Source organism: Lygodium microphyllum, chromosome 27 (genome assembly GCF_053477565.2).
Source record: "Lygodium microphyllum isolate KBCC chromosome 27, Lygodium_microphyllum_v1.1.10, whole genome shotgun sequence".
Taxonomy (NCBI): Eukaryota; Viridiplantae; Streptophyta; class Polypodiopsida; order Schizaeales; family Lygodiaceae; genus Lygodium; species Lygodium microphyllum.
In genome coordinates, this window is record NC_141161.1 from 100,730,717 (window position 1) to 100,802,805 (window position 72,089).

At 40.5% G+C, this 72,089-nt stretch overlaps 1 protein-coding gene across 3 annotated transcripts; it reads left to right on the plus strand.

The window, feature by feature from the left end:
• The first annotated feature begins 11,948 nt into the window (after window positions 1-11,948).
• On the plus strand, window positions 11,949-47,215 carry MAK10 (MAK10 homolog). 3 transcript variants are annotated; one of them, XM_087668828.1, is made up of 17 exons: window positions 11,956-12,186; window positions 30,604-30,671; window positions 31,632-31,772; window positions 31,856-32,023; window positions 41,850-42,000; window positions 42,292-42,371; window positions 42,472-42,738; window positions 43,954-44,097; window positions 44,210-44,344; window positions 44,451-44,549; window positions 45,226-45,282; window positions 45,369-45,493; window positions 45,642-45,739; window positions 45,963-46,081; window positions 46,196-46,264; window positions 46,409-46,507; window positions 46,600-47,215. In XM_087668828.1, the coding sequence occupies exons 1-17, from the start codon at window positions 12,099-12,101 to the stop codon at window positions 46,870-46,872; spliced, it is 2,181 nt and encodes a 726-aa protein (XP_087524954.1). In that variant the 5' UTR covers window positions 11,956-12,098; the 3' UTR covers window positions 46,873-47,215. The 3 variants fall into 3 exon arrangements, 2 of the variants coding, with proteins under 2 accessions (XP_087524954.1, XP_087524955.1); XM_087668829.1 differs by lacking the exon at window positions 11,956-12,186 and having other exon boundaries at window positions 31,927-32,023; XR_015689022.1 differs by lacking the exons at window positions 46,409-46,507; window positions 46,600-47,215 and having other exon boundaries at window positions 11,949-12,186; window positions 45,919-46,081.
• Window positions 47,216-72,089: the final 24,874 nt, after the last annotated feature.

The window sequence follows — 72,089 nt, forward strand, 5'->3', positions numbered from 1 at the left end:
CTCCAATAACTAAAATGGCTAGTATAAGGACTGTCGTAGTAGTGGCCGCATCAAAAAGTTGGATCATGTATCAAATGAATGTTAAGAATGCCTTCTTCCAGGGGGAATTATAAAAGGAAGTTTATGTGGCTAGCCACCTGGTTATGTAGATGAGAGTCATCCAAATTATATATGTAGGATTCATAAGGCTTGGTATGGGCTAAAGCAAGTACCCAAGGTATAGCATGACAAGATTGCAGAATACCTTGTCAGCATTGGATTTTGTAAACCATAGGTTGATCACTCACTCTATGTTTAAGAAACAACTGACAATTGCATTGTCTAATATAAAGGCAAAGGATAGAGGTATTGCAATTACAACATGTGAGGTAGCTTGGTTATGCAAGCTACTTGGTGATTTGGGGATGCATGTAGACAAAAAGGTTATCATCCACTGGCATAAATTTAGTAGCATTCAATTGGCTAGGAACCTAGTGTATCATGTACGAATCAAACACATAGAGATCCATTACCATCTCGTTTAGGTTTTGATAGGTGATATTGACTTGGTCTATGTTAGCATAGAGGATCAAGATGCTAACATTTTCGCCAAGGCCTTGGGAGTTGAACAACAATAACCTAGTGCAGTTGCTCAATTAAAGAAAAAGGATCCACATGGGACAACTAAGAAAACATCAAAGGATTGACAACCTCCCTTTGATAGCATTGTCAAAAACAAATATGGAAATTTCAAGACTAAGAATATTTCCAATTAGTTTGAGAATCCAAGTACATAGTCTTCTCTTTGACTATCACGATTGATAATCCACTAAATATGATGTTACTACTTCCAATTCTCACATGGAATCCTTACATCCATAGCCTTTAGATGTGAGTAATACTATCATTGTAGTTGCAAAACAAGTTTGTAGTGCTTTATCGTCACAACAACATATGAACTCTAGCCCAAAGAGAACAATGAAGCTAATGGTTCACAACACCTATTCTTCTCAGCCCTATAATAAAGCATAGATTTAGGGAATAGTATAAAGACTAAGAATGTAACATGTGCATATCTTTTTACCATTAATCAATTTTCCACTTGAAGATTCCTAGTTTTGGACTTCCAGTATAGCAAATGGGTATGTACCTTGCTCTAGCATAGCAAGAGGTGCATTTTCCCTAATTGTATTTATTTCATATAATAATCTAAGCATTAGTTATGGCCACCTTGGTTGTGGCTATTCTATGATTCCTTGGCATATTTTGTGTATTTCTTGTCCATGAAAAACTACCTTCTTTACATTGGTATCAAAGCATGGCTTTGATCTAGCTATAAATATATTTTTCGGTCATAACCTAGTCAAAACATTAAAAACAGGTAACTAGAGTTGAAGGATTGCTCATAGGGCTTGGCTAGTTCAAAATTGTGACTAATTAGGAACTTTTGCAAAAAATTATAACTATTTTGGAGCTTTCTAGAAGAGATCTTGAAGAGAATGACAATCTTCTTGCTATTTTGGCAAGTCATGGTCATCTCAAATGTCATTTTGGTGATTCCTGGACAAAATAGAGTTCACAAAGTTTAGAGGAGACTAAAGGCCTGACTACTTTTCAAGAAGCAATGTTCTCCCCTTCTTTTTCAAGCTTTCCTTTAAACTTTCATGGAAGTATATGCCTCCTACCTCTCTATCATGGCTCTTTTCCCTTAAAGGGCCACTTGATCTTGCTTCATGGTAACCTATGGAGCATGGTAACAACCATCTTAACGATCTTTTAATTGTTGACATGAGTGCAATTTTCTACATGTGTAGGGCATCTTTCTCTATCTTCAACATCATGACTGGATCATCCTTTAAATTGAGGCTATAAAATAATTCATATTGCTTACTAATGGTCATTGCAACTCTATCTTCTCAACATTGATAGTCACTATGCTCTTGATGAACCATTGGCTTTAGTTTTAATGATAGAATAAGCAAGTTAACAACACTCAAACTCAATCCTTATCTTCAATATTAGCTCTACAATAATTCCAACATGTGTTAGTGATCATTAGAAGCTCCCATGGTTCTTGAAGGCTATTTCATTCTATTGAGCCATAAGCTTGAGGTTGTAAGTTGGAATAAACCAGGACAAAAAGCAACAAATCATCCTCTTCTCTACAATATTTAGCTTCTGAGCATTCCTAAGGATTAAGGCAAGCTTTATCCTCGAGTATTGAAGCTTATTGTCATCTTGGAGCAATGGAGAAATCATTACCATTTTTGGAATAACATGCCAACCATGGTTTATTGGTCAAATATTCAAAGATTTTGATCTATTGAAGGGGGTTTTACTTCAAAATACTTCATGGAGTTCACTTATAGCCTTGGCAACCATTATTGGACAAAGATAGAAGAAATCTTTCAAGAATAGGAGCATTTTTCTTCTCTTGTGTGTGTGTGTGTGTGTGTGTGTGTGTGTGTGTGTGTGTGTGTGTGTGTGTGTGTGTGTGTGTGTGTGTGTGTGTGTGTGTGTGTGTGTGTGTGTGTGTGTGTGTGTGTGTGTGTGTGTGTGTGTGTGTGTGTGTGTGTGTGTGTGTGTGTGTGTGTGTGTGTGTGTGTGTGTGTGTGTGTGTGTGTGTGTGTGTGTGTGTGTGTGTGTGTGTGTGTGTGTGTGTGTGTGTGTGTGTGTGTGTGTGTAGAACACCTTGGATAGTAGAGAAAGACCTACACCATTCAATTTCATTGATCTTTTACCAACATTAAAGCTTCTTATTGGACTAGAACATTTCTATAACATGAATTGAAGGGATTTCAGTCACTTTTAAGGTCTTTTGGCTAGCGTTGCTTCATCATAACTATATCGGGGTACTATAAGTTGGAGCAAAGCATTCTAAGGAATCTTCTAGCTTGAAGAGGAATACTTGTCAACAACTATGGACTTAATCAAGAAGGGATTAAAGGATTATTGATCAACTCTTCATCAACTTTTAGTTCATTATTGTAAGAGGTACTTCCACACTGTTTTACTCTTAATCTCTCTCTCAAACCTATTGGGGCTAAAGAGAGGTGAATTTGTAATAGGGGGTCAACAAATATCCCATTGTATTTCATCATACTCTCTATAACTCAAAATTTTTCAAATAAATGCTTGCCTAATGATGTCCTATTAATTTTCAACCTTTAATCAGGTTCATTATAGTACATTTATCTCATTGGATTCCTTACACTAACCTTGTTTAGATTGAGTATCACTTTGAGTGCCTTGATTGTCTTTTGTACCCACAAGGGTAAGAGGAAATTATGTAAAGCAATGAGTCACTACTACTAAGAGGTAATCCCTACCCATTTCCCTATCTTTTTAACCCTTATACAAGTAAATACTTGCATATCATTGGAAGCATGGAAAGATTCGTTTCGGTCCTACATATCATCATTGTTTTCTTAGCATTTGCATGATCTTTCCATGTATATTCTTGCAAGGAAAAGTGAATGCAAGCCCACTTGGTAATACAAAAGAGATGTGACCCTCCCTTACCAAATATGACCCTAAAGGGGTGCACCATCTTGTTTGAAGAGGAACTTTACAAACCCTCAATGATATAGAGCCCATACAATTTGCTAGGGTAGCATGGCATCCTATTCAGCCCAAATATGGATGGTTGTTACATGAGTTGGTGTAGGCAAACATCTAGGAGCTTGGTAGTAAGTTGCTTTGTGTCCAATACACTCATAGTACCCTAGAAGGACTTGAATGCTCAAATGGGAGGTGGTTTCCCTCACAATGCACACATTGAATGCTTTTTTGACACAATCATGGTTGCTTCAAGGCATCAATGAGTTTTATCTAGTTAAATTTGGTGCTATTTGAATGTTGTGAGGATGTATTGTGCTACATAAGCTTTGAGCTACTTCTTGTTGATGCAATGCAACATCACTAATAAACCTATCCCTTTTGTCTTGATTTCTCTCATTATGTAAGTCAACAATATGCATGGCCTTGTTTAAGACTGCATTCATGTTATACTTATCTAGCATTAAATTATTGACCATGACTTTATAAATACACTCATCTCTAATTTTTTGTTATGACCTTGACACTTGGCCTCTCTACAAGAGGGCTTCTCTCATACAATCTTCACACCTTAGAGACATATTCTTATATACTCTCTTTCTCTTGTTGTTACAGGTTCATGGCCATACAATGAGGTTGTCCCCATATTCGACTTTTAGGAAATTACATGAAAAGAAAGACCTTGAGGCTAGAGAAGTATGTTTTCTCATTATTGTATATCCTTGTAAATCACATTTTGCCTTTGTCACTCAAGCAAAGTCTGAAGGCCTAAGCCTAGGGGTTGCTCATTGCTCTATACTTTTCTATTTTCTTAGAAACCAATGAAATCTTTTCCTTGGTCCTTAGAACCAGGTGTGACACCAAGTCCTACCAAATGAGAGTTGGCTATGTGCATTCCAATATGAAGTGGATATGAGCTATCTAATATTTTCCATTATACTAAGTTGGAGACCGAGTCAATAAAATATCCTGCTATATTATGCACCAATCTCATTGTATCATTGATTCCTTGTGACATATTTTCCTTCTTGTGCTATTGAGAGATTTTTCATGTCTAGGCTAAAACCACTAGGGTTTTAGCAAGAAGGGTTTATAAAAGAAAAGCAAGAGAATCCACAGAAGATGAAGGTAAGAAATAACTAAAACAACTAGAATATAGGGAATAGTAGACAAAAACCCAACTATAATTTGTATTTATCATCTTTGAGCTTTGGCTCAGATTCAACATAGCATATTCAATCACTTTCAGAAATATTTGTGAGAATATAGCTTAGAAATAACCCGATTTGATTCAACCCAAAAAAATCTTCTTTATTGTACATCAATTTAAGCTCAAAATAATGTATTTTTGACCCAAAGTAAGGTTTCAAATAAGCATAAATCAAACTAGTCAGACCAAAGCTACCCATATCCTTCAAAATATGCTTTTCCTTCCTTCCAAAGATCCTAGTTTTCAACTTAAAACCCTTGCTTTTAATTACCTACAATAGTGTCCAGGACAAATCCCAAATCTTTCCACAAAACCCCTAATTGGAATCACAACATACAATATAATCACCTCAAATCAAGGTAGAACCCTTTGAGCAAGCAATGAACATGTTATTCTCTTTGTGCAACTTAGCCCATAGCAATCAAAAGACTCTTAGATCGATCTTTCCACATGCATCAATCTATCACACATAGTTTTTCCCTTGTCTTCACCAATTATGCCATGTTTTCTCTAATGATTACCCACCAAAAGCATGCTCTACTGTTCAAATTTCTCTCGAGTATGAAGGTGCCATATAGCATGAAATCGATGACAAAAAAGTTGGGTCTACTCCTAGGCCTTTCACATTGCATCAAACTCCCCTATCACCTGTCCATTGTCACTTAGATGACCACTAACTTGCCTCAGAAAAAGTCTCAACCACTTGAGGTACAAACAGAGGTGCAAACTGACATAAATACATTGACAAATAATCATAAACACTGTAAAATTGAGCATGAAAAATGACAATTAGATCCCATAGGCACAAAATGAAATCTTGGCACTATAAGATATTCTATGAGTTTTTAACCTATAAACATGGAATTGCATGACATCCACCCCCTCTAAACCCACGTATCCTTTGGCATGTCCCAAATATCTTACTCTTCAATAGGTTCAAGGTCTTCATCCACAATGCCATCCTCTTCATCTCCTTCAACGCCATCATTCATGTATATCCTTAGTCTCATGGTCTAGTTCTTCATAATTCTTAGATTTCCTTCTCTTGAATAATTTGATCTATTTGCTAGCCATGGGTATCTTCAATGAAATCTTGTCTAACTCAAAAAGTGAGTATGTGGCATTATCATAAGCATGCAACACAATATACAGACCAAATCACTTGTTGGAGTTTTTTTCTAATAGTATTGTGCTGATTGTCCAAGTTGTTGTCATACACAAGTACCCAGTCTCATCGTTCAATAACTCTGACCTAAGCCCATGTCTTTTGTCAAATCTATCTTTTTTTTGCAATCTATCATCTTTTAATCTCCTTATTGCAAGCTCTATGTCTTTTGGCTTCCTTTCCATTTGATGAATCTTGAGAGCTAGTAGTTCTTCCCTACTCATCCCTTCTTTCCATGGCAAGACACTCCATGTGGTAGCCAATTTTTCAATTGGCATGATCGGTTTCTACCCATACATCATTCTTATTGTCATATATCATGTCATAACACTATGAGCAATGCGATTAGCCCATTGAAGAAGTGGCTCCTACTACATGGAGTGTCTTGTCATGGGAAGAAGGGATGAGCAAGGAAGAAGCCATTGTGAGTAGTGAGATTAACCCTCAAGTTTTTCCCTTGCATGCCTTTGCTAAGGCCTTAATAATTGGAGGATGCCCTCTTTCACTTTTTCAATTTCCCTCTAGATTATGTGTTAAAGTTGGTGCAAGTTTAATTTCCAATCCAGAGAAGAATTCTCTAGCCTCATCAAGATCAAGCTCTCCTTTGTTAGCAGTGACATTACTCACACGTCCATAATGGCAAAACACATCTTTCAAAAAAAATTGGTATACAACACTTGTGGCTTTAGTCTGTAAAGCATGATGTTCAATTTGATTTGTAAGATCTTCAAGAGTAAGTATAATATATCTTCTCTTCCAAAGTCCCATAGGCATGGTCATTAGATTGACAACCCATTTATAATGCAATGAAAGAGGATACATAGGATGCAAACAATCTATGTCTCTCACAAAATAATATATTTGACATGTACTCTAAGTCTCTTCAAACTATGAAACATCCCTATACATAGCTTTCCACTAGTATCTCTCTTTGATCTTCTCAAAAGTAGCCCAAACACCCATGTGACTAGTCCATAAGCTCTCATGAAAATCTTGCATAATTTGCAGTAGGTGAGTCTCCCTATCACACATCATTCGTATTGGAGAACCTCTTATGTTGTTTGGGTGTTTCCAACCTTGATAATTGCCTCTATAGTTGCATCAGCCCAATGAGTGCATGTGTAATGACTCTTAGGTATTATACTTAAAGCCTATTCATTAGTGAAGTGCATCTATCTCGCTCCCCTTTATGTATTTCTATAAACTACTACTTTTTTAGCCATATCATCTAGCTTTCCATCATCAATAATGATATTTTTAGTTTCAATCAATTCAATTATAGCATCTAGATCATCTTCATAGACTGCTTGAATAACCTGTAAACTAGGCTCTTCCTCACCTTGCATCATAGGATACATAGGCTCTCCAATAAACTCTCTCTTTCTCTTGATAATAACAATGATTTTCTCATGGAACTCTTTCTTGGCAATGCCAAAAATCTCTCCAAGAGTGAATTTAACTTTACTATTCAGGATGCACTCCTCGAGAACCTTTTTCAAATCCATTGCAATCTCAATGTCTAATTGCAATTTGTATCTTGGTTGTTTCCCCTTAGGCTTTGCATGCTCTTGCTTTTTTTCTATTGTAACACCTTCTATGGTATGTTTAGGCATAGGCCTAGTAGGTGGCAACCAATTTTGTATTCGAGCTTTGGCTCAAATTCAATATAGCATATACAATCACTTTCAAATAGTAATTTTGAGACTATAGCTCGAAGAATACTCGTTTTGATTTTGCCCAAAAGAATTCATGTTTGCTATACATCAATGCGAGCTCAAAATAATGTATTTCTGACCCAAAACAAGACTTCAAAGACAAACTGGGACCAAAGTCACCCATATCCTTCAAAATACCCTCTTCCTCCCTTCCAAAGTTTCCAGTTTTCAACTTTAAATACTCGCCTTTAATTACTATGTTAGTATCGAAGACAAATCCCAATTTTGTCCACAAAAACCCCTCAATCAGGATCACAACAAGTAATAGAATCACCAAATCAAGGTAGGACCCTCTAAGCAAGTATTGAATAGTCTATTTTCTCTATATAATTCAGCCCATTGCAGTCAAGAGGCTCTCATATCAATCCTTCCACTTGCATCAATCTATCACACACATATTTTCCCTTGTATTCATGCCCTATTTTCTCTAGTGATTATCCACCAAAAAGCATGCTCTACTATTCACTTTTCTCCCCAACTTGAAGGCACTTTGCAGAGCAGCTACTTGAAAAACATTGCGGAAAACCTAAGCTACTCGTGAGTCATTCACACTACCTCAAACTCCCCTATCACTTGTCTAGGTCACTTGAATGATCACTAACTTGTCCTAGATAAATTCTTAACCACTTGGGGTACAATTAAATGTGTGAACTAGCAACAAAATATTGATAAACAATAAATACAACTTAAAAGTTAGGATCAACAATGGCAATTAGGTCCCATAGAATAATATGAAATCTTGACATTATCAAATATCCCATAAGTTTTTAACATGTAGACATGGAATGTGACAATAGTGAGTGGCTATGGTTAAGTCCATCAAATTATCTAATGTGTCCTTACTTTTTCCAACCAAAGTGCCACATTGGTCCTTCCTATTGGTGATATCTTACTATTGCTCTTGTTGGTAGCAACCTAAAAGCTTTATAATGCCATGCTCTTCAAGTATGTCTCTCAATTGTGCTTCCTTCTCATTGTTACCTATCCTTGTAAAGTGGCCTAACAAAGATTTGTAAGTATTTTCTCAACCTAAGATGAAGTTGATCTATCTCATTCATCTTGTTGTCCCTTTGAAATTTTTGAGTTTCGTTCTTAGTGGTTTTGGTTTTGATCTTTTGCACAATGGGTTCCTTTTACTGTCAAGGGTTTCCTTAGTTCTACTTGCCTTAGTTATAGGGGCTTCTTTCAAATTCAATTAGTATTCCAAAAACCCTTGCAATGCTTGTGCTCAAGCATGCTTTCTCCTTTTCCAAAACAATGCACTTAATGTGATCAATGTTACTCAATTGTGCATTTGTGCTCAATTTAAGCTTTTTTCTTTTTAAAATAAATAGAGATTATTCAATTATCAAGACATTGATTTCAATTCTCAATTTTCATTTTAATTTTCAAAAGACAATTATCATATACACTATTCTCTCTCCAACATCACATAGTTCCTAAGTAAATGTATGTCTCGAAAACAAGAGTCGGTGGTGCAACTCTTAAATGTTGTGTGCCTAGCATATAACAACATATGTGATCTTATTCCCTAAATCTATTTGCCTTAGCAATTGGTTGTAACTCAAGGCTTTAGAAGACTCAACTTGATGCACTTTGTAACTTTTAAGGGTTGTAGGTTTGGAGATTCCTTAGATGGAGTTGGTGTCGTCACACGTATTGAAAAGGATTGAACCTTGGCAAAAGTGGTGGGTGAATATCCTTAATGTGTAAAGTGTTACAATGATATATTGGGATTTCTATCCTCCTAAAGAGATGTTCACAACTTCAAGTCACTATGAAGTTTATCCTAAAGGTGACCACACACCTATTATGTGTTATGAGTAGGTGTATGTATGGTGACACATGTTACATTTATGCCTAAGTGTCTCATGCAATGGTCGTGTTACATGCATGTCTAAACTATTGCAATGTGTCTTAAGAATATATCTAACATCAAGTGAGGTGTTGTAGCTTAGTGAGGTTCCATATGTGCCTACTAGGTGTGTGTTTAACATCTATGTTTTGGGATTAGGTGGACGGTGTGCATAGAGGTGATATATACTCATGTTGGGTCCCTAGTAGCAGTAGCATTATATTTTGGTATTTCATTGCACGTTTTTCTTGTATATACACTTCCATTATCCATCGTGGATGAAAAAAATGGGCAGCTCAATCCCTTTAGAGTCCAATAAAGATGGCAGATCAACATTTGACATTGAACTTTGTATACCAAATGGGTTGGTGGAGAAAGCCTCAGTGAACAAGTATTGGAGCTTATCTAATGTCCATATTTGATTGTGATAGGGAGTGTGGATACTAATCATCTCAGCTTTCGAGTTGGACATAGGAAGATATGTTTGTTTGAGTTTATCTATGATCTTCTATGTTTTGATGTATGCATAGGAGTTTTAAATTTTTTATAGGTGGGAAAGAGAATAGAAAAATCTTTCATGTTATTTATAGCATTGAATGGAGTTGAGATCCATGTACAATTTGATAATGGAACTGAAAACAAAGAATGATATATTGTGCTTGTTCGTTACGTTGGTTTTGCTTTGGTTATAAATCTTCCTCTTCTCTAGATTTTAGTTTTTTAATTCTTGTGTTTTAAAATTTTATTTTTTCTACTTTTTTAATGGTCTTATCTCCATATGTGTGTGTGTGTTCGTTGGGCTCTCATACTCACTTTTCATTGCTTGCTTCTTGCCTCCCTCTCACCCAAGCATTCCTACCTTGAATTCCTTCCCATGCATTGTGCACAAGCATGGACTCCCAATTAAGCAACTGCATGGCCTTCTTGGAAAAGACATAATTCGAAGGTTATATAAAGATCTCTTTCAAATTGTCAACCCTCCCATCTCTTAGTATGACATAGTGCTTTGGCATGAGTGTAGCCTCAAAGGGTCCTCCAAATACATGAACACCCACTTTCGTGAGTTCATGGTATCATTGGAGGGATCTCAAGAGGATTGGGCTCCCATTAATCCTTTGAAGTATATCAATGTAGATGATTCCTTCAAAAAGCACCTCACTAGGTTTGTGAAGAACCTGACCCTTGCCTTTTACAAAAAGATTACTAGCCAAGAGGCCAAGACACTTAAGATTGTGCCATTTGGTTGGTAATTCCTCTCTCAAACTACCACATTTGTCCTACTACATGAGCAAGATGATTCCCTCGTTGTGCCAATCAATGTGGGCAAAATTGGTGGGTTGTTGAAGGATGCCAAGGACCCTAAGCATGAGCCACTCACTAGAGCACAAGAAGAACAAGCTATGGCCAAAGAGCTTGCCATTGTGGTTTCCCCCCTCAAGGACTCATGTGCAAAGGCCACTGGCAATGGTGATGATGGAGAGGGAGCCTCTAGGGGATCCACCCCTATAAGAGTGTCCCAAGTCCACTACAATGTCCACAAGGATGTGGATGAGAGTGAGGATGAGGATGCAAAGATGTCCCACATGGTTAAAGTTTTTGTTGGCCTCACAAAGTTTATCTTCCTCCACGATGTGGAGAAGATGTCTGGTTTGTGGAAGAATGAGGCACTCTCCATGCTTATGATAGCATGTGACTTCCCTCTGGACACCATGCCATACTTGTCGGCTCCTATCTCGTACTCCAAGCTTGAAGAGATTGAGGGTGCAATCGATGCCCTTGTGGTTGTCACTATTGAGCAAGCTGCTGTTAGCATTGAAGAATTCGAGGCCACTCATGCTAGGGTGGATGCCATGAGACATCCCAGACTTGCACCTAAGGTATCGGTCCCCCTAGTGATCGATGAAGTAAAATCTAGCTTAGACCTAATGAAGGAGGTTGAGGTCGAGGCTGATGAAGCCTAGAAGGTAAATTCAATAGCTCATGTGTGTCTTTATTTAGTTTAGTGTATATTATGTAATAAATTCTCATATGGTTCTAGACTGTGCTAGATATTGATGAGTTCACTAGTAAACAAGGGGGCCAAGGGGCTTTTGGAAGAGATACCACCCTAGCTTAGTACATAGGGTGCATCCCCTCTTCTTATATTGCTATGGTGCATGCTGACTTCACCCCTTGTCGCTTGTGCCCAACTTACCATCCTTAAAGTGCTTTCGAAGGTGCTTTGTGTCTCTAGCATCACTCCAAATGCAAATAAGATCATCCTTATAGAGAAGGAGCTGGTGAGATGTGTTTGCCACATGCTTACGTGGGAGGATGGTTAGCTCAGTTGCACTGGGGAGCGCATTCAAGGCTCTAAAAGTCGAGTTGGTGGATGGGTGGTAGAGGGCAGCTAAGAGACACCGCAAACAAGCGGCTGAAGTCATCCTTGTGAGAAAATAGGAAGAGAGGCTGTTGATCTTTGTAAATTTCCCTTCTTTTGTGGGGTGTTTTAGTAAATTTACCAAAAGTCATAAATCGACTGAGTCAAGGGTAGTGGGAGGTATTTGTTGTTAGAGGTTTCATGTTTCAAGGTCTTAGGGCGTGCTAGGGAAGCCAAGCTAGTCTCAAGCTGCAGCTATGGCGGCCTCCGAGGCAGAGGAGCTCCGCGCCGGCGACCAGACCTTCTGGATTGATGCTTCCAGCTTCATAACTCGCGTCTGCGACGGTACTTTCTTTTCATTTACTCGCATTTTATCTCTCTTGTTTTCTTCCCTGGAATTTCTCGATTTCTTTCCCGTCTTTCCTCATGTATTTCTCGAATACATTGAATGAAAGGGATAGCTCCGCTTAGATTTTGAGACCTCGTAGGACACCTTTTTGACTGTAATTCAGCACTGAGCAATCAAGACACAGGATTGCTTGCATTACCTCTGTCAGAACAAGACTTGAATTTAGTGAAATCTGAGATCAGTGGTGGTCTTGCAGCGGGAAAAAGGAGTTATTTCTATCTTCATTCCGAGGTCAAAAAATTGATCATCTGAAGGTTATGTAGGATGTGTCCGTATTCATGAAAGCATTTGGATTCCCGGCTGAGTGGCATCTTCATAAGCGAATAGTAAGAAAACACTAGTAACGTTTTCAAGCTTAAAATTTGAAAAATTTCATGAGGATTTGTGATTTTCTGTTTTGTGAAATATTGTTAATATGGGAAAGTAGCTGGTGCTGTGGCACCTAACTGGATCCCTGAGGCTTCTGTTCTACAATGTGAGGCTGTAAACAAAATCTTGTCTGTAATGCTCATAATTTAGTAACTAGAAGCATACAAAAATAGCAAAAAATCTACTGCCAAGCTACTTAGCAAGATCTCATATATCTTGAGGATGTTTACAAGAGGATTGGATCGAGGAAGTCCACGTTGCCTAGGATGTAGAATGGAGATGCATATTTATCATAGGGAGATCATGACGAAGAGGCCGAGGCTAGAGGAGGAGATTGCAGCTGCTGAAGCTAATTCAATGCATCAAAAAATGCCCACAGTATCAATGCAGGCTATGTGGCAACACATAGCCAAAAACCACTGACTTTTTCCAATTGTTTCTTTCTTTCCATACAACTTTACTAGCATTCTTACCAAATCAGTTATCTTTCTTTTTCAAGTTACAAACTATGCTCTTAGTTGAATGCATCCATTACCACTTAGATCTCGGAGTTATCATGCCATAAGAAGATGTGTGTATTGTATTGGGAATCTTACATGTCAAAATTTAATGTATTCATGCATTCACACTTGCATATGTGCTTTTGACAATAGAGAACATTGGATTTAAAATAGTGAATGGAAGGATCCAATAATAGATTGTCACTTGAGACTACCAAACGTGCCATACAAGCACCAAAATTACGTCATCTCAAGATTTGTGTATTGCTGTGGGAGTTCCACACATCAAGAGATATCCACATGTTCACACTTGCATGTACGCTTTTAATGTACAAAGAACATTGGATTTTGCATAGTGTATATAAGTATCCAAGGGTGGATCGTTACGACTTACTTGAGACTAGCAAACTTTCAATACATGAACCACAATAAGTCTCGTAGACTTGAGGCGTGCTAAGGTAGAGACAGTCTCTATGATCATACACAATGACTACATATTGACTCTTATGTCTTCATAGAGGGAAGATATTTCCTTAGGGTGATTTTTTTTGGAGATGATAGGTCATAGTCAACATCAATAGCTTGTTTTTATAATATCCACAGCTGCTTGGAATCATTTTGATTGGCAAGTTGAGCAAGAGAGATTGCTAGCCAATCTTTTTGAATGAACGAATGTTGCTTTTGTTTATGGTAGGAAAATTATTTGTTTTAAGCATTGGAATAGATGTGAATCATAGCATATTTTATTTTAGTTGTTGCAAGGATTGGTTTTGTCACTTAAAACTTTGATTATTACTGCTTGGACTGCTACAATTTAAGGAGTGCTAGCCAAAAGACAAGTGTTTTGGAAATGGGTGGAAAGTGCTAATCAATGTGATGCACTGTTGGTTTTTGGTATATCATCTAGCTTTCTAGGAAGGGTTGGTTTTTGGTGTATCATCTAGGAAGGATGGTGCTTGGTAACATGGCTGCACGAAATGATACTTTGACACAAGTCACTTTAGATGCGTTTTGGGTTTTTTGAAATGCATTGTTGAAAGGCAAAAAATTGGTGTTGTGGAGAAAAAACTTACATCCTATTGTGTGCTTGACACACTCCTTCACGTGGATGTTTCTTACTCATCCAATCTATGTTTGCACCTTCCTGGTAGTTTATACATTTCATGGCTTGGATTGGGCATTTGGAAGGTCACCTAAGTGCGCAGTTAATGGTTCATTTCTGGTTGGCCTCATGTCTCGAGCCTTGATTCTTGGCCTATATATGGGCTTTCTGTCCACTCTTCATCGTGATTTTGCACGCTTGCATCTTGGGGAGAGAGAGAGAGAGAGAGAGAGAGAGAGAGAGAGAGAGAGAGAGAGAGAGAGAGAGAGAGAGAGAGAGAGTAAAGGCACTCTAGTGGTCAGACATGATGCACTTGATACTCATCTTCTCGTGCTTTGGTATATGGATTCCATGGCTTGTTTCTCCATTCATTGAGTTTATGTGTTCTTACTTGGTCTTGGTGTGATCTTTCTACCACATGACTGCTATTTCAGATTGGACATAGGCTTTTGATGTTGGTAATCTTGCGTTTTATGAGAGTGCGCAATGGAAGAGAATATGAAGACGGAGAGAGAAAGAGAGAGATCGAAAAGAATGTAGAAGAAGGAACATATTGAATAGATTTGAAAATGAATGTTGGATAGAAGGTTGGACTAATCAATCCTTACATGGAGTTGATATGGAGTGCCAATGAGGCCACCAAATCAGTCAGATGGATGCATAGGTAGTAGCTTTAGAGGAGACTGTGGGCCGAAATGATGGATGATAGGGCAACAATAGGGAGATCTGCTCAAATAGTTGCTCCAACCTAAAATAAGCCAACTTACCCTTAAATGGGCCAACTGATAGTAGTCGATTAAATGCTGTGGCCTTAGCCAACGTGAACACAATCTAAAATAAGAACAAATTGAAGGGTGTGTGAATTGGGATCATTGCAATTGGTGTAAACACATAGAAAATAAACTGACAGGTTGATAACGAAATGCATTAATTGTTAGAGCTTCAATGTGTCCGTTTGTCATTAGGACATGTATTATTGAAATCTCACTTAACATGTGTATTAATTTTAAATCACATGATTAAGTAAATGTTGCACATGTGAGGTGCAACTGGGGTTAGAGTAAATTTACGAGCTCGAGATCTGAGAAAATCACGGGATGTCAAAGGCAAAAGTTGCTATAAGTTATGTTGCACAGGTACTTAGTGGTATTTGGTGTTAGTTGTTGGCCTAGGTCATTCATTTGGCCACAAGTATCAGTTGGTGACATTAGAGATGTGACGTTTAATTGTACCTAACATCGATTTAATGGTCAAAGATGGCATAGAGAGATTCGGGAGTAGAAGATGCCTAACCAATTTAATTATTGGCCAATCAGATTATTTTTCTTGGCACTGAAATAATTATTAGATTAATTTTTAGTAATTAAAGGCTGAAAATTAATATTTAATGATGGATAATGTCGGAAAAACCATTTGGTAAGGTTGCCACTTGGCAAACTTGCCCATACAGGCTGGTAAAAGGTTGAAGAAGAGGAAAAACGAGATCATTCTTGCTATAGCAAATGTGGGAGAGTTGTGAGCAGCCATGGCTAGCTTATCTTCAGCCATTGCAGCCAGCCACTAGTGAGTTTTGAGGAGGCGATTGCAGATCCGGACCCTCCACAGCTAGGTGATTGCATCCAGGTACAAGGTGACAGCTGATTTGGATGTCTCAGCTTTAGGCGATAGCATTTAATGCTATTGTGGTAGGGCATCAGTTGCATTTTACTGATTATCAGTCATTCTTCGCGACAAAACTCTGAATTTTCTCTCTCTACAGCTTTCTCATCTCCCAGCCATTTCACATCCTTGCTCCAAAGATCTCAACATTTGGACCCTTGGAGGTTGAGAAAGTGCAAATTTCTCCATTGTAAACCCTAATTTACAACATAAATTAAGGTTTAGCAGCAGTCTCGGGAAGTGTGCCAAAAAATAGAAGCTCCAAGACTTGGAATTTTCAAGGTTGAAGGTGAATTTCACCTAAATTCAGGTGGAGGACTAGCTAGCCATTGAATTTGGGGCATTTCCATCGTCTATGAAGTGGGTGAAGGCTAATTAAGTGGCTGAATCAAGGGGTAAAATAGATTGAAGACTTGCTGGTCACTTTGGACAGCAAGGGGAGTTTGGATTGTGAAGGGGATTGGGAGAATCCCATCGTAAATCAACTTCTTCTTCAATTAAGCTAAGAAAATACAAAAGGGGCGCCAATTTTGGGGCCAATCGGGTCTGCATTGTCCAAGATCAGTAGGTAAATTTGTATTTTCAGATTTGCATTTGTTGTTTGCAACTGCAATTAAGTTGTAATTAGGGATTTATTGCCCATCCATGGAAGGAAGGTTGGTTTCACCGTCAGACTTGATGGAGTTGATAACCAGGAGATGAACAACATGAAATGCATGGAATGCTAATACCCCTTGTAATTAGGTTAATTAATTACATAAATACATATATAAATAATTAATTTAATAGGTAGATAGATAGATAAATAAATAAATAAATAGTTAAAGAAGTAAATGGTTAAAAAGAATTTGAGGATTTCTCAATGGCATCCAACTCAGTGAACTAGGTTTGTCCCTTCTCTTTGAGATATGGATAAAATGGTAGATAGGGTTGAGCTTGGAGCAATTGTGTGAATATACTTGACTACTTTGAGTTGGTGAATTATAACCTTGCCATGTGTGGTTCAATGTAACATTTGACTTTCTACTAATTTGGCCAAACCTTATATATCTCTAGCAAAAAGTGGCAAAGGGAGTCTCTAAACTTACTCTTACGAGGTAATTCTAGTCAAAAGATTTGTCATTTTTCGACTATTTTCTCTTGTTTCAACACCATGATGTGACTTCTTAAAAGATAGGGTCTTTATAGTTGCCTAGTCATCTTATGTATCCATTGCGTAATTGCATTCATAGCCAATGCCTTGGCGTAATTGCATTAAGAAGATTGCTCACTAGTATGTATTTGTATCTAAGTGTATGCATATATATGCGTGCATAGTAGCAAAGAAATGTGTTTCTTGGAGTTTGAAACTTAACAAATGCTTCTTAAAGTAAGAAACGTTTTTGATAGTAAAAAACATGAGTTTTTTTTTCCCCTTTCGATTGAGGGGAGACTCAAAAACATGGTTTTTTGACAAAAATTGCTAGGCAATGTTAAACATGATGATAAATAATTACTCATGAGGAGTGAAAATTTTGGATGATAGACTTACTTTTTTGGGATTTTGTTTAGTTATTATACTTTGTTAATCTAGTATATATTCTTGTCTTGAGAGCTAATTGTTATACGACTTTAGTCTCATTTATGAGTTATTTATCATATATTATGATTCATTCTGGATTTTGACATTTTGTCAGTTTGTTTTGGAATGAGAATCATGTTGTAACTCGACTTAGTCCATATTGTACATGGTCTAGTTACATGTTTATTTCAATTTTCTTTGTGTGATGTGTATGAATCATAATGTTTGAGGTTTGAACCATACTATAGCTTGTCCAAAGACTAACTTGACATAAGTCAATAATGGATTGTAGATATGTAACATATTATTCTCAATTGACTCTCATGTATTATCACTCAAGCTCGATTGGCCTTTCTTTGTTCAAGAGAGAGTTCCATAGAGGTGTCCTACTTTGTCTCTATTCTCTACTCTAGCTATCCTCCTTGCCAAGAAAGAATGTTGGTTTTAGTAAGCCTAAAACTTTGTGAAAAGCTTCAAACTTTTCTTTGGATAGAGCTTTGGTGAGTATGTTTGCTATGTTGTCATGTATAGGCACATAGACCAAATCCATCCCCCCTTGCATGGAGTTTCTCTTTGACATAGTGATAATACATCTCAACGTGCTTTGTTTGTGCATGAAATACTGAATTTCATGCATTTACCAATGCATTTTGATTGTTAGTGTAGATACATGTTGTTGATGGAAGTGCATTGTACAGGTCTAAGAAAAGGCATTTGAGCCAATCACACTCAATTAGAATTGTAAAAGCTAAGAAATACAAGCATTGCCAAGTTAGAAATAGTTTTCACTTGTGGATAATCTCATGTCAAAACATCCTACCCCGTCATTATTTATAAAAGCATGCAACAAAGTAGAAGCATGGCAAGGGTAAAATTGTTAGCTTGCACTATGTCAATTTGTTATCTCTTGGTCGTGAGTTTCGTAGCATCGAACGGAGACATTGGAGCTTGGACTATTTTTACCCATTTTAGAGTGTGCATTACACTTTTAGTGAGTCTTTTAGTTTGTTCATATTGGTGGATGTTTGTTTTCAGCCTTATAGTACCATTTCTTTTGGGAGAAGATCTTGGATGAGACCATTGATGTGGTATACTACAAGACAGAGGACTATTCGGCGTAGATAACTTGCACAAAAACAAGGGCAGCCCCTTGTTATACTTATTGTGTTCCTTCTATGATTTGGTGTGAACGCTCCCTTATCTCACAGACACTTTTTACCTCCTACTTGGAGAAGGGTTTTTTCCTCGTGTGAATACCTGTCAGTGGGTGTGGTACTTAGTACCTTAGGGACTGTACTTTCATTCTTTCTCACATAGTGGATGTGACCTTCCAACACTCACCTCTCATTGTTCACTTGTTCATTGTGAGTGTGTGTGAGTGTGTGCATGTTGCTGAACCATAACCTAATAGTGGTATCATAACCAACCTCTCAGCCACCACTTTGCTTGCGTGTTGCCATAGCTGCCGTTGAGCCTCGAGCTCGGTTACTCTCTTTTACTTGCTTGCTAGGCATCTTCTTTGATAACCTGCACATGGTCTTCGTGGCCTTCTATCCGACAAGGTCTCAATAGTTCACTCAATTGTCTTATCATGCAGCTTGCTCCTCATCATGTCCTGTCCCATTAGTCTACCCCTTGTTCGACTCTGTCTAGACAATATTGTTTTTTCTTCATGCAGACTTGTCAGATTGCTGTTTTCTATCTTGACAGCCTGCACCAGCTTCTGACAGCCCTATGCAACATTCCACTTGACTCCTCACACCTACCGCCTATAGTTTTCCGTGCAACTACATGTCATTTCTAGCCACAATCCTTGTACTACAGCCGACAGCTTGCGAGCTGTTCACTCCACGTCGATCTGTCTTGTCATGCTGTCAAATGCAATTTATTCCTCACGTGGTCACGTTTCTGCCCGACATTATTTTAATTAAAATATTCAGATGCCTTTGGTCTCAATCAACATTAACCCAACAGATAGCTCCTATCCGCAAGCAATGTCTCCAATAAGCACAAAAATTGGGGATTTTGCACAAAATCCATAAAATTTCCAAATTTCTTTCCGAATTTTGGGGCTTTAGCTTTAGAAAAGTTTTGGGGGTGTTGTACTTGGTGCTAAAAAATTGCTCAATCTTGCGCCAAAATTTGGGGCTTTTCACATTCGAGCTCTAATTTTACCAAATTTCACCAATTAAGTTTGGGGCTTTTGTGAAAATTTTCCAAATTCATTGATATTAAGGCCCATTATACCTTCTACATTGATATTTGCACACATTAGAGCCGTTTTGATTGAAAATTCTTTGATGCCATCAAATTTTTTAAAAATTGTGAGTTTTTGGTATTTTCCTTGCTTTATTTTTGTGTTATAATTGCATTTGTACTTGGAACAAGAGTTGGTTACATAAAAAATCAGAAATTTTAGCAAGAAATGATCGGGCAAAATTATTTGCTCAACATAATTGGGGACTTAAACAAATTAGATGGCACTAACTATCCCATGTTGGTATACATGATGAAACATGTACTTGTTGCCAAACATCTTTCGAGTTATGTATATGGTTTAGAAGTTTGGCCTCTAGGCCTTGCTAAGCAGAATGTTATAGTTTCTTTTGGCTCATTCACAATCACCAGTGCATCTTCAACTCTAGGCCTTCCTGCACTTTCCATAGCAGATTAGTTGAGATGGGTTGGGCGTGATGCCCAAGCTCGTACTTTGATCTCACTTTCGTGCAAGAGATAGGTTATCCCACATATTTAGTCGTGCACAATGGCTAAGGATGCTTGGGATAAGCTTACCTCACTATATCAGGTGTGCAATGAGGCTTGTGTAGCCTACTTGCATAAGCAGCTTGAGATGGGGGACATAATAGAGGGTGATTTTGCAATGCCTACATTACATGTGCCAAGGATGTTATGGAGTAGCTTGCGAATATTAATGAAATCATTTAATGCATCTCTTGTATCTACGGTCTTGGTTGGTTTGTCTGATACTTATTAGAGTTTTGCCACTACACTTCGTTTACTTGCAAAAGAAGATGCTAATGCTTACACATTTGATGCATTGAATCAAGGCTGAATCACTCTAATATAAGTATGGATAATCAGGCATTTATAGCCAACAATCGCAACAAAGGGAAGTTATGGCAGCCCTCTAACTCCAAAGGAAAAGGCAAAACAGCTTATTCTGTAGACTCTTCAGGAACTAAGGATGATGGTGCTAAGAAAAGGAGGTGTAATTATTACAGAAAGAAGAGGCATGTAATTGAAGAATACAGAAAGAGGATGGCAAGTGAAAAGAAGAAACAATTGGGCCCGAGTGTTATTGAAAATTGAGCAAATGCAAAAGATGCAACCGCACATTTAGCAAGCTTGGAAATTGGTCAATCTTATGTGTTTGTTGCGCCTTCACATGAGCATGGTCTTTCAGTTGTTGAAAATTACAGTACTAGGTATTTTGCCAATGGCACTTCTAAGCACATAGCATCCTTTTGTGACTTGTTTTTATCATATGCAAATGTATAAAAGGGGAGTTGTATGGGCTAGCAATGCTTCGTATGCCATTCAAGGCATTGGTTAGAATTCCCATTATTGCAGTGGATGGGAAGGCTATCATGCTTGAAATGGTCTGGTATGCGCGAAGTATAAAGAAAAACTTGCTTTCAGCTTCAGCCATTGTATGTGCTAGTTTTGTGGTGAAATTCCACATGGATCAATGTAGTATATATGATTGTAGTGATGGGGATGCCCTCATTGTCACTAGTACTTTGTACAATGAACTTCATCAGCTTGATTTATGGGTGGAGAGCATTGGAGGATGCATTACATGTTGATGCTACCATTGTGGATGACACTGAGTTCTGGTATGCTTGGTTTGGTTATCTAAATTATGGCAATTTGCTACGTCTAAGAAGCAAAAATATGGTGCTAGATCTCCCTTAAATGCACTGAAGGGCAATAAACTGAGTGCTCTAGAATGAGCTACCTTCTTTGTCAAAATAAGTGATAGACAAGTCAAAGCTCCTAAAGTCCTCGTTTGATTCAGATTGAGGCTCACAGGTAGGAGATGGCAAAGCATGAGAAACATGATTGCTAGCACCTCCTCTTAGATCTTGGATGTGGCAAAATGCTAAGGGAGAAATAGATCTTGGTGTGGCGAGAGGAATGCCAAAATTGATGAAGTCTGTCAAGGTAGACTATCAATGAAGAAGCTCCTCATGATCTAGGGAAACCCCTTGTGAAGCACTAGGGGCTAGGAAAGCCATAGCCACATCATTGAGATCATCTCCCTCTAAAAGGGATAGGGGTTTATCGGGGAACCACTGGAGGATAGGGTGGGGGATGGGAAGGAACTTGTGGAATAGATGGTGCACAAACAGGAACGGGTGTAGCAATAGACAATTGCCTCGGAAGATCTTGCATAAGAGAAGGGGAATGATCTTGTGAAGCTCGCTCTCTTGCCAACTTGTGAAGCACTAGGGGCTAGGAAATCCACAGTGGCATCACTGATATCGTCTCCCTTCAAAAGGAATAGGGGTTTATCGAGGAACCACCAGAGGAGAGGGTGGGGGATGGAAAGGAACATGTGGAACAGATGGTGCACAAATAGGAACGGGTGTAGCAATAGACAACTACCTCAGAGGATCTTGCATAAGAGAAGGGGAATGAGCTTGTAAAGCCCGCTCTCCTACCAACTTATGGGGATAACAACCCTTGTAGAAGAATCCTCAATACAAATGGTCTGCTTGGTGAAGGCAACGTGGGTACCAAGCCTAGTAAGGCCATAAACTAAGAGGAGTGGAAAGCCCAATTTTGATGCATATAGGGCTTGTGAAAGGAAGCTAGAAGCGCGGTTGGGAAACAAAGGCAAAGTGCCAACACCACTAGTAGGCACCAATACAATGTCACCAACAGTGATAGAATCCTGAGAAGGGCGTAGGTCGTGCAACAAATCACCTTGTGGAGTCATATAACTAGAACCTCTACTATCAACCAGCCAAGGCCTCTTAGAAGATGAGGCAACCATAGCTTCATCATTGGCTCTTGGATGAAGGTGAGGGTACTTGTTCCAACATTTCTCCTCTGGATGTGTCCCCTTTTCATTGTATGGGTAGGTAGGCCTCTCCGAATCGGAGTCAAAGCATGAAGAACTCTCGTCTTTTAGCCTTTGACTTCCCTTGCTTCTTCTTTCCCCCTCTCGAACCTGCAACAAAAGCTTTGGTGGAGGTGGATCCACTAGCACCCTCTTTGGCTCACTCATCATGCTTCGAAACAAGCGGGCCAAGTTTCTCCTACAGAACTTCACGGTAATGCTGGTGTAGGAGAGATCAAATTGGGGAGATGGCAGCCGAGTCAAAAGAATCATAGCTATATCCTTTGAAGAGATCCTTGTGCCAAGGGACGTAGACTCATCCCTCATATCCTCCAACTTGTTAATATGATCCTTCATGGAAGGAGAATCATCAACAAGGAGTATTCGTAATTTCCTCTCTCTCGAGTAATTTGGTGGGCAAATGTCTTCTGATGTTACAAATAAGTAAGCTTTATCCACACTTTGTTGCTTTCCGCAACTTGTCCATATGCTCTAGGATAGAATCTTGTCTCATAAAGGGGAAAGATCGGGCTCTAGAGTTGAGTTGAACCCATAAGGCCACACGATCCATTGATGATTCAATGGTGGGATCCTTCATTGGACGGGGAATAGGATGGGTAACAAACTCCTAAAGATCGAAGGTATCATGGATACACTCCACCTTACATGACCAAATTGAGTGGTTTGAACCATCAAGCCGGTCCTCTTTGGGTAAAGAAGGTAGTATGGGCATCTATATAGAGGGTGCCATTGATGGCATATGGAGGCTAGCAACACGGGCCTTCTGTGAGACATGGAGAGAACGAGGAGGAGAGGACTTCCAAACAATCGGGCTGGGTATCCTTTGTGCTTCACTATTCGTGCAATTATCTTTGCGATTATCTCGCCGTTGTTCGGAGGAGCGTGGAGAAGGCTTCTCATTTGTATCATCAAAGCCATGAACGTGGCTGTAAGACATCTTCAAAATCCTACAAGACACGCACAAGAAATTTGCGTGTTGGTGGTAGACAGCCCTAAAATAGGAGAAAATGACTACAGGATTACAAGGAAGTCGATGTAGAGGGTTCGTTGCCTGAGAAGTATTGTTGCCTGCACAAAGAAGCTGTCGCCTTCAAGAAGAAAGCTGTGTTTTCAGCAAAATGTTGATGTGGCAAGGCTGCTTGGCAGTCTCAAGTAGTCTTCTCCGTGAGAAATTAGCTCTCTCTCTCTCTCTCTCTCTCTCTGTGAGGCGATGATACCCTGTGAGTGTACAATGGAAGAAGGAACATGAACATAGAGACAAAGGAATAGAGAGAGATGGCAAGAAAAGAAGAAAGAAATCTGTATCAAACGAGGAAAGAATGTTGAATACAGGAGGAGGATTGATCAGTCCTTGCACATAGCCCACAACATCAGCGAGGGTACCAAATTAGGTTGATGATGATGGTAGCACCGAAGATTGAGAAAGATGGAGTTGGAGTGTGCATCTGTCAAGGAAGGAGGAAGATGAATGCCAAGTGTGGGAGGGGCATGCTATATATAGCCAACTAATCCCAAACCTGGCATATTGCAACCTAGGGCCAGAAACATGGTAGACCGGCATTTAGTGCTAGTAAAAATGCTAGAAAATCTAAGAAAAAATCTTGAAGAAGGTGGACAATGTTCGGCAGGCAAGGTAGATTGACAAATGCATAAATTGCTTGGGAAATGCACACAAAGTCTGTACTGGAGGAGAAAATGCACTGAAAGGCAATAAACTAAGTGCTCTAGAATGAGCTACCTTCTCCATCAAAACAATTGATAGATAGGTCAGAGCTCCTAAAGTCCTCGTCTGACCTAGATAGAGGCTCATAGATAGGAGATGCCAAAGTATGACACATGATTGCTAACAAAACTCTATTGATAAAAATGGCACATGAGAGTTATGGGACTTGCTTGCTAGTAAGCGTGCTATGGATTTTCAAATTAAAATACAGATTCAATGTAGCATTGATCGCCACAAGGCACGTCTTGTTGCCAAAGGGTATGCCTAACATCATGGGATTGACTATGATGAGTTGTTTGCACCCACTTTACATACGATCACTAGTTGCAGTGTCATTGCTTTGGCTACTCATTATGATTGGGATGTGGATCGGTTGGATGTGAAGGTTGCTTTTTGAATGGTGATCTTCATGAGGAGGTTTATGTCACTCAACCTCTTGGCTTTGTTCAGAAAGGGTTAGAAAGCAAAGTGTGCCGTTTATGTAAGGCCCTCTTTGGTTTAAAGCAGGCACCTAGGGCATGGTATGAAAAGATACATGGATACTTGATTGCTCTTGGCTTTAGTAATTCACACACTAAGAGCATACTTTATGTTTGCAAAGATGTGGATAGCCTCTTGATTCTCATTCTTTATGTGGATGACATGTTGTTGACTTGACCTCATGAGACACATATTTCAGCCTTGAAAGCTGAATTGCAGCATGCTTTTGATGTGACAGATATTTGCCACTCGCATTACTATCTTGGCATACAATTTATCGTAGTTGAGAAGGATTTTACTGACAATAAGTGAAAAAAGTATAATCCTTAAATTGAGTATAGTTTGCGGTCTCGTGTGTGAGAGCAAGACCGACTCCTTCTTCTTCTTCTTCTTTGATGCAATGCGCTTTCGATATTCAGTGATGTCATACCTTGCCTTTTGGAATAATTACAATTACATCTCTTGGGTTTGTTGACTGTACCCTATGAAGGGTTTCAGCAGCAGTGTTGCCTGCAGCTCGTGTGCCAACTCCTCGTGCATCGGTTGTCTTCAATGTGCCCCAACTTGCACGAGAGGTTGCCACGCTGTGTTGCAACCTGCCTGCTGCGTTTGCCAACCTATCATCCTCATCGCTGCCTGTAACATACCGCGTGCCTGCTGCCAACCAACAGCCGCCTTGATTTGATGCATTGAACCTGGCATCCTGTTTTGCTTCAGCTGATGCATTGAATTTTTTCTTTATATTACTTCATTCTCTTATTTTCAGCTAACAAGCCCATGTTTGTATACATTGCCCTTCCCAAGCACACTCAGGGTGACATTCAGGGGTTTCGACTAAAACCCTCAAATTCAACCCCAACCGGCATAAAAATTTGAGGCTTCTTATCATTTCTAAAAAATTCTTTATCGAATTGAAAATTAGGCTACCAATCATCAACATATCTAGGGCTTTTCATCAAATTGGCTGAATCTTGCCCAAAATTCACCATTAAATTTGGGGTTTTCAAGAATTTGGCGTTCTTCATCAAGATTGAGACTCAATTCATCCATAGATGTGGGATTCGGTAACATCTAGGTGAAAATTTCACAAAATTATTCTAATTTCTCTTCAAATTCCCAGTAAAATTTGGGGCTTTTCCCTAGTCAAGCTCAATTCCACCCAAATTTCTTCAAAAAATTTGGAGCTTTTGTGAAATTCATCAAAATTAAATGTCAATTCAGCTTGAGGCACAATATTCAACACCAATTGGGTAATAATTTTATCCGACTTATTTAATGTCTCTTCACATTTTGGGTAAAATTTGGGGCTTTTTTTCAATTTCACCTATGAGGCACTCGAAATTTTGGGCTTTTGCCTCAATTCACTTTTTGTGATCTCAACATACTCAAAAATCATATTATTTGGCTCTTGGTTCTTTTTTCTCCTAACATTTAAGATAAATTCTCTTATTTTGGCACATCTCAGCCATTAATGTCCAATTCCAACATATTGCTGATCGCCACATTGTTCGGATAATATTTTATTTCTGAAAAATATTATTTTCAGCATATTTTTCTCTCTGCTCACTAGGAAAACAGCAAGAGAAACTTATTATTCTTCATATTATTTGACTTCATTAAAGCAGCCAGCTTCTCTTCTATTAGTGCTTTATTATTATTTGAGCCTTATATTCTCTCTTCACTTGGAAATAATTATTTTATCACTGATTTCCACTCACGGCTAGCAATAATGATGATTTGTTGGGTATGCTTGATGTTGACAATAAGCTTGATGACACAAATTACCCAATGTGGGCTTAAATGATGCGACATGTTCTTGTCGTGATTCGTGAAGAATTTATGGCATATTGTCAATGGCATCGAGCAAAGCGCTCGGCTTCTCCAAAATCGGCACCACCTCTTGCCTCCACATTGAGAGATGGCTCTCATAATGCCGAATCATCATCCTCTTTGACATTGCTTCCCACTTAAGAGCAGATTTGATGGGATGGTTGTGACACAGAAGCGCATGCCCTAATTGCTTTATCCATGAAGAGAGGTATCATTCCACATATGCAAGACAACCAATGATCATGGAATAAGCTTGCATCATTGTGTCAAATATGCGATGAAGCACGTGTTGCTTATCTACGTAAGCAATTGGAATACATTCACATGGAAGGAGATAATATGGATGCTTAACTTACAAGCATCAAAGATCTTATTGAGCAGTTATTAAATATTGATGAAGTGGCCTAAATAATCAACTTGTTTCCATCACTCTTAATGGCCTACCAAAGTTATATCAAGGCTTGCTACCACTTTGTGGTTGGTAACCATGGGCAACCAACTTACCTATAGTTTCGACTAGCTTCTCTCTCTTTTGTTGCAGGACAAACAAAGTTGCCTTAATCGCAATAGGCCACGATAAAGTGGGAGGTTGGAGAGACTATAGGGTAGCGCTTCAAGTACAATCCGTGGCTACAAGCTTGGAGATATGTTGACTAGTAAACATACGAGTAGACAACCAACAAGTATTGGCACTGACGCAGTGGTTCGGAGCAAGGGTGGAAGCAATACACTTGTGCTTGCTATAGTAGTATTGTTTGCTGCTCGTACATAGGATAGTGACTAAATGATTGTGAGAATGGCAACGCGATGATATGCAACTATTGACGGCCACTAGTTGGGACAACAAAAGCTGGCACGATGGCGTCACGGCTGGCTAAAGTGCGGCACTCAATGGCAATGGTTGTGTGGAAGGTAGTCGTGAGTGATGGCGATGGGGGTAAGTGGCTCCGGTATCATTGTTGACCCAAGTGTGAAGTAATTGTGCGATTAATTGATAGAGAAAAAAAGATAATGGATGAAATAATCGATGCATAATACCTCAATCACAAAATGAGAGGCTATGTATTAATGACTGAAAGAGAATACAACGCTCAAGGCGATTACAATGAAAATGCCACACTTATATGCTAATGACATGTACAGTGTCTTTTCATAATATAAAGAATCCCTAACGGCTTAATCATCATAGGAAACCCTAATCCTAGCGTCACTTAGTGTCTAGACACTAGGGGCAAGAACTGCATTTAATGCTAGTTTAAATGCCTAGGGAGCCAGGATGATGGATGACAAGGCATCATCGCATAGACCATGAGATGGCCTACAAAGATTGTTGACTCTTGAGAGAGCTTGGCTATCCTCAGAGCCGGGCAATTCCTCTTGTATGTGACAATTGGAGTTGCATAGCCGTTGCAAGGAACTTAGTGTTTCATGCATGTATGAAGCACATTAGATCCGGTGCCATTACATTTTGGAGAAGATCTTGGATGGCACAATCAAATGGAGTACTGTAAGATGAGAGGATAACTTGGCAGATCTCCTAACCAAAGCTCTTCCACAGGCTATTCCGCATTAGCATTCCAGAACCTTGAGCCTTATGCCATGTCCTAGATCTAAGATTGCAAGGCAGCACGCAGCATGATGGGCAGTAGGACGACGGGCAGGTATTGGCAGTGGACAGGGGACTAGTTGGACAACGGTTGCACAGTTGGCCAGCCTGTCATGTCATAATCTGTAGTCAGCCAGCAAATTTGGCCAACCTGCTACCTTTTTTGTGACCTTTGCTGCCTATTTATGCAGCCTGCTGCCAGTGTAGTTTGATCATTGTGTTTTGAGCTGCCAGGAGAGAGAATGAGGTTCTGGCTGAGTGTATATTGACACACCGGCCCTATTGTATGTATCTGATCCAGATTTTCAGTCTTCAGCATTCTCATTTTTAAGTTGTCTCTCTCTCATTCTCTATCTTCTTTCTGCATTCATTTACCTCACTCAGCACATGCATTGGCTTTCACAATATTGCATTCTAACAGGGGCAGAGTTGCCAGGTTTTTTAAACATATTTAGGTCTCATTATCTTAGAATATTATACTAGAATTAGTATGATCTTCTAATGGCTTGGTATTTGACGTTATCTTTTAATGGTTGCTGAGTGTGAATAACCCTTTAGTGTATGCAAAGTGAGCACATCTCTATTTTTAGCAAAAGCTGTCCATGTGTGTCTATTCTTAGGAAGTCATCTTCTATTGACAATATAATTGTGCTCACAGAACAGAGAAGCTCTCTCTTTGGATAGCTCCTCCATTGTGTATCCTTCTCAGAATACAAAGATTTGCACATATCCACAGCACAAACACATGTGAAGCTGCAACAAGCACAAATTGGGGAAGCCCAATAGCTGTTCCCAACACCCATATGTCTCGTGTGCTTGGTTCCTTGTCTTGTGCGCCCAGTTCTTTGTACTATGATTTTGTAGGAATTTTTAACACGGGTTTTTCGAGCTATTTTCTGCAGTAGTGGTTTTTTGGAGCTATTTCCTAAATAGCAGCAGTCAATGAATTGACCATGTCCTCCAAAAGGGGTGTGGGCAGCAGTGGGCGATTAGAGAGCTGAAGATTTGGCTGGGAAGATGGATGCACAAACAGAAGATTCCTATTTATAAAGGAGTGGTGGCAGATTTGTCCTACTGTTGAAAATAAAAGGCACTTATTTTTGGTAATTTAGTATTAATTGCTTTTGGGGCTGTTTTAAGCAGACTAAATTAGTGGTAATGCACTGTAATTATGTTCGAGTGCAAAACCTTATACTAATGGCTCAACACCCCCCCCTCCTTACCAACCAGAAAAAGGAAAAGAAAAAGAAGATTGGGTTGGGGGGATTCTAGTTATGGGTGCATTTCAATTATTTTTGTGAATATACTTAGAAGGGTGTGCTTAAATACATGGCCTGCTACGATTTTATTGCAAAATGCTGAAATGTGTCTTATCTGATCTAAGTGCTGAGTGAAATGTTTTATTTACTTGACAAAGTGCTCCTTTCTTTTAGAAAACAATTGCTGTACTGGATCAATGCCTTGGGTTTTTTAAAGCTATATTCTTTAAAGTGTTTGATCTAGGATTGAATGTTTTGAAACCTGCCTTAGATGTGCTAAAGGGAAGTAGTAACATCTAAATAGCAAGTACAGTAAACTAAGCTGTAAATCAGCAAACAAATACCCCACAAGCAATGGAGCTTGAATGCTCCCACTTTAAAAGATGACATCTATTGGCTCCAAACCATAGCACCCCTTGCAGTCTTTATCTTAATTATGCATGCAAATTTCCAAAACCCATGCTGAATTTTCTTGATGCTTTTATGATCAGCCAACATTAGATACTCTAAGTGGGCTGCCCTAACTTTGAAATGACCTCCTTAGGCATCAAATTTTGATTGGGCTGCCCAAAGTTGAAAATGTTATTTCATGTCCTTGATCACTCTTTTCTGGCCATTAACTAAACTTCAGCAATTAATGGTTCCAAGGTCTGCCCATGTCTTGCACTACTAATGCAATGCATACTTTACCCAGAGCCAGAGTACATTCCATGACATGTCACGTATCATTTGTTCATTGTATAAGTAGATGTTGCATTAACATCTCATAACCACTAGCTTTTTCTATCATTATCAGTTGTTGAAATGAAAGTGTCTTGTCCAATTTAGGTGTGAAACTTGTATTTTCCCCAAAAAAAGAGGATGGTGCTTTCCTTTAGTGAAACTGTAAATGTCTATTAGATCAATGCCATAGGATTCTAAAAGTTAACATTTTAAAAGAGATTGCATCTAGGGTTTGTGTAGTAGTGTTTGTATTCAATGTATATAGATGAACCTTTGTATCATCGAACTAACTCTCCCTTTTGTTCATTCAGTGTTTGGATATTCTATCTCTATATCCATGCATTGACCTTTTGTTTTCTCTTTGGCAAAGTTAAAAGTTTCCTCAATTAGTGCATGGAGAGAACTTTATTGACCTTTTGTTTTCTTTTTGGCAGAGTTAGAAGTTGGTCAATTAGTGCATGGAGAGAACTTCAATTTGTTTGAGGCCATGTCTGCATTGGAGGTGATTTACTTTTTGCATAGCCAATGTTTTGAGTTCTGTTTAACTTTTTTTAGGATTTCTTCAATTATGTTGCAAAAGCATTGACTTGCTTTATGGTTATCATTGCAAGTTTAAGGTCTCATGTTTACAATCAGATAGATGTCAAATAACTCTTAAGAAATTGCCAAATGACCAAGAGAGGGATTCATATTGATCTAGCCATTGAATTGGTCCTGGCTCCTAGCTCATCTATAAAAGCTTAATGAGCATTTTTGAAGGGTTAATGCCAAAGCCCACAAGCGAAGGCATGGTATGTTTGCTTGATGGTTGCCAAGTCAAGTGAGTCCTACATCATGTCCAATAATAATACGAGTTTAGTTCATGTCCCAGATTTTGAAGCCTGTTTAGATGTGCTATTGCTCTACCTCTGTGATAGAGTCTTATCTTACAAGCGATATTGTTAGAGGTCAAGGCGAGCTGGACTGTTTGCAGTTGTAGATAGTTGTGACTGGTTTGGACAGATCATGGCAACTTGCAAGTGTAGATGATCTGTCTTGGATAGGGCGATGAGGCGGCTTCAAGGATTCAATGTGAAGTGTGCTGGATTGTGCCTGGGCTGGCAGCCTAATACCTTTTACAAGTCTTTATAATGGACGTAATATGTGATTTAATGATCCCCTCTGTATTTTAAATAAAGATCATGGAATAACTCTAGTCTGACATCCGTATTATGAAGTTATGATGCATAATTCTTTCCATTTGCACAAATGACTGGTTTCCCACTGTAGCACCTGTCTGATGTGTTGATATGCAATCGCTTTAAGTTATGATACAATTTCTTTTCTAAAAGTGCTCGACAATCTCAGCACTGAGATGCTTGTGGATACATCTTGCTCTATTGGACTTTCTAACTGGTAGCTCCTGCAAATCACATTAACTTTTGTCTTTCACTAGTGAGACTTAGTAAAATGTGGGTGACAGATCATGGATCCAAAAATGGATGCTGGAATGTCAACTTCTGGTCCAACCACACTGGAAGACGCTGTTAAAAATGGGGCAGCGCCTATAGATTTGAGTACCCTTGAGCTGATAGATGTCATGGACCACCTCTTATCTTGTGAGGTATAAACGAGTCAGGTTTGTTTATGTATTGTTCATTTCATGTAATTTCAAAAGCTCATTATGCATGTGTTCTTTTGAGACAGGCAACGTGGCACAAAGGTCATCCTCTAGCTCAAACTGTTTTCTCTTGTCTTTATCTCCTGAACCTTGACAGGACTTCCCCGAATGCCCTCCTACACGCATACTGCAGAATAACCAGAGTAACCTGTAATTTGATTCGGACTTGTGTTTCTGCTGCACATACCAATGAGGCATGTCCCACTACCAACTTGTCTGCGAGTTGTGTGAGAATTTTATTTCTGTCTGCTATGAGCAACTTCTCTGACATTGTTTATCTGAGTTAAAGTGCTTGCAGTGTTGATTCAACAACCCAAAACAGGGAATGCTATTTTATACTCTTGAAATATGTATGAACACGGACCTTTGTATCAAACGAGATGGCTTTGACTGAACCTTGTCTGCTGAAAGAGAGATGCATGACAAGTATGCCTCTTGGAGAAGAAGTGTTGTCGTAACTTATCGTTATTTCACAAACCTTTTTATCAAACATGGCGGCTTTCACTGAACCTGGGTACTTCACACACAAAAAGAGGGAGGTAAAGAGGGAGAGAGTCATACTAAGGTTTAGGGGAGCAAAGTAAGAACATCAGTGCACACCCTTTCCATTATGTATCAATCTGTATTACTGTAAAGAATTTAGGCCACGTTGGTTTTTCGCATCAGTAGACATACTTCAAAACAGAGGCCACAAATTGTTGTAAAGTTGATTGTTTTAGTGACCGAGGGTACAATTGTTTGGTGCTTAAGGTGATGCCAAGTAACAAAGCAATAACAAGTATATTGGTGTAGTACTTGTATATACGAAGTTTATACATATCGATTTGAACATCATTTAAGTCTCTATTATGAGCTTAATCTCCATAAAATTATCTCTAATTTGTGGTATGTCATGTCATGTTTTAGGGGGCTGTCACTTACCAGGACCCTTGAAAGAGGTCAAAATGGCCTATGTTTCTCAAATCGATGGGTAGAACTGAGTTTTTGTATACGTCGTGACAGACAAACAAAATAAACAAAAACAAAAAAAGACACTGACATCAATGTATACAAGAGCTGTCACCTCTCCTACCATCGTGCAAATCCATGTTCGAGGGATCTTAACTCCTCTATTTTAGAATTTGTTGACATGCATTGCATTGGAATGTTGGGTGTCCTCAGACATTTCCCATGGTAATGCCTTCAACCTTGTACTTGTCCCATGGGACAGGATTGCTCTGCCTATAGCATAGTAACCAAAAAACGGGCGAAACACAAAACCTTGAAATGCATGAAACATTTTGTTTCGTTTCAAGAAATAGGGTTGTGAAACGAAATTTTTTTGCAAAACGATTTTAAAAAAAACTTTCCATTATTAAAAAGAACATGGGGGTTGTTTTTCTCTTACAATTAGCATTTTTTCCACCCTCCTAGGTGTCCAATCACCCCCCATCTTTTTATACTTTGTTTTGTTTTGCAAAACAAGGTCATGAAATGAAAAAGTTTTTTAAAGAGTTTATTTTATTAAAAGAAGATGCGGGATATTTTTCTATTATTTTCTATGTCCTCCCCCTTGCACAACCCATCACCTCCTTCTCCCCCTTGTGCCTCTCCTTCTCCTCCATCTCCACCTCATCTCTTCCTCCTCTTCGTCCTCTACCTCTTCCGCACACTCCACCTTCCCCTCTACCTTGGGCCTCTCACCTTAAACAAAAATGCCTCCTCACAATGTTTTCACTTGTGAACATCAATTTCTACTTTTACTTTACATTATGTATTATATGTATGTTGTAGCCTATACATTATGATTGGTGAGTCATGAATGCTAATTTCTAAATTAGTAGGTGAAATGGATGTTTTGGTTTTAGGCTTTTGACTTTTGACTCTAGGATCTAGGTGAAATGAACATTTTCATTTTATGGATATGTTTTCTTTCTCTAATAAATACTATAGATGGATCTATTTTTCTTCCTCTAATATTTCTAGCACATAACAATTTTAATTGTTTTAAATAATATTTTTTGAAACCTTGAAACCTCAAGTTAGCTAATGAAAGGAAACCTTGAAACCTCAAGTTAGCTAATGAAAGGAAACCTTGAAACACGAAATAGGACGAAAAGTTTATGGTAACTATGGCCTATAGTTAGTCCATTAGTTCTCCATTGTGTGGAGCTTGTGCTAGTGTTGATGGAGCCTTGAAGAAGTCTGCGAGTGCTCATAGTCCTCCATCCTATGCACCAACTACTGCTCTTGGTGTTTTTAGATGTCCAAAAGGTGGAGCCTTATGTGTCTTGGTTAAGGAAGGCCATAGTGTTGAGAAACCCTCCACCCGCAGTTTGCACTCTTGCGTTTCTTTGTTTTGTGTTTACGGTTTGCAGTCCCAAAAAGGGGCGCCATCCTAGACTGACTCTGCCTATTTATAGGCCACTCTCTCACTCATTCTTCACGGCTGATTCATTCAGTCCGTCACCTCTTCTCTCCAGCCTCTCCACTACCCTCACACCCCTTCAAGAGGACATTGCGGTTCATGGTTCATGGCTGTCTTCATCATCTTCCTTGTGCTACGACACCCTTGTTTCCTTATATCTCATTTACTCCATGATTAAGATCTTCTTCATTCCATTCATTAGAGTTTCTTCTCTCTTCTCTTCTCTTCTCCTTGTTTGTCGAGTTCACTCCGTGTTCCTCCTCGCAAACCCTACTGTCTTGCTAGTACGTCATCTTTTGACATGGTATTAGAGCTGGATCTGCTCACCTAGCAGCGAAGATCTTCCACTCCAATGAAGGCAAAGACCGGTGGCGGGTTCGGCATCCACTTCTCTTATTCCTCTATTGTGTTTTACTACCGCGTTTAACTACGACGTTTTTCTATGACGTTCTACTGTGGCGTTCTACTGCCGTGTTCTATTGTGGCGTTTTAATGCGACATTTTATTGCGGCATTCTACTGCAGTGTTTTATTGTTGCGTTCTATTGTAGCATTCTACTGGGGCGTTTTACTGTGGTGTTCTACTTTTGCATTTTATTGCGGCGTTTTACTACTGTGCATTGGGAGATATCCTTTTTCTCCCTTTCACCCTTCCTTATCCAGTTTACCACACCGGTACCATAGTGTCTCCCCTAACAGATTGCCCTTCTACTAGGTGCTCCTACTGCAGCATGAACGGTCATGCCACCAAAGATTGTCGACTTCGACCATTGCTCCCCACCCCTCCGGAGTATATGTGTCTTCCACTAAGCACTCCTTGTGCCACCTCTCCTTTTTGGGCCACATAGATCGTTCTGCATCGGCTATCAGAGTATTATGCTCAAGGCAATAAGCCGCACCCGACGTGCACTAAGTCCTTTCAAGCACACGGAGGCACTAAGACCTTGTGAGGTAATAAGCCCTCCTGGAGACCACCCCACTGCGCGGAGGTTTCCCCCACCTACTTCCGGGTACAGTGGCTTCCATAGCCTAGATCTCCTCCATAGTTCACTCTCCTGCGAGATTGCGAGACTGTTCCCCACATTTGGCTCATCCTGAGCGTCCTTGCCCACCCACTTCCATGCAGGTTCGAGAGGCCACTTTTGGATGCTTTTCGACTTCTTCTTTTGAGCCCCAGATACCTTCGGCACAACCGGTGGTGCTTCCTTCGTCATCAAATGCTTCGCAGGCCGTGAGCCATGAGTGGTTGGACTTTCTTTCTCTCTCAGACTAGGATTGAGAAGGGGATTTTCTTACTTCGCCCTTAGAGGGGGCTTCTAGTTCTTCTTCGGCTATAGAGAGGGCTGCTACTTCTATTCCTTCCGATTTAGAGAGAGACCCTATGTGCCATGAAGCTCTTCACATACCACCACCTTTCACTTTCGAGGAGTGGCTCTCCTTTGAGCAGTCATTTCCTCTACTCATACCCAGGATCTGGAGGATCTACCTAGATCAGGGCCCTTGGGTCTTCAACAACGACTTGGTGGCTATGCCGTCGTTTTCCTTCTAGCATGGAGTCATAGAGCTAGTGGCTTCTCTCCCGAGGTTGAGTTTCGGGTTCTACAGCTCATCCAGTCTCCTGACTATCTTCAAAGGTCTCCTTTCAGGTGGTATTCTTAGATTACAGGGTGGATCTTCTTCGTCCCTTGGTTAGCATGGAGCCACCTCTCGAGATCGAGTACGGGCATATCCTTATGGTTCTTGGCACCACACAAAGTCCAACATTCCTTCTATGCATTGCATGATTTCATTATCTTTGTACTAGGGCGCTTGGGCAAGTGAACAATTTCCCCACGAGGGACACTGTCCAAGTGGCATGTGCTGCATGAGTATTCTTCAACATGTAGCATTGCATCTCCACCTCACTCTTCTCTTGCTCCCCTTTTTGGGCCAGAGAGGGGGTGTTGAGAAACCCTTCACCCGCAGTTTGCATTTTTGCGTTTAGGGTTTGCAGCCCCAAAAAGGGGCGCCATCCTAGATTGACTTTGCCTATTTATAGGCCACTCTCTTACTCATTCTTCATGGCTAATTCCTTTAGTCTGTCACCTCTTCTCTCCAGCCTCTCCACTACCCTCACACCCCTTCCGGAGGACATTGCGGTTCGTGGTTCGTGGCTGTCTTCATTATCTTCCTAGTGCTACGGCACCCTTGTTCCCTTGTTTCACATTCACTCCATGATTCAGATCTTCATCATTCCATTCATTAGAGTTTCTTCTCTCTTCTCTTCTCTTCTCCATGTTTTCCGAGTTTACTCTGTGTTCCTTCCCGCAAACCCCACTGTCTCGTTGGTATGTCATCTTTTGACACATAGTTGGATATAGGGACCAAATCCTTGATGGAAAAGGCAGTGTTAGCAGCCTTGTATCTCATAGTATGCAAGCATAGACAATTGCATATGTTGTGCTCTTCTATCTCCACCTCTTGCATTTGGCATCTTTGAAATATCCTGTCCTCCCATGCCTCTCATAAGAATTCCCCATCTCAACTTGGAAATGGTGTGAGGAAGCGGTGTGTTGCCTATAGGCTATAGCACATTTCATACCAAATGAGATATGTGTATCTGTGTCTACTAGCTGAAGCATTTCCCTTGTAGAGAGCCATCTTTGTGCGAAGGGGTGGGGTTATGAAATCCATGTCCTATTGTGGTGATGTCCATCCTCATGGCTCTGTGCCGTTTCTTGTTCTTGAACTGCATGGTTTGTTCAACTTTGTACACCTGACCTGTGTTGGAGTGTTGGTGATTCATCCTGCTTGAGGCCACAATCCCTCAGCCAACATGAATCTGCACACATTCCTGTGTTCTCTTCCATTAGGGATCTGTTACAAGGATTGTGGTATTAGAATGTGAGCATTGAAATTTGAAAGGACGAGCTTACACTTTGTACACCATGCTCCATCAATTTTGCAAGTAAAATGTGGTTGATTATATTACTCAAAAAAGTTGATTACAACAGAGTGCTCATGCTCAACAAACTAGTTGGAGCTGATGCTAAGTCACTAATACATCATGTATACAAGCCTCTCAAAGCGGTCTGGGGGGGATGGGTGCAAGAAGCCATGGGGGGGTTATATCGCCAACTGGGGCTGCTTGCGTGCATCACGAACAATAGACTCTGGCCGCCCCAAGTGCGCATGAAGTGACCTCGGAGCTCCTTACGAGCCTTGGACTCGCCATGCACTTGGTCCCATCGGCCACGGAGGGAGTGGATGATGGAGGTCCAAAGCTCTACTAAGGTCGCATATGCTGAAAGTCTCTCTTCGTCGAAGGCCTCCTGACACCGCGCCTTCTAGATATGCCATCCAGGAAGACTTCCTATGATCTCCCATACCTCCGAGCAGCCTGCTGTGGGGTCCATTACTTGGCAGATGGGTAGAGTCTCCAAACCGATCACTGCGTATGACCTTGCCTCGATAATGAATATTGTGTCCTGCATCCCGGCCTCATACAAAAGGTGACGGCCCTGGTTGATTGCCTGCCAACAAAAAGCTCCCCATGAGATATATCCAAGGTTGGGTGCTGTACGGCGAAGGATACGACATGCTCCTCTCCACATGAGTTGCGCCTCCTCACATGACCAAAGGTAGTGCTTTGGGGTTTTTGGAGGCTGCTCTGTGTGTGGTGCTTGCCAATTGCTCAATCTGGCCTCCACGAGAGTCTCCCCACTCTCCCACATAAAACCTATTCAGCCGCTCCGGCAGGATTCCACCTAACCGCCTATATCCCCAAGATAAGTCCAATGACCTCTCCCTCCTGTGGAACGCAAGGTCTCTCTACACATCACGTGCTCCGACCGCAAGCAAAAAGACCTCCCATGCCTCCTGCTCTTCCCCAGCCATGCCTTGGTAGTTTCTGCCTCTACCCTGCTGGTCCTCCAAAGCCTCCATGTTGTTGAAATCTCCTCCAACGATCTAGGAGTCCACCTCCGGGAGTCCATCTATGATCTCCACCCAAAACCTACTGCGTGTCCTAACCTCCGTAGGGGTATAGACATTGAGAACTCCAATGCACGCGTCCCCAATATCTAGTATGATCCATAGAATCCTTCCTATCACTAATATCCCGTGATCTCGTACACAGGCGGTGAGACTCGAGCCAATAGAGATGCATATGCCTCCACTTCTACCGTGGGCACCTATGGCGTGCTCCCAGTATGCGTGTGAGCTGCTTCGAAGTACCTTCCCAACCCACTAGGCTTGGGTGGGGGTGAGCTTGTACTCCTGTAGAAGCAAGATGTCAATCCGTCTAGCAAGGGCAGGCTATAGCTCCTACTGAACAATTAACTTCCTGGAACCACGTGCCCCACTGTAGTGGAGATTATTCACATTCCAAGATGCAAGGTGTAAGCTCATGGGGAAACTTGTGACTGATCGAACATGCATCTGTTCGGTGTGGATGCTATTGATGAGGGGGAGAGACTGTGAGGCATGTAAGTGCGCTTTGCCGCCGGTCTGGATGGTGAACTTCAGTCCCCCATGGTGGCCCTCGGCCGGACCATAGGGGTGATAGATGCACCAGGTGATACTATCAGTGCATCTATCAGCCATGCTAAGAAGTGCGACTCTGTACACTGGTTGAAACGGGCCGCTTGTATCGGTAGCCACTCGATCACGTCCCTCGGAGCTCTCCATTGTGGGGGGGCTCTAAAGATAATGCTCAAGTGTAGGACCTCGGCACCAGCCCACCAGTTAATGTCCATCATGCAATCCGCCACCTGACTCTTCAACTCCTCAATCTGTGTGGTCGTCCATTCCCTTGAGTGAGAGGCCTAAAGAAAAAAGGTTTAGTTTGGTCCATCCGGTGGTGCTAGTAGGTGGACCTTACCCCTCCTTGACTTACGAACCACGAAGATCCCCACGTCTAGAGGTAGCGGGAACTCTCCGCGTTCCGTAACTCTCAGGTAGGACCATGGGCCACTGCAGAAGAACTCCTGTGGCAACAGCTGTGCCTGTCTTGGGAAGGTATGGCGGGTGGTAGGGGCGGATGAGCTGGTGGCTGTGTGGGAGGGGGAGGATTGCTGGTGCGTGGAGGAGGTAGGTGTGTGTGGCTCATCACCTCTTGTGGGAGGAGGGGGGGTGGGTCACCTGAGCTGGGTGTGGATCAGGGGGGGTGGGTGGGGGGGGGGAAGAGGATTGAGGGATGGTGGGATGGACGGAGATGCATGGCACGTGTGGGGGGGGGGGGGGGGGGGGTGGTGGCCCTGGAGAGGGGGCGGTGTGGGCCAAGGTTAGGGGGAGGGCATGGGATGTGGGGGGTGGGTGGGTGAGGGGACTGTGGGGACTCAGGCGGGGTGGTTTGTGGCGCGGGTGGAGGATGTGGGGGGCTGTGGTCCTACCGGGTGGGACAGACAGGGGGGGTTGTGGAGTGCTCTGCTGAGAGGGCGTTGCACGCCCGCTTGTACCTTGTTAACAAGGCTGGGTTTGATGAGCTGACTGCGCCCCCCTTGCCGTCTCCCTCTCTGTCGTCTTGGACCTGAGTAAAGCCGTCGGCGTCCACCTGCAAGCCTGTCGGCGGAGCCGCCTTGGCACCGAAACTTGTAGAAACTACTGCCTTGTGCCCAAAATCGTGGCAGCGTAGGCACTGCCCTGGTTGCCCAATCACAATGACCTGCTCCCTAAAGGAATGCCTGCGTGCCTCAATCTCTAGGAACTGTGGGATATTCTTGATCTCTTTCACTGCCACCCATACCTTTGGGACTCCTATTCCTGTCACTGCATCCTCGAAAGATGCGGGAAGGAGAGTGCCGAAGAGCCGTCCAAAGTCTTCCACCAACTGGCGATACTCAATCGCTAGGCCGGGGAAAAGAAGGGTGACTGGGTGGCTAAGAAACTTGTTGTGGAGTGCAAACGCCTCCATAGTAAAGCCACTGTACCAAGGGACCATGTATATGACCCCTTTCGTGGATGCATATGGTGCATTGGCGAGTAACTCGCGAGCTGTGTCCGCTGAGCTGAGCCGGACCATGAAGATCCCTTGGCCCAATAGGGCCGTCTCCACGATTTGTATTGTGCTGATGCGTAGCGTGGAGTAAAGCCTGTCCCGAAGTTGGGCCCTGGCTGGGGAATGCCCTACTACTTGACCATAAATCACTGTTTCCATTAGCTCCAGCTCCTTAGCTTGGATGGCTAAGAGCTGCTCCTTAGAGAGGACTACGGGCAAGGTGTTTGACTGGGGAGCATTCGCAGAGTGCGCCGGCGTCTGACGAGAGGTTTCCATTGCGCGTCCCTTCTGAGAGAACTACCAATCACGTCGCGGTGCTACCTGGGGGGGGGGGGGGGGGGGGAGTTGCTGCAGATAGAGGGAGCAACTGGAGGGTGGGGGGGATCAATAGCAGGGGGGGGGGGGCGCGAAATGTCTGGGCGGGGAGGGGGGAAGTCTTGCCTGGGCGGACTGGGGGGGGGGGGGGGGGGCAGTGACACCTGGGTGGACAGGCGGGGGGAAGTGCCAAGTGGGCAAGCTGGCCAGTCGTGTGGGCGGCCAGAGGCAGGGGACAGATGTCTGAACGAAGGGAGCGAACTGGCAGAAGAAAAAACGGGCCGTGATCTGGGGGGCGCGAACTGGCAGGGCGAGGGACGTGATCCCTACTGGGGGGCGGGTGCGAGCAGGCAGAGGTGGAGGCGAAGGGCGTGAACCAGACAGGGGGGGGCGGGCGCGATCAGACGGAGTGGGGGGGTAGCGCCGAGTGTCGCGACGGTGCTGAGCTCGTTTATGCTCCATCAACAAGAAGTCATAATGGTCTTTTATGAACCATTGTAAAGTATGTGTATTATTTTAAGATATTTCTCTCTTCAGTCTGTCTCTCCCATGCATTTCATTTATGAAATTATAGAGATCATAGTTTTTCCATATGTGCATCAAACATCAAATGCAAATGCATATGAAAGTATGATTCGAGTATGATTTGAATCCTAGACCTGAATCACATGCAACCCTAATTTGTTAACATATTTTAACAAATTGTGATGAGAGAGAGAGAGAGAGAGAGAGAGAGAGAGAGAGAGAGAGAGAGAGACCATTACGAAAAAAAAAGAGAGAGAGAGAGAACTTCAGCTTTCAGCTGTGAACAGTAACAGTACAGGCTGAATACATTGCACTCTTGTTGAGGCAGCAGTGTTTCCAGGCAGGCAGCTATGTTTCCCACTGTTCATGGACTTCATGCAGGCTGAAACCAGTGATTCTCACTCCGCAAAAGCCATTTGCAGGGTGCACACACTCACAGACCAAAAAACAGAGAAAAGCGACCAGAAATCATCATTTTTAGAAAGAATTCCCCAAATATTTTAGGCCCCAAAAAAAGTCAAGTCTGAAACATTGATTTCAGAAATCTGATTTACAAACGTTCTCAAACATTTGAAAATTTTTCATACAAGTCTGAAAACAACTATGATAGAGATAACAGGAATCTTTCTAGACAAAATGCTTATAAGCTGTAGTTTTTACTGAAATGACATTTATCAGTTTAGATGTTTTGGTGATCATACTGAGATTGATCTTATTGAAGGGTTTAATCTGCTTTGAGGTATTAGCTGCGGCATGCCTGGAAAAATGGAGTTACAAACATGCTTTTTAAAATGCAGGAGGAAGAACTCTTTACTTTGGCTTTTGGTCTTCCTTTGGAGGGCGAAGGTGATGGGAAGTGTTTGGCATTGCTGCATTCAATAGAGGAGGTTGTGAATCGACAATTGAAGGGCAGTAAGAATGCCACATTCAAGAAAGCCAGTGCAGATGGTTAGTCTCTTGCCTCTGTTGGCACTGGGTGATTATGATCTAAACCTGTAGGTTTTGCGTTAAGGGCTCTGCATCTCCAGACTGCCTGTGCTTGCATTATGTTTTCCAATGTGGCGATTCTTCACAATACTTGTTACTAGATTGCTCTTCCTACATCATTTTGCTGTGTGGATTATTTGGTTGCAAGTCATGCTGCTGGCTTATATTTTGTAAACAATGTGAGGTTAAACCTGTTTGCAAAAAGTTGCCGAACTTTGAAATTTCAGGTTGCTATGCTCATTGGTTTGACAGATATTGAACCCCTACAAGAAGATCCGGAATTGGAAGAAGGATATTGTCAAGCCATTCTTTCTCGGTTGCGATTTCGAAAGGTTATAGTTTATACATATTTGGTTGGTTCAGATTGTTTGCAATTTATCTTGTAACAGCTATACCTGAGATGTAAAAGCTTGATTAATTTGGACTACTCAGGCTTTGTATCATGCGCTGCTGAACATGAACAAGCCTCAAGGGCGAGGCTTCGGACTGGCACGCAAGCATATAATAGCAGCATTGTCTGAGATGAAAGGTGTTCAGAAGTCTGCTGAGTTCTTATTGCAATGTAGCAGGAACAGCTCTATACAAACTCGGAGCACAACTGCATCTGGACAGCAAGCCATTGGTTTTAATCCAAAAGTAAATCGGCACTTGTCTGCTCCGACACCACCTCGCACCATCAATGTTGTGTCCTGGTCAGAGGTATCAATTGGAGCCAAAATCTATTCATGATTTTTATTTGTATGAAGAGAGGGCCAGGGTCTTTTCAGTACCATATTATAATGTTTGCCACTTCTGCCTGCAAGTTCTAGCAATTGATAAACTCAATAGCTTTTGTAGTCATTCTTTTCTGTCAAAACCTTTTCATTCCATATCCCCTGGAAAAAAATCCTTCTGTTGGTTAAAATTGTTAAGAGTGTTCACTCTTAGGTACAATGCTCCCAATCCGGCACTCTGATAGGCAGCTATCACATATAAGCTTTTTTTCTGGTTTTGTTTTTTTTTGGGGGAGGATGTTATTGTAGATTTGGCAGAAAAAGATAGGCCTGATATATCATGAAAAACTCCATACCTCAGAAAGGGGGTCTTTTTTTGAAGCTCCTCATGCTGGATGCAGGGGTGGTAGTGGTCACAAATGGCCGTTTCTGGTGGATGCCTGCATGAGAGGTGGAAAGAAACTTAGCAGTTTCAAGTATGAACGAAAACTTGAAACAAGAAACTGAACTGCTGCAAAGAGGGACTTAAGACTCCCATGATGGGGAAGTGGGTGAGGGAAAGGAGGTGGCCCTCCCAGGAGGAATAGAAGGAATTCTGTAAGTTTAGTTTATAGATTGCCATTCTAGGAAAATTTCAATCTGTTGAAGGGTACACCGTATTGCAGACAATTCTGATGAGCTTTTCTGGTTGAAGTGGTGCAAACTCCCACAAATACTGGCAATTTTGAAGGGTCTAGAAGAATATGCAAACGTTAGGATATGTAATGTATTTAGGAATGTTACCCCCATACACCACCACACTACCACACCCACACCCACACCCACAACCAAACCACCCCACCCCACCACCACCATGCACCCACCCACACACACCACCAACCCATACCACCACCTCCGCACACCACAAAAACACTACTCAAGCCCCCAGCCAAAAAAGAAAAAAGACCACCAAAACCCCTCCCATCTTTCTTTCCCCTGCATGGTCAATTTCAGACACAAAGCTATTGAATCAGTCTGAAATGTAACCCTTGTGTAAAAATTGGCGGGTGGAAATCATAATTTCCAAGAAATCAAATTGCAGGGGTTCTAGGTGGTTCCTACTTGATTGTTATTTATCACTAAAGTTTGCATAGATATTTGGAGAATATTGATTTTTGTTGATGACTACGTACATTGTCTTTTCTCCCTTGTTCCTAAACAGACAGTGTCTTACTTTGAGAAATTACTTCAAGATTTGGATCTGGTGTGCTCCATGTCGACAAATGTCAGCCTTGAAGAGCTCCTTCAGGTCCTTGTTGATTTTCAGAAGCGGGAACCTGACCTTGTGGCAAGGGCATTCTTACAAGTATGTAGTTGTGGCTATCTGTGCTGCCAGTTCCAGTTGTGTATGGGCTAAGGTTTAGTACTGACGTTCTTGAGCATGTGGGTATATGTGTACTCTTATATGGATCATGCAGAACTTTTTAATTCACGATGGTAAGCTTTTTGGACGAGATTCAATTTCAGATGTCCTGCATGTGGCTTTAAGGTTGCCTGAGAGCATCAGCCGTGAAGCATTTGGATCTGATAATCTTATATCAAAATCAGGACAGGTAGAACAAAATTCCATCCTACCTGGCTTTTAATTTTGGAATGGATTAAGTTTTCTGAATCATCTGTGGATGGTACCATTTTAACCTTCAGTTGGACTGCCAACAGTTGACTGTGTGTCTGTTGAGAGTACTCTGTACAAACATGGCATGGCAGCGTCGGAAGCTAGGAAAGATCTTGTTGGAATGGGGTGCTCTACTGCAGCAGGTAAACACACTTGCATCTCATCAAAGTCTTAAATGTAAAAAACATGGTATGAACATAAACTTGCCATGGTCATCCTTTTTTAGAGGTCAAAAGATTCAGGTCAGTCTATATTCATCCAAAGTGCTAGAAGTTAAAAGGCCACAAGTTCAAACATAACATTGAGAAGTTAATTTTTGACACACACCAATGGGTTAAGGAAGCATGAAAATATTCGCCTATGGATCAGTCAAATGATGGAATCAACTGTCAACACCATCTCAAAATTCTTTAATGCCATCTTGACACACCATTACCACCAACCCTGTAGTATGTCTTGCAAAAGGGAAAATAATCTTGATATAATGTAGATATTGCTTGAGGAGTTCAAACAGAGTCAGATAACTGGTAAAGATCATGGTTGCATTGATGGATCTTTTGCTGCTCCACATGATGATTCTTCTGAAGGATGCTCAACTATTTAGAGCTTGGGAGATATTTTAAACTCAATTTCCCTAGCAACAATGCAGGCTAAATAATTTAGCCATGGAAACAGGGAGAACAATGTTTGAAATTTGACCAGGATAGAGCGCTTGCTTCAAGTTATTATCCACAACATGTCCAGAACTGTTTGCTTTGTCCAGCCCATTGTGTCCATGCTTTGCAGGTTCACACCTAACAACAATTGAAATTCTGTCAGGCAGATGCACTCTTTGATAATCTTTTGCAGAACACTTTGGCCCCGTTGAAGGACAAGGTGTGTACTATCATTCTATTTTTAGCTGATGGGTTGTAAAAGGATGCTGTTGCTTTTGCACAAACTAATTGGTTTTGTGCATTCAGGAGCCATTCGAAAACAGCATACTTGGATGGACTGCTGAGCAAACTTGTTGGATCTCCATGCATTTTTTGATGTTAGGTTTTCAACTTGAGCTCTATGCTCCAGCAGAATATTGCACGGTCTATTGGTAGGTTTCATTTATTAATTCCTTAATTTATTATAATTACTTCTTTTTTTTTTGTGTGGGGGGGTATTTTTGTGTTCAATTGTCAGAAATAAAGCCACCAGAAAATCTATGATATGCTCCTAATGGTCATTTTCAATGCGTCTTAAAGGTACCTAGACCATGTCCTTACACAATTGTACTACAAGCAGCCAACTGGAAGGACCGAAAGTAAGGAGCAGCCTATACTCTCTGAAACACTTGATGCATGTAAGCAAACTTTCTCCATCTGTTGCACATCATCTTGGGATTGAGTGTATGTCGATTGCTGCATGTTATGCTTCATGCTAGTCATCCCTGCTTTAGTTAGCTTGTAATATTGTGGCCTTGTCTGTATGAACTTAGTCCACAGAGTCAAAGATATGTGACTTTCTGTGTTGCTTCCATAGGCTTACTTGGAAGACGTCACTTTCTCTGTTGTTATCATCATCAGCCAAAAAAAAGGGGAAGAAGAAAAAAGGATCCCTGAAGGCTTTGGAGAAGGAGCTGAAGGCTACTCCTGGTGTGCGCTTGCTGCAGTGTTACATTGATGCATGCAAAGGTCTTTCATGGGTATGTTCTCTCGTTTGCATTCTACATCATAACCATGCAGAAAAGAAATTAAATAAGTTCACATTATAATATTCAGACAAGATTTACTCACCTCCATAGAGAAATTACTTGTAGATGTTTGCAGCATTAACAGCTGACAAAAAGGTCATTCATCGGCCAACCATCTTCAACACCCAGCAGGAGGTAGCAATAATAATTCTTTCTAGCAATTAAACCTTTCTCTTTTAAAATGTGCTCACTTATTGTTGATAATTGTTCTATGTTTATGGCTTTTGTTTGATTGTTCATAATTGTTCCATATTATGGCGTTTGTTTACCCAAAATCAGAGATTCCTGCAAAGATTTGAGTTATTTCAAAAGGTGCCAGTACCACAACCACTGTCATACGTTCATTATCAGGAATTCATCCAGCAAAGGAAATTCTCGGTAAGTGATTTCGAAGCATTGCAGGCAGTAGAGTTCAAAATTGTTGCTTGTTGTTGGAAACTGATTCAAATAGGGAACTGATTGGTTCTCAGATAAAGGAGCAGTATCGTTGGTCAAATCAATTTTTTGTATCCCTTCAGCAGCATCTGCAAGAACTGAACCATTGTCTTGCAAAGTTGACTGATATTCCTCCTATTAGTCGGACACAAAGGATGACAGAAATTCGACAACTGGAGCAGGTTGCAATAAGGAATCGAATTGTACTGCAGATTGTTGATAGAGCTGGACCAGCAGATAATCTCAAGGTGTCATTCGAGTTCTCTCAACATCCATGCTTTGCTGTAGCTGCAATAAGAAACACTTGACAACAAGTGAACAGTTCTCTGAGGTCGCAGGCTTGTTTTCAGGATTATTTCCATCATATGACTGAGTTTCCTCCAGTGATGTGCATTTTTCCAGAACAACTGAAGGAGATTATGGCTAATGTAGCACGAGAAAGAAGCCTTTGGTCATTACCTGCATCTGAGGTGCTGCTTGATGCCCCTTGTAACGTGCACCCTTTTGGGATTTTGTGAAACCATTTTTAACAAGTAGAATGAATCTTTTGCAGAAGCCCAGCATATAGGTTACTTATGAAGTTGTCGACCATGTTTGATTTGAAATCTTTTGTACTGTCTTCTGTTCCTAGTCTCTATCATTGGGTTCCTGTGTTCTGCTTCATTCCTTCTAGAAGTGTATGGTTGTTTCGAGTGTTTTTAAACATGTTTCTCATTTGAAGCCCCTCTCACTTCGAGAGATGTGGAACTGTTTGTGGTAGATGGAGCTCAGTCAAGTATTCACTGCTTTGACAGCAACAGCTTTACCTAGTAATGCCAACTTGATCTCTCTACTGACAATCTGGATAAGCACTTAGAAATTCTGACTGACAAATTTATGCTATATTTAAGTATTTTTCTTGTAGGCTTATGGAAGATGTTTGTGACTGCTCCCATATAGGAATGAAGGGCAACTGTGTATACAACAGGTAATTGCTAATGTTATGGTGAATTAGAGTTGTTTGGGTATTTAGATCTTCAAGTCAAGACATGAAGGTGATACAATTCAAAAAGTACTTCGTTGTTGTAAGTTTCATAGTGAACTCAAACTTGTTTGGGTGCTTGTAAGTAAATACATAACCTACAATTGATAAAAAGAGCAAAGCAGAACTCTTTGTTGATGGTTTGCACTTGAAAATGTGCCCCTTGCGTGAGGGCAATTTCACAAAAAGGAAGCTTCTTTCTAGAATATTGTGGAAGGACCTCATAAGAGCAATAGCGGAGTTTCCATTACAAAGAGGCATGTTTTGAGACGTTTTCAAGGTGGGTACCCTTTTATTGCACCACGACTCCAGAATAGCAAAGTCAAACTTAAGATTTTGCTCCTGTTCTTGGTTCAAGTAATGAATTTTAGGTAAGCAGGACACTAGAGATGCCATTGCTTCTGTGAAATGTGCCTTTGAATAATGCATGAAATCCTTTGATGCTAGACCAGGTGAAAGCTCTGGCTTACCTATCCGAGAACCGATTGAATTGAATTCAGATCTCAATGGGTTGGAACTCTCTGAAGCCTTGGACCATGAGCAAGCAGGAATTAGCGCAATGGGCACCATTGCTATGCTAGATATGGAAGTAGGATTAGGTGAACTAGCTTCAGACAGATTTGGTCACTAGTTTATTGTAGCCTGGAATTAAAATTAGTAGGGAAAGTGATTATTGAGATGGCATAATTGAGGGAACCAGAAAATCAAAGAGAGGCTTGAAGACTTCAAAAGGGCGAGGTGTAGAGAAGCAAGTAGTCAAGAACAGGCTTTATGATGCCAACGAACAATTGACCATCTGAAATTGAGTGATTGTCATGCTAGAGGTCGATTGTTGAATTGATAACTAGCGAGCCTAAAACTTGACTTGCAAAGGTAAAAGGGTGTGCACTTAGGGGAGGAAGTTGAATCACCTATGCCTGTTTACATAGTCGAGCATCACACACAGAGGATGAGAGGTGCATCTAGTAGCTCTTCTCTAGGAGTTCTCCACTTTGCTCTTGGATTTTCTCGGGCTTCAAGAAGATATTATCGAGCATGATCACTAACATAGTCCCAAGAGTACATGAAAAACATGTGAAACAAAGGTTGCACTCCATGTGCAAGTTAGATGTGAGCTATGCTTGAAGGGTTAAACTCCAAAAGTAGGGTTCATATATGAGTGGAATATATTAACTAGGTATTTCCTTTAATAGTGGTATTGAATAAGAATTGTGTGGTTAGAATGTACTCCATTGACTATGATAAAGTCAATGAAGCGAGCGAGGGATAACATGATTAGTTATACCAAATACATGGTTTAGTGTGTGGCAAGCTTTCAAGCCTATAAACAACTTGATGGCTTTGCTTTTTATAATTGACTCCATTTGGACAATAAAATTATTGTAACCACTACATGGGTGGGGGGGGGGGGGTGGGTTTGCACTTTTTGGCATGATCCATGTAATAACTCTCTTTTAACACTTGAATGTGTATAGATTATTGTGGGACTTTCATTTCATGTATTTGTAGATGATATTTGTGTAACTCTAGTTGGGAGTAACATCTTGAAACGCTTAGAAGAGTCATTTAAAGGTGTAGGGAATGTTGCTTAATACTCTAAAGTGACAATTTTCGGTAAAGTAGGGATGCCTTTTGCGTGTGGTGTCAATCAACATGACACTATTGAGCTGAAAAGACAATTTCATTTAGTTGGCCTAGGAGACTTTGGGGAGTTGCTTTCTTATGGATGACCAATGCTATAATGTCTTTTATTGCAAGACCATGCACAAATAATCTTGAATCAATAAAATGTTTCCTAGTTTTTAATGCATAATGTCCCTTGGAGGTGTGGTTTAGCATGACATTGCTCTCTTTCAAGCTTGATAGTACACATAACATTCCACTACAAATGTGAGGTTTGATGATACAAAGTTCAATATCTTAGAAGTGTTACTAGAGCTCGTTGTGCGGTTTATTTAGTTGGTAATGAATATATATTATTATCATTGGAAAGAGGAATTTTAAGAATCCAAATTAGGGGCAATGAAAAAATAAAACTCACAAGAATGTCCCATTTAGAGCACGTTTACCATACATTATATGTTTTTTAGATGTTGCCATGGGACTTGAATAGGAGTCACAAGGGGGAACCCATTGCATCCACCCTTACCACTTATAGGAAAAGCACAAAAGATGAGTTGTTTTCCCCTTGCATCCGTCCTTATCACACTTACAAGAAAGGCACAAAAAGTGAGCTCCACTGAGAACAACCCAAACATCCTCTCCATGCTACTCTTTGCTCACCATGAACAAGTTCTTCCTCTTCCTACCATGATAACAATAACACACTCTAGCAATAGTGTCATGCCTCCTCATGTTACAATGCTATATTAACACACTCTAGCAATAGCACTTTTTGGCATGATCCATGTAATAACTCTCTTTTAACACTTGAATGTGTATAGATTATTGTGGGACTTTCATTTCATGTATTTGTAGATGATATTTGTGTAACTCTAGTTGGGAGTAACATCTTGAAACGCTTAGAAGAGTCATTTAAAGGTGTAGGGAATGTTGCTTAATACTCTAAAGTGACAATTTTCGGTAAAGTAGGGATGCCTTTTGCGTGTGGTGTCAATCAACATGACACTATTGAGCTGAAAAGACAATTTCATTTAGTTGGCCTAGGAGACTTTGGGGAGTTGCTTTCTTATGGATGACCAATGCTATAATGTCTTTTATTGCAAGACCATGCACAAATAATCTTGAATCAATAAAATGTTTCCTAGTTTTTAATGCATAATGTCCCTTGGAGGTGTGGTTTAGCATGACATTGCTCTCTTTCAAGCTTGATAGTACACATAACATTCCACTACAAATGTGAGGTTTGATGATACAAAGTTCAATATCTTAGAAGTGTTACTAGAGCTCGTTGTGCGGTTTATTTAGTTGGTAATGAATATATATTATTATCATTGGAAAGAGGAATTTTAAGAATCCAAATTAGGGGCAATGAAAAAATAAAACTCACAAGAATGTCCCATTTAGAGCACGTTTACCATACATTATATGTTTTTTAGATGTTGCCATGGGACTTGAATAGGAGTCACAAGGGGGAACCCATTGCATCCACCCTTACCACTTATAGGAAAAGCACAAAAGATGAGTTGTTTTCCCCTTGCATCCGTCCTTATCACACTTACAAGAAAGGCACAAAAAGTGAGCTCCACTGAGAACAACCCAAACATCCTCTCCATGCTACTCTTTGCTCACCATGAACAAGTTCTTCCTCTTCCTACCATGATAACAATAACACACTCTAGCAATAGTGTCATGCCTCCTCATGTTACAATGCTATATTAACATTTGCAAAAAAGGCCAAAATGACCTATGAGAATTAGTTACAATCATCTATATGATGGTACAACTGTTTGAAAAGATTAGTAAACGAAAATGTAATAAATAGTATAGATTTGTATCAACCAGTATTAATCTCTAACTAGTGTGAAGTGGTATGCAATTGACCAATAGCACATCTAATCCCAAGTGAGAGGTGGATGTCCATGTATCTTGAGCAAACAAAAACTATATATAGTATGGAGAAGATTCTCTTTGTAGGAAACCATCTTCATTCCTAGCTCCTATACTAGTGGCAACCATGTCTTGATGTCTAGCTGGGTGAGATTCAACCTTGCCAATCTCTGAGTTGTTCAAGATAAGTGATGGTGTATCAGGAGAGTACTAGAGGGGGGTAGCTTGTCCATGATAAAGCTATGTAACTTAGACAAAATTGACATTTGTGCACACCAATGCAAAGTGTCACCCTCTCTGGCAAGCTGTTGAGAGGACTCAAGTGCCAGCCATCCATATCTATGTTTTGAGTAGATCCCATAGGTTATGTGCATATATGACTGATAGAGTGAGGGCCTCTACTACAATCGGTGTGGCCACTAACTCAGCTTTGATAATCTCTATGTGGTTCAGAGGCCTTACATCTGATCGTCCTAAAATCATGATATAAATGGCCTCTCCATCAACCTCCATCCATCATGTGTGACTTGATTGGCTACCATAGTCAAGATTGGGCCCCCATACGTATACTCCATAAAGTAATGTGGATGTGACTAGTGTAGCTCTTTAAAGAGTTGTGACTTGATTGGCTACCATGGTCAAGATTGGGCTTCCATACCTATACTCCATAAAGTAATGTGGATGTGACTAGTGTATCAAAGAGCTGCATCTTGGTGTGGGGTTTCTCAAACTGCACTCGTGAATACATCCTCTCCAAGCCACCTAGTGCTGCATATCCTTGAGTTAGAGTCTAGTATCCATTGCCCCATGGACAAATGAGACCTATAAATGACACCCCCAAATAAGTATATGGATCCATATACTCCAACTCCCATTAAATTCACTTATACATCATAACCCAAAAGTAACTTAGTGCTTAGGCTCTCTTAACTCTTCTATGATGAGTATGCCACCTTGATAAACTACTTATTTGCCCCAAAAATGACTTGAGTGTTTAGTCTTTTTGAACTCCTCTATGATGACTTTTCCATCCCAATAAATTGCCCATTTGCTCCAAAGGTTAATGCTTAAGATTTTTGAGCTCTTTTATGATGACATTGCCACCTCAATGCATTGCTTGTTTGCCCTAATAGTTATTAGGCCGCCTTCATCTTGGCAATTTTACCTAGTCGTGCTTTGAGTTGTGCAAGTCTAAGCTCATCTCTAATCCATATTTTGTCTTCTTGAAGCATTTAATTGCTTTAATAAGTTGTCTTTAGCTTCCATGTTTTGAAACTCTAATTGCTTGATTCTTTCCTTGCTTGACGACTTTCCATGGTACCATTTATGTGGACCTTTTTGCTTCTAGTAGTGGTGTGAAGTTTATTCTTTAGCGTGCATGTCCCTTAACATTCTTGGCACTTATGGTCAGCTAGTTCCTGTTGTGTTTCTTCATATCATCCCTCAAGGATAAGATACAACATAAAGGAAAGTGACCTACTAAGTCAAATAGTGCATAACTAACTATACTAATTGACTTGCGTAATAACCATGTCAATTGTAGGTAGGTGCAACAAGCTAAATATAATAAGTGATAAATCACTAACCGTGTGAGGATCATAATGACCACTGACGTGCTAAGTATGGACGTGTGGACCTATCTAACTAGGCAGTCCATTATCAATGTTTGCACATGTTGATCTTGCCATCTTAACACTCCCTCTCAAGCTCAACTGTATCTCTGTAACTCCAAGTAAGCTTCAAAAGTTTCGAAGCTTCTATGTACCCAATGTCTATGAAAATGAGAGTTATCTGGTCCTATGTGCTAACATATATCAAGTCAATCTCTCCTACAAGTATCTTCTCTCTCACAAATTGATAACACACCTCAATATGTTTTATCTTAGCATAAAACATTGTATTCCTATAGCTATTTGTATGTTGCTCATGTTGTCATAGTGAATGACAACTAGACCATCTCCCTGCACATCTAAATTACCCAATAACTTTTGCAGCCGTGCTACCTCACATGTTGCCATAGTAGCATCTCTATACTCAGCTTGTGTACTTGATAAAGCAACTATAGGTTGCTTTTTGATAATCCACATAACTATTGTACTACCAAGGAAAAATATGAATCCATTGGTAAATCTTCTATCATGCATACTACTGGCTCAATCTGCATCTATGTATCTAAATACATGTATATCTTTACCTGCCTCATAAAAAATCCTGTAATGTAAATTGAACTTCACATACTTTAATATGCGTCTAATTGCATCAAAATGAGGCTTTCTAAGCATATGTGTAAACTAGTTGACATGGCCAATATCATAACTCAAGTTTGGCCTTGTGACAGTCATGTAAATTAGACTCCCTACTATCCTCCTGAACATAGTAGGGTGTTCTATCTCATCCCCAATCAACATTAGGACTCGACTTCACATTTTGCTCCAATGGCACTGAAAGAGGCTTGCATGATGTCATATCATACTTGGACAACATGTCCAAGCCATACTACCTTTGGGACAACCATATACCATCATCACGTTTCATCACCTCAATACCAAGAAAGTACATTTGCTCACCCAAATCTTGCATCTCAAACTTCTTCAAAACATCCTTAACTTCAATAATCCCAATGTCACTATCACATGTAATAATCAAGTCATCCACATAGATGACATTGATGAACACATGCATGCATCTCCCTTTCTCACATAAAGTGAGTGGTTAATATCAAAAACATAAAAGCCAATTTTGACAAGATACTCTTCAATCTTGTTAAACCATGCTCTAGGTGCTTGCTTTAGCCCATAGAGTGCTTTCTTTAACCTATACATATATGTGAGATGCTCTAAATCCTAATAACCTGTTGGCTACTCCATATACACCTTTTCTTGCAATTCACCATGCAATAATGCATTCTTGACATCCAATGCTGCAAATTCCAACCTTTGGCTACTGCCTACGCAATCATACTTTTAATAGTTCCCATCCTAGCAACTGGATTGAATGTCTCTTCATAATCTATGCCATATGTTTGAGCATAGCCTTTTGCAACCAAGCTAGTTTTATACTTGCTAACAGAATCATCTACAGTATGCTTGATTTTGTAAACCCACTTACAATAGGCAATAACTTTCTTATCCTTAGGCAATGGTATCCGATCCCAAGTCTTATTGGCTTCTAATATAGTCATGTCCTCATCCATTGCTCCATCCCAATGAGCATGACCAATAGCATTCTCAAAGCAAGTGGGCTCAACATCCTCAACCACATTTACCATATAACTATAATGGTGAGCTACATAACCTTCAAAACCAAATATTTTAACAAGGCATCTGGCTCTATTAGGCATATATACCACTAGATCAGTTAGTGGAGGCTGTGACCAATCACATTCTCAAAGCAAGTGGGCTCAACATCCTTGACCACCTTTACCATATAAGTATAAGGGTGAGCTGCATAACCTTTAAAACCAAATCCTAGCATGTGTATCACTAGATCAGTTTAGTGGAGCCCTTACATTACAATGTGCTCTTTGTATACTTGGTATCTTGACTGAAGGAATACCAGGCTCATCATCCAAAATCTTTGAACCATTGGAATCTCGATCAAATCTCAAATGAGTAGTAGATGCATCGTTAACATCTAACACTTTTTTTTTTCCTTTGTCTTTACGTGGAACACTTATAGATGCATTAAAGATGTTGGGCTACTCCTTAGTCTGGGAGACTAAGGGCTAACTGTAGAGATAATTATGGCCCACTAAGGGTCCATGATTTTTACTTTTCTTTTTGTATATAACTATCATGCATGCTCATTATCATCATCCAATGTATTACCACTAGATGCATACAACTACTCATCTCATAAAAAATAACATCTCTTCTTACTTTGAACTCACCCATGAGATTCACGGATTATAACAACAATACTCCTACTCTAAAGAGTATCCAATAAAAATACATTTCTTAGCCTTTGGATCAAGGTTCTTCCAAGCTCATCTAACACATGAACATATGCAATATTTCCTAACACTTTCAAGTATGACACATTGGGCTTTTTGCTTGTAAAGTGTTCTTTAGGAGTCATCCCATGAACTACAGTTATGGGAGTTCTATTCATAATATAGACATCAGTATGAACAACTTTAAACTAAAAGTATTTTGGCATATTATTTTCAACCATCAATGCGTATGCAACTTTTGCAATATATCTATTTTTCCTTTTTGCAACCCCATTTTGTTGTGGGGTATACCTGTAGGTAAACAATCTCTTTATCCATGAGACCTCAAAAAGTCACAAGGCTCATAAGAGAGGTACTTTTTCCCTCCATCTAATCTCAAGCACTAAATTTCAAGCCTATTTTTATTTCAACAACCACCTTAAAAGTTTAAAGCGCTCAAATACATCACTTTTTTTCTTCATGAAATATACCCATAGCTTTTTAAACAAAAATCAATAAACATGACAAAGTATTTGTTGCCACCAAGAGACATATTCTGTGTAGGCCCCAAATATCCATATGGACAATATCAAGTATGTTTTTTGCTCACATCTCTATCATGCGAAAAAGGTTGTCTTGCTTGCTTACCAAATTGATACGCTTCATACACTTTGTGAAATTTTGCAACTCTAAATGTAGGTAACCTTGTAACCAATCCTTTAGGCTGCATTAATTTTAGCCTTTTCACATTTGCATATCTAATACGTTTATGCCATATTTCAAATGTTTGTAACCGCTTATTTTCCTTAAGCATACATAGTAGGAAGTCTAACATCTAAAGTGAACAACATACACTAAATTCTTTGTGATTGTTGGCATATGTAATACATTTGACAAACTCTTTGTCTGACCATTATGTATGTAAGGATAATAAAACATTTTCAATGTGTGAAATTGGGTCGCATGAATCATCATATGTCGGTATATAACCTAGATTTTGTAAATCCTACATCTCCCCAAACCATTTAGTACAACTGGTCATATAATTAGATGCACTTGAATCAACATACCATACATCATCATGTGTCCCCTTTCCTGTAACAATATTCAACATATGCTACATAATAAACAGACACTCATTTTTATCTTCATTCTATTGTGAAGAAGATGTATAGTTTCCTTGGGACAATTTACCATTATGGATATCATTCTTCTTAGTATAACAATGGGATGTAGTATAACATATTTTGCCACAATGATGACAAATAATACCGGAATTACTAGAACCTCTGTTATGCCATCCACCTCTTCCTCTAGAGCTCCCTCTACCTCTAAATTTTCCACAACCTCTTGAAAATTACATTTTACCGAATTTTTATTTAACTAGTTTTATTGGTTATCACCAACACGTTCCATACCATGGCCTCTCAAACAAGTTCTACCATGTCTCCTTCTTGAACTTGAGTAAAATGCTTGGACATGTTCATCACTTCTTTCAAATGATTTACCTTGCATATTGATCTCTTTGGTGATCATGAGAGAGAGCAACTCATCAAAATCTAAAAATGGCTTTCATATATATACAAAATTGATAAATAATTTCCATGCCTTCTCACTATTAAGGCCATCGAAAAGTAGATAAAACCAAATCATCATCATCAGGCATTGCATCGATCGCTATCAAAGTATTTGTAATGCTCCTCACCTTAAAAACATACTCATTGACATAAATTTTTTCTTTCTTCAAAGTATTCAACTCTTGCCTAAGTTGAATTTTCTATGCCTTTGTATTTACTAAAAACATGTTCTCAAGAAGTATCCAAGATGTATATGAAGTTTCTACATTTCTGATATGCCCAAGCATAGTATTATCAACATTGACTGCCAATAACTAATACATCACTTTTTGTCCTTTGCATTCCATTCTTTCCATGCCTTTAATTTATCTGCAGTCTCATAGGATTACTCAGCTTGGCTCATTTTATTCACTTCAAATGAACTCGTAAAGACCTTTTCTAATAAGAAAGTTCGTCACATAGAACTTCCATGATATATAGTTGTTCTTGACCAGCTTCTCAATGATGGGCTTTCACTATTCTCTACCATTATCACAAAAATGATATAGAATAGCAAGCAAGTCTTTTACAACATTTCAAATCAAGTGCACAACAATGCATCAAGTAGCCTTTTTCACTAACTACTCAACAATACATGTAAACTACAACCTGTTTAGATAAAAATTATGTTTCTTTCTTGGTAGACATCTTAGAGCTTATAGATTTGAAATATGTAACTTGTGCACCCATTTTTGGTCGACATAGCTAAAATTGCAAAATGCCCTGAAATTATTGTCCGCAACCATGCCTAAAAAAAGTACCCAAAACGACCTTAGATGGCCAAAAAAGTAGCTGAAAAGGTCTAAAGGGCTTATCTATAGAATATATAGTGCTTTATTCATACACCAAATCTTACAGTAATATGAGATTTTTTCTTTGTTTTACTTGTGGTGCCTCCATAGGCACTATCCAAGAGAAAGAGTGGAAGAATGGGAGAGCTTCTTACTCATTACTTACTTGCTTGAATCCTTGCTTCTTCTCCTCCATTTTGGTATTCAAAACCAACCTCTCTTAGTGGTGCTGCTCTGATACCTTGTCAAGAATAGTGTGGTGGGGAGACTTGCTTGAGTTGTTGCATCAAACATACACCATATACACAAGAGGAAGCTTACTCAAGAACACAAGAAGAGAGATGAAAACCAAAACATTTTCTTGTTGGTTTCTTCTTCTTCCTCACACAATACAATGTGCAAAAAGTATAAATAAGATACAATATAAAGAAACATAGTCTACTAATTCAAATAGTGCATAATTAACTATATTGATCGATTGGCAATATAACTATGCCAGCTGTAGGTAGGTGAAATAAACTAAATATAATAAGTGATAAGTCATAGGCCGTGTGAGGTTCATAATGACCATTGACGTGCTAAATATAGACATATGTACCCATCTAACTAGGTGGTTCCTCATCAATGTCTGCACGTATTAAGCTTGCCATCTTAACGGGAAAGATATCTCATTCTATATTCATTAGTCTCCTAAGGAAGACATATTGTACCATTGGGAGACTTTTAGTGAGAAGATTTGCATGATTAATATTTGTAGGAATCGTGACAAACTCAATGGCCTTGTCTTCTACCACCTCTCTGATGAAGTGATAGCGCATCTCAATATGCTTTGTCTTTGCATGGAAGACTGGATTATGGGCCAATTGAATGGCACTCATTGAATTTGAATGTAGTGTAGGAGTCATAATCATACCAAGATTTGTGACCATATGACCTAATCATAGGGCCTCCTTGCAAGTCTCAGTGGTGGTTGCAATATACGCAGCCTTGATAGTAGACAAGACATGGATTTTGGTAGCATGTACATCCAAGAGATAGCACTTGCATCATAGATAAATATGTACCAGAGGTAAGACTTCCTATTATCTGCATGTCCTGCATAATCTGAGTCATTATAACCCACTAGTCCTATATCCTAGCTCCATAGCAAATGCACATATCTGCAGTGCCTTTAAGGTATCTCATGATACCCTTCACAATGTCCCAATGTTGCCTTCCAAGTGTAGTCATAATACATGAAAGCATCTAGCTCAGCATGAGCACTCTTAGCTATATGAGCATATTATAAACATAAAGCACTAAGATAATAAGGCTACCATCACGGGTCTGCTTCATGTGTAGACATGGATCCATATTATTGCACCTATATCCAGTGAATGCATAAAAGCATCAAACTGATGGGGAACTTGTCAAGATCTAAATTGACCAAAATCTTGTAGATCTTCTAACTAAAAGTCTCTCAATAGAGTGTTTTTCCTTCCTGAAGAAGCTGATGGGCATTGGATGAGATGATGTCTTAACTCATCTTGTTGTACTTTATGTACATTTATACTTTGTCACTTTTTTCTTATTCTCTTCTCACTAGTGACACATTCACCTTTAAGTGGAAGGCTATTGAGAGTAAAGGCACCTATGTTTGTTAACCCTCAAACAACAAGGTGGAAAAGCTGGAAAATCTACAACAGAAGGTGCGCGCCTTGGAAAAAGTAAAACAGAAGACGAAGGCACGCCAATAAGAATTTATAAACACAAGAAGTGCAAAAAAGTCCTAAATCAAGGAAAAAGGTGTACGAAAAAAGTGCGAGTTTATACTTTTGTTAGAAAGCGCAAGGTGCACCATGATTTATTTTAAGAGTGTCGGGCTCTCACCCCCGGGCTCTCACCCGAGCAATTTGTAAAGGTGGTTGGGTGGTAGGAAGGAGGCTACGAAGATAGAAGAACAACGTGACAAAGGGCCTAGGCAACGATCGGCCATGTAAAAAAGGAGATAAGGGGATGACCGCCCAAAAGGGATTTAGGGTTTTGTATATAAAGTTGAAAAGTGAATGAGAAGCTCATTCTTGTGTGTGGCAAAAAGCTTCTTCTTGTCTTCTTGCTTGTGCTTGAGAGAGGGAGTGAGTAAGTGTGAGGGAGTGAGTGTGTGAGAGTGAGGGATCAATGAGAAGAAGCTCCCTATCTCCTCTCTTCATCTTCTTCTCTTCTCTACTATTCTCTTGCCTCGCGCGACTATGGAGAATGGAGCTTGTTGGAGAGGGATTGAGGTTACTTGATCTTGCTGCAAGGATCATTGAGCTACCGACGTGTACAGGAGAGGAGGGTACTCGATCAGGCATCAAGGTAAGGTCACTACACTCCATAGGTAGGGAAGGCGCGTCGACTATGTGAGAGGTAGCCATGGCCGCTCGGCTTGAAACGCTTGACCAATATGCGGTCCGTAGGTCTCGGGGGTTGAGCTTGAAGCTCCCTTCATTTTGGTTCCGTTGCTAGGACAAACGGAATCGAGCCTTGAGCACCGCACGCTTCGAATCGAGCATAGAAGTAGGGTTTTCAGCTCGAACCGATGCTTGAGATAGATAGGAGATTTAGGTGGTTTGATCTTCGGAACAAGTAAGTATTTTGGTTTGTTGTTGAGTAGGCAAGTAGGTAAATCAACCTCCACTGCTTTTGATTTTTGTTGCGGTAGGATAGGATTAGGACCAAGGAAACATGGAAAACATAAGGGTTTTCTGTTGCTAAAAACAAGCTGAAAACTGGGAGAAAGGGGCATAAAATCTAAATCTTGAGTAGATGGGTGCAAGAGGGGCAACCATAAGGTTGAAGGAGACTTGAGCAGGGCAATAAGAGGCTCAAAAGGTCAGGGGAAGCCTCATTTTGCAGTCAGACATTGAGAGAGAGAGCTGGAGAGAGAGATTGTGAGTGCAAGTGCAGAAGGGAGTCAATCCGGTCATTTTGCTATCTCTTAGCCATCCCAGGCATTCCTTGACCTTCTCTTAGTTGTGCTTGTTTGATCTAGAAAGCTGGAGCTTGTGCTAGGACCCCCACGCATAGCATTCATCATTCGCACCCTCACAATTGCACCGGGGCAAACGCAGTCGGACCACTCTGTAGGTGTTCGAGTCCTAGAATTGGACACTAGGATTGTCCGACTCTTGGAGTCCCGGACACCAGTCGGAGCACTCTACTAGTCGGACCGTCCGAGTCGGACACACCACCTTAGAATTGGACCACCCAGTCCGATCAGACCAACTACGCGACCGGACTCTGCCACGTGCCAGTAGGACTCATTTTGAGTAGGACCCATTTTGAGACTCGAACCACCCAGTCCTATTGGACAGTCCGACTCTACCAGTCGGACCACCTAGACTCGGACGGTTTGACTTCCAGAATCGAACCATTAGGGTAGAACATTTTAAACTAGTAAGTCAGCCACCTCCTCAGGCCAAGGCCACTCCAAACACATCCCCAACCATCCCTGAGTACTTGACCCGGCTCTCAGAAGCTAGAGATTGGAGAAACCACACTTGGGCAACCTAGAGTCAATCTCTAGAAGCAAGTCATAGAATGGACAAGACTTAGAGCTGAAACTGACCCTCAGTTTCCAATCCGGCCTTGACGGAGTGTAGAGTGTACAGCATAGACCCTAGACAACACGAGAGGACAGCCAGGAAATGCGCTTAGATTCATATTAGGCTATGAACAAAAGGGGGGAAAGCGAAAACTGCATTGTTCATTTTGCATTCGCACCCCACGCTGATTTCATAATTTAAAGTACACTAAAAGGGAGAAAACCTGATTTGGCACTGTGCATTGGAAAGCACTAAGCACAAGTGTGAATAAAACTGACAGTTGCTTTCAATAACAAGGAACTCACATAGAATCATAATAATTCAGAGAGCCCACTAGTGGGAGCAGGCCCTGAGACATAGTTGGATGCCACAGAGCCCTGTTAATAGGAGCCTTGTAGAGGGGGCTTTGCCCCCTCTGCACCTTGCCCAAGTAGGTTGGAGAGAAAATGTGCGTTGTGACAGGTCCTCCAAATTAGACCCTAGGGTAGTAATAGCTCTAAACGAGCATGGATTATCACTTGCAAAGGAGCAACCAAAAGCCCATACCCGAACAAAGACAAATAGAGAATCTAGAATCTCAATGGGCCAATCTAACCAACAAGGGCAAAAAGGCCACATCGCAAAAACACGTATGTATTGCGTTCGGACTGCATCTAGTCAAAGCAGAATGGAACAACATCAAGCTACAACTCCGAGGATGACTAAACATGACAATCTTATTGATAGATGCACCTTGAACGACACTACACAGATGACCCAAGAAATCAATGGAGAATCCACATTTGGTCGTGTAATTGGGGACTCAAGGGCATGTATCAGAAGGCTTGAATTCACAAGCCAAGACCCAGAAGACAAAGACATAGTACCGCCTGCTTATCTTAGGGTCAAACTCACCGCAAAAAGGGAGCACTGTATCGACACTCTCATCGATGAAGGAGCTGATTTTAATATCTTGACCTATGAAGCATGGACCCTAATAGACTAACTAGAGCTCACACCGACTAATGAAACTCTTAACCCATATGGGCGACACCCACAAGCACTTATAGGGAAGTGCAACATCCTTGTAACCATTGAAACTGAAGGCTTGCCTATCCTGTTCCATGTCCCCCCAAAAATAGTGCTAATTGTGGAAAGGAAACCCTCCTCGGATGACCCTTCAAAAGGGAGATGAAGTGTGAGGCCGATTATGTAGCACAGAGGATACACTTGACGCTACTGGGTGTGAGAAAATCGCAACCTTTAGTAAGGGTGTCCTCATTAAACCTCGAGGGAAAGACAATGAATGTTCTGACATACTAGGCAAGCCTAGTAACAAGAGTAAGGACTTGTTGAAAGAGTTGATACAAGTACATGTTGAATAGAGAGAACCAGTGAGCCAGGCCATGCTTGAAATAAGAAGGTCAGGAGACAAGGCCAAGGATAGGCTTTGGACTTACAAGTATCGCAGAAGACCACAAAAGAAGCAGAGGCCTTATAGATGAAGGCATCGATGGAGAGTTAGTACAATTCCATGATGGATATCCAAAGAGTTGTTATATGCTCAAGGGTATTATGCAGGGTCATACCAAAAGCAGGGAAGTGCATGAGGAAATCTTAATAAAAAACCAAGTTTCGAGTCAAAAACATTGGAGTGATAGAGTCCCTCACAATCGAAATCAAGAAACCAAATAGGACTATTCGAAGGGTAGATCCTCAGCCTAGCATGCTAGACAAGCAGATATCAGATGTAATCGTTGAGGGTACGCAAAAGCCACTAGTGCCCAAGGAGCCTTTGATTTCCCAAGTGGATAATAAGCATCATAGGCACAACATTGCTCATGGCAAGGTTAAATGTTCAACAACGCAAATGGCAAAATCATCTAACAGCCATGAGCAAATCTCCCAGCCATTATCAAAGCCCCTTAGGAGTCCCAAGTCTCCTACACCCTCTTTTCCTAAACGGACACAGGAAGCACAATAGCAGTCATCAAGTGCAGCCACTCAATCCCAATCTCTATCTTCATCCAAGCTTCCAAATGTCCAAGAGTTGGGATATGACACCACTCGTAGCTCTTGGCCCAAGGATATGATTCTGCAACCTAATGTGACTAGATCAACTGAGGCTTGATCTGCACAAGGGAATGCTCAAAGGGCAACAAAAGACACAACCACTTCCAATCTACCTGACGACCTAGCACCACAATCTACTAATAGTAGCTAGTCCACTAAACTAGCCATTACTACTTCGAATCAAGAATCACAGCAGTCACAGCCTTTGGCCGTGACGACACCTCTGGCGAAAGGCGTCCTTGGCCATTCACATGTGAAAGAGGTGTTGCAACCAACATCTTTGACACCTTCGGCATTGCCAAAGCACCTCAAGCCTAGGATTGGAGGAGAGATCTCTCAAAGAGGTGGCCAAGGATAGGGCACATCTGACCAATCAACCTAGCAAGGCTATTTAGTAGGCCGCAGCCATGCCCCATAAGGACACACTAGAGAAAGAGAATGTTTAGGCCCAACCAAACACATCAACGGTTGACCTAGTTCAAGGTTCTGAGTCCTTAAAGGATGCATCACAGTTGCCCAAGAAAAAGAGGAGAAAACAACGGTAGTTGCTAGTGGTTGTAGACACTAAGAAGATTGAGACCAAGAGCGCTGATGAGTTGAGGAATAAAGCGTTGAGTCCATCTACCAATGAGCCCGTTGCCATCTCGCCTAACATCGGTGAAACCTCAGACACATCCGTGTGCTCTGAAAAATCAAAGAAACCATTACCATCAACAATTGCTTGCAATACTCAATCCACCGACAATAGAATTCGCACTAACCAATCAAGAGTGGATACAATAATATCACAACAGGGTGACAAGACTATACCAGTCACATCCAAGGAGAACCATGACACAATAGCAGCAAGGCCTCAAGAGAAACATGGAAACCCCAAGAGCATAAGCAACCCTAGCATTGATCAATCTTTCTCATCTAGGCTTGAGCCCCCAACTATGCCAAAACCTAGGGAAACTCCTAGAACCTTGCATAAGATAGCGACTGAGCAAGCCCTCATCGAACATAGAAGTGTCGCAAAATTCTTAATTGAGTTGGATGCTAAGCTCAAAGTGTTTGCATGTGTCTACGTCCTTGTAGACATAAGCACATTCCCTAGGGAGCAACTTGAAGAGTACTTGCCATTTCCCCTATCCTGGGAAGAGCAAGAACATCTTGACGAGCACTATGGTAGGCTCCTGCATGAACACATGCAACTCATTTCTGATGAGGAAGCTGGCAAACTACGCTTAACTGTGACATTCACTCAATGATGTGCTATGCCAACCAAATTTCTTAGAGATAGAGCAACTAAAGCGACAATCAGAGGGTCGAAGTCAATTTGAAAAGTGTTGGTTTGAAAACTGCATTACAATGGCCCAACTGGGAGCCCACAGCCTTAGAGGAGCGGTTGGCCAAATGGCGGTCTCAAAGAGATCCCACCTATGTGGCGCTAACTTCCTTTCAAGTGCTGACTGCCATTTGGGGTATGGACTTAGCCAAAACTAGCCAAGAAAACTCTCTAATTGATAAGGTTCTCACTGAGGAAGAGCTACATGTTGCGAGTAGGCTCAGACAAGGTACCATGCTACTCGATGTTGCAACATATCTATTGTTATTGAGTAAGGTGCCACGAGTACTAGATGCATGTGCCACACTCCAGTACAATCTTGAGTTCTACAATTGGTTTTTATCCTCACAAAGTGACATGGATTCTTAAATATGTACATAAATGAACAATGAGTTTTGTGACCCTATATAGATATATTAATATCAACACACACAAGCAATGATAGCCAAGCGCAGGGAGACGAGTTGGGTTTGATAGGTTGAGCTCCTTAGGTCCTCCTCTCACCACACATCTAGAAGTCGGGTAAACATTCCCGCCTCTAGGTGGAGGGCATGCAACCCTCATTACTGCCATAGGAAGCCTTGACCAACATCTCTGATGGTGTAGACGGGGCGTCGTCCCCTTCTATACACCTTTTTCCTTTTCCGTCTATCCTTCCGGGGACGAGCCCTGCTCCACTCCATCACAACAAGTCCACACAACTTAGCATAAGCCGATATCTGCTAATGGTTGGAATACGCTCTGCATTAGAAGCAGGAAAAATATCATCATAGGGTCGTCCCTTTACAACAAACGTTGTATGCCTCACCTCACCCCTCCTCCTCATAAGCGCTTGATAATCCAACGTTTAATCCCTTTCACGCAAATAATTCTATCCTACCTCAAAGCCTAACCTTGGTTCACATTTTGCAGATCTCCCCACAGTAGCTGTCATGGAGCACACAATGCAGCTGGCTTGCAAGGAAGCTCTCCGCCGTCGGAGGGAGCATAAGGCACTAGTGTCTCCACCAGAATGCTACATGCCTACTCTAAAGAGGTACTCGCTAGAAAGAGGCCCCAAGAGACACTGCCCAGGATGCATGCCAAAAACTCCCCAAGCCAAGAGGACGAAGGCTCAAGGAAGCACTTGGGGTGTAGCAACACCGGCCGTGCAGGCCCCCACCAGACGCTCAGGCACTAGGTGCTCAAAAGAGGAGAAGGCAGCTAGAAACAAGCGAGAATTTGATGAATTGTTTAAAAGCATTCTTGAAATAGCTGCGGCCAGGGACTGCACCATTGGAGTCTTGGCCGATATCTTCCCTGCCCAGCCTGATGGGAGCCCCTCACCAGCACAACCCCAGTCGCTTGACCATCCGAACTTACCCTACCTCATACAAATAGAATAGCCCCCATGTTGTATAAGCTACTTAACAAAGGCCATCTTACCATAACTTTTTGTCCTTAAGAGGTTAAAGGGCTAGGCTTCCTAACTATACAAACCGCCCCTATCTAATACTAATACATGCCACGTCTTTAACAAGCACCGATGATATACATCGTAGTTAGCACCATAGGATTTTGATAAATTAATATCTCTTTGTGTTGCATCTATTCATTATAATTGATACATGTGACTTGCATATACTCTCACCAAGTATCAAGTGGATACAGGATGACACATGTCTTTGTACGAAAGTGTTCAATGCCCAAGCACCGCAAGACCACCAATCTCACAAAGAGCCATGTCGAAGCCACATTGCCGAAGATGAAAATCACCTTGGCCGATCGCCCACATTGCATGGCCCAAAGCATGATTAGTGGCCACTCTCTCCTTCTGGGTCAAAGTCAGCTGGAAGCTTCTCTCAAGAGATTGAACGAAACATTAATTAGGAAAAATTAGGTAGAGCAGAGCGTTGAATTAGCTAGGGTCAGATCTTAAAACCTTGATCAATAATTATCTTAGGGCAAAGGTGTGGCGACTATGCCAGAACTTTGTTAATGTTCCTTGAATCCTAACCAACTTTACTAGAAAAAGGCGTTGCACTCCATGAACCAAGGGTAACTACGATCGCTCCAGTTGGATGAGAAGCCCTTGTGGGACACCTCTGATGGAGGTAGCTGAAGTATCAAGACCTTAGTTGTCAAATTAGGACCTCGAGCTTGCAGGTTGATCCTCGTGGGGATGGCCGGTACCTTTCGTTATGGGGCGGGCTCTGGGAAACCTAGACGATAGACCCTGTGCATTCTCACGAGTGCCAGGCGAAGCCATCTAGGATAGTTTCCTGATGAACCACTAAAGCATGCTACCAGGGAATTGCTAGGCAAGCACATGATAAAATTTCAAAATTTTGATATGTGTCAATAAGAATTAATTGGTATGGCTTATGAGCATGATTCACGATGATATTATTTAGTAAGGGTAAAAGTGATATCATGCCAAGTTAGATTCCAATCTAGGTGAGGATTGCAATGGTGTAAATACGGATATAGGTGAACCAATCTATCCAATATCATGATGGATTTCAAATCCATTAACCCCTTACATTTCTTTAATAAATGTTGACTTATGATACTTGTCAAACTATACCTTGTGATGAAGGATATTTATCACTTCTTTACTTTATCAATCCTTGGAAAATAAACTATTATACATAACTTTAATGTCCTTAGCCATTTCTAAGATAGCCAAAACCGATTGACGTCGATACATGCAATCACCTTATATAATTGAAAATTAAAATTAAAATTTTCATTTCGCATGTGTCTGTTGAAACTCCATAGCTTTCTCATCCTAAAGAATCTCGATGCTCTTACATGGTGAGCCTTTTCCACCTACTACTACAAAGCTCCCATAACACGATAATATGCATAGGAGCTCAAAGAGCACCCTCTCCTCATGTTTTGTTGGTCCAAGCCATGCACAAGTGAAGGGGTGGGAATCTTGTAGCTTTGCAACTCTCACCATCTGATCTCCCATTTTTTCACTAGCCAAGGCATATGCAATTTGATATTTGTCTTTTTCTAAGTTACAATGATATCATTGGTGATCTAGGTACCTTGGTAAAGATGAATTCAAATTCGTCCCATCAGTAGGATAGTGACTTCACATCATTGGTGGTGTTCTCATCGAAGAGGCCTACGTCAAGTCATTCATACCTCGATATTATTTAATCGTCAAACACATGTGATTATATCATCATTAGCATTTGTAGCCATGCAAGTAGCTAATTCCAAGAGGGATGGCATCTTGTAAGAAGGTTGTAGGCCTAAGGATTTAGTTGGTTGGTTTCATTAAGAGGTATATATGGCCATTTGATCCTAGTGTATTTTAGGTGCTTGGATGAGGGCATCATCAAGGTTAAATGGGTTTCTTGTACTTACTGGTTGGTCTTGATCTTAGGGATGAGAATGGGATGCAATACTAGTAGTCACTTTCTTTACCTCACAGTCAAGGGTGGCTAGCATATTTGGATTTGACAGCTCCATGGTCCTCATCTCACTACAAGACTTTCTAGAATGGGTTGAGCTTGGGCTCTTCATGAAAATAGACAAGAGAAAAGAGAGGTGAAGCACCCAAGAACACACATATCAAAAGCAATGGAGATTTGAGAACACAGAGAGATAGGGATGAAATCTTATTCTTATTCTTCTTTCTTCTTCTTCCATAGGAAAAGGAACTAAGTCAACAACATGATAAAATACTAATATGAAAGTACTGCATTGTATGTACACAAAATCACTATGTGTGAACTTGCTAGGAGAGAAGAGTTAGCACAATAATAAATATGCCATAACCAAGGATAGACTATGTGGGTGTAGTCTAGCCATAGAATCATTGGCATATCCTCATGTCAGTCACCTAACATGCTAGTTAACAATATTGTGCCACATCACAAAGGTGCATAGTGGATGCTAGCTCATGTAGAGCTCGATATCTCACCACTCCCCCTCGAGCTCAGCATGAGCTTGTGAAATCTAAGTATAGTCCTGAAGTGTTGAAGCTTCTTATCTCCTAAGGCCTTAGTGAAAATATCAATAGCTTTGTCAAAAGAGAGAAGAAGAGATAAGCAAAGACATGGAGTTACCAAATAGAGAGAGAGCAGTGTACTCTCTCATTCTCGTTATTCAATCATTCTTACTAAGTGTAACTCATAGAGTTTAAGTCACACATAACACAAGCAACAACTAGGTCACTAATTGACTGTACTATCAAACTGTGGTAACCTAATTGACTTATTTCCACACACATGACCAACAATAGCTAGCTCCAACAGTACGAGATATAGTGAGTGTTGGTAAGCTTGATTCTCAACACTCCCCCTCAAGCTCAAGTCAATTGTTTTACTCCAAGTTACTCTCTAAAGTGAACAAACTTATCACTACTAAGTGATTTGGTAAAGATATAAGCTCTTTGGTCTTTGATCTTCATATGAAATAGATCTATCTGTCCTCTGTAAGCACCATTTCCTTGATGAGATGATAAAATAAACTTCTACGTGCTTTGATTTAGCATGATAGACTAGGTTGCTAGCCAATAGCACACTACTCATATTATCACAATGCAATGTGACCTTTCTGTCCACTTGTATACCCAAGTCATGTAGTAGATTCACAAGCCAAACTGCTTTACATGTAGCTAAGGTTGCACCTCTATACTCAACCTCCTCTGATATAGAAGAGAAACTATAAGATGATTTTTATTGCTCCAACTAATCAAACTGCTTCCAAGTCTGAAAGCATAACCATTGGTTGATCTTCTATCATAGGCACAACCAACCCAATCAACATATGTATAATATGTCAATTCAAGCAACTTTCTAGACTCATAAAATAGCCCATAATTAGTAGCAGTATCCTTCACATAGCTCATAATCCTCACTCATGACCGCATCCAAATGTGGCTTGTGGGGGTTTTGCATAAATTAGTTGATTAGCCCTACTAAATAACTGAGATCAAGATAGACAATAGTAAGATAGATCAAGCTGCCCACCATCTGCCTATACAAAGTGACATTCTCTATCTCACTTCCAACATCAAGTACAACTTTGACATTATGATCCAATGGTGTTTCCATGGGCTTACATTCCATCATCCCATATTTCAACAGCACATCTAGTGTATACTGTTATTGTAGTAGCTAGATTCCTTGAGGTGTAGACATAACCTCAATCCTAAGAAAGCATTTTAGCTCTCCCAAGTCTTTTACCTTAAACTCATCTTGTAATATGGATTTAATTTTAGCAATACCATGGTCATCATCTCCACTAATGATCAAGTCATCTACATAAATCACCAAGAATACATAACCTATCTTTGTCTTCATAAATAGACTATGGTTTGCATGTCCCATTCAAAAACCAAGCTACTATACATATATACTAATGTGAGGATTCCATACTCTCGATTCTTGTTTTAATCCATAAAGGGCCTTTTTCAACCTACACACATGATTGAGGTAATCGGGCTATACATAGCCCTCAAGCTATTCCATATACACCTCCTCAATCAAATCTCCATTCAAAAATGCATTCTTGGCATCCATCTACCAAAGCTCCACCCCTTAGATGTTGCTAAAGTGATGATAGTTCTCATAGTTGCCATCTTTGCAATCAGGCTGAAAGTCACTTCATAATACAAGCCATACTATTGCACATATCCCTTCACAACTAGCTAGGCCTTGTTTCTTTCCAGTGATCCATTTGCCTCACATTTCACTTTGTAAACCCATTTACAACCAATGGGTATTTTGCCTTCAGACAGTAGACTAACCAAATCCCATGTGTCATTTTTAGCCAATGCTGCATATTTCTCATCCATGATAGTGTACCAATTTTCATCTCCAACTACCTCACTAGACTTTGTAGGCTCTTTATGACCTATCACTTTAGTCATGTAAGCAAAATGTTTGGCTAAATCCCAATATAATTCAACCTATCAACATGCTTTTTGACCCTTTCTGAACTTCTTAACTGTGGCTCACTATGTGATTGCCTCTCAAGAGGAGGTAAATATCTGCTTTGTCTTACTCTAGGTGTCATAACAAATGATACATCCAATTCACTATCAAGATTGTTATCTCCAGTTGATTCATATCTAGATGTAAATGGGCCAATTACATCATCAAACATCTTCATCATCAAAACTATTCTCTTTTCCTTTATCTAATCTTCCCCTCATTGACATATCCGTGTTAGTGGATGCAAAATCATGATTGCACAACCGTAACAATAGAAGACACATCACATGTAGATCCACTCACTGTAGTACTAGTGGAAGGATAATTTTCAACATGAGTATGAATGACTGGCCAATTAGAAACCACTTCAATTTTATTACCATATCATGTTGCGAGCTCATCAAATACTATATCACTACTGATCAATGTCTTACGAGTAGATGGATTGTAGCACTTATAAGACTTTCTATCGTGTGCATAGCCAAGAAAGATACTCTTAACAACTTTTGGGTCTAATGTCTTCCCCTTCTCATTAAGAACATGTACATAAGCAATGCAACCAAAGACTTTAAGGTGATTGATATCCATCTTGTGACCATACAATTGCCTAAGTGATACAACTATCTAACAATTAGTTGATAAGGTTGCACTTTGATTAGGAGTCATTAAAGTCAAGACTTTTCTACAGATGGATCATGTGTTCTACTTTCCAATATCTCAACAATGTTATCAACCCAATAGAGAGTGAGATCATCTTTAAAAAGATTGTTTGCTTTATGGATTTTGAATAAATGTGCATTAAGAAGGTCATTTATGATACCTTTTCAACTAGCTCTCATGGCTAGCACAACATTGTGGCCATATCAAATGTTGAGGTGTCAATGTGCTCATGGAAGGTTATGGTCTAATCTAGGGCTCATTGAATTGGTGTTGTTGTGGTTAGAGGCTTCTTTAGTGCCTCATAGTAGGTATATTTGTATTCTTTGGTCCATTAAAAATTTAGTAATATCATGTATAGAGGAGAAGTAATTAATGCATTATTTAGCACAAACCATCAATAATATCTAGTGTGGTTGCCCTTATACTTCTTTGGTGGTGGAAATTCAACAATAACTCTAACTTTTGACAACTTAATTGCAATGCCATTCTTTGACACCACGTACCCTAGAATGCATCTGTGTTTTGCCCACATCTAGCACCTAAAGGGGTTCAAATAGAGATTGTACTATTGATACTATTCAAAGTCTACTTTAAGCTTCTCAAGATATTCTATGTAGTTGGTATATAGATAGACATAATCCATGAATACATCCAACTATTTATGGAGCATATCTTTAAAATTTTTATACATTAGCCAATTGAAAAGTGGAAGGAGTGTTGGTTAAACCAAAAGGCATTGCTACGTATGTGACTATGTTCCATTCACTAGCAAAAGCTATTTTGTTTCTATCATTTGGATGAACTTGCACTTGATTATATTCATCACATAAGGTCATTTTTTAATTGGCATTGCATTCGACATAATGAGGATATTATGGGTGATGATGCTAGGGTCTATTCCTTGAAGATCCTCAAGTAACCAACCGAGCACATCTTTGAGCTCTCATAAGAGACACACAAGATTAGTATCCTCGCAGGCCATCAATAATGAAAATGGGTCTAGAATTTTTGCCCTTCGTGACTAAATCCATTTCTTTGACTTTGGCTAGACCTTTGATAGGTAGACCTTTGATAGGCTCGTTGGTTTGTTCTTCTCATTTAGCCCCAAGTAATAG

Bases quoted from the DNA above. Each gene is read 5' to 3' on its own strand.
- MAK10 (XM_087668828.1), top strand. From the start codon at position 12,099: ATGGCGGCCTCCGAGGCAGAGGAGCTCCGCGCCGGCGACCAGACCTTC. The intron at 31,773-31,855 runs GTATAAACGAGT...CTTTTGAGACAG, and splicing joins ACCACCTCTTATCTTGTGAG to GCAACGTGGCACAAAGGTCA. The intron at 45,494-45,641 runs GTAGGTTTCATT...TGCGTCTTAAAG, and splicing joins GAATATTGCACGGTCTATTG to GTACCTAGACCATGTCCTTA.